The sequence below is a fragment of the Nicotiana tabacum genome, chromosome 17, assembly GCF_000715075.1.
Source record: "Nicotiana tabacum cultivar K326 chromosome 17, ASM71507v2, whole genome shotgun sequence".
Taxonomy (NCBI): Eukaryota; Viridiplantae; Streptophyta; class Magnoliopsida; order Solanales; family Solanaceae; genus Nicotiana; species Nicotiana tabacum.
Window position 1 is genome coordinate 88,890,569 of NC_134096.1, and position 58,835 is coordinate 88,949,403.

The 58,835-nt window shown below is 36.4% G+C and overlaps 7 protein-coding genes across 10 annotated transcripts in view; 5 read left to right on the top strand and 2 right to left on the bottom strand.

Annotated features, from left to right (window-relative positions):
* The first annotated feature begins 2,927 nt into the window (after positions 1 to 2,927).
* LOC107795625 (exocyst complex component EXO70C1-like) lies at positions 2,928 to 5,563 on the top strand. Its single transcript, XM_075233774.1, has one exon. The coding sequence runs from the start codon at positions 3,228 to 3,230 to the stop codon at positions 5,355 to 5,357; it is 2,130 nt and encodes a 709-aa protein (XP_075089875.1). The 5' UTR covers positions 2,928 to 3,227; the 3' UTR covers positions 5,358 to 5,563.
* Positions 5,564 to 6,807: 1,244 nt separating this feature from the next.
* On the top strand, positions 6,808 to 21,279 carry LOC107795626 (uncharacterized). 2 transcript variants are annotated; one of them, XM_016618289.2, is made up of 9 exons: positions 6,870 to 7,043; positions 7,615 to 7,790; positions 9,887 to 10,024; positions 11,403 to 11,650; positions 17,436 to 17,543; positions 17,622 to 17,811; positions 19,558 to 19,697; positions 19,798 to 19,833; positions 20,233 to 21,279. In XM_016618289.2, exons 3-9 carry the CDS (start codon positions 9,949 to 9,951, stop codon positions 21,019 to 21,021), a joined length of 1,587 nt encoding a protein of 528 aa, XP_016473775.1. In that variant the 5' UTR covers positions 6,870 to 7,043; positions 7,615 to 7,790; positions 9,887 to 9,948; the 3' UTR covers positions 21,022 to 21,279. The 2 variants fall into 2 exon arrangements, with proteins under 2 accessions (XP_016473774.1, XP_016473775.1); XM_016618288.2 differs by lacking the exon at positions 7,615 to 7,790 and having other exon boundaries at positions 6,808 to 7,043.
* Positions 21,280 to 22,670: 1,391 nt separating this feature from the next.
* On the top strand, positions 22,671 to 22,991 carry LOC107795634 (glutaredoxin-C5-like). Its single transcript, XM_016618298.2, has one exon. The coding sequence runs from the start codon at positions 22,671 to 22,673 to the stop codon at positions 22,989 to 22,991; it is 321 nt and encodes a 106-aa protein (XP_016473784.2).
* A 1,081-nt stretch (positions 22,992 to 24,072) lies between these two features.
* Positions 24,073 to 33,279, top strand: LOC107795627 (membrane-anchored ubiquitin-fold protein 4-like). 2 transcript variants are annotated; one of them, XM_075234572.1, is made up of 4 exons: positions 24,073 to 24,191; positions 24,518 to 24,730; positions 27,741 to 27,911; positions 33,038 to 33,279. In XM_075234572.1, the coding sequence occupies exons 2-4, from the start codon at positions 24,601 to 24,603 to the stop codon at positions 33,091 to 33,093; spliced, it is 357 nt and encodes a 118-aa protein (XP_075090673.1). In that variant the 5' UTR covers positions 24,073 to 24,191; positions 24,518 to 24,600; the 3' UTR covers positions 33,094 to 33,279. The 2 variants fall into 2 exon arrangements, with proteins under 2 accessions (XP_075090673.1, XP_016473776.1); XM_016618290.2 differs by lacking the exon at positions 24,073 to 24,191 and adding an exon at positions 24,220 to 24,382.
* Positions 33,280 to 35,166: 1,887 nt separating this feature from the next.
* Positions 35,167 to 37,814, bottom strand: LOC107795633 (GRAS family protein RAM1-like). The gene is made up of 2 exons (XM_016618297.2): positions 36,816 to 37,814; positions 35,167 to 36,291 (listed from the first exon to the last, which is right to left on the bottom strand). The coding sequence occupies exons 1-2, from the start codon at positions 37,812 to 37,814 to the stop codon at positions 35,167 to 35,169; spliced, it is 2,124 nt and encodes a 707-aa protein (XP_016473783.2).
* Positions 37,815 to 50,357: 12,543 nt separating this feature from the next.
* On the top strand, positions 50,358 to 52,193 carry LOC107828040 (uncharacterized). Its single transcript, XM_016655287.2, has 3 exons — positions 50,358 to 50,494; positions 50,764 to 50,975; positions 51,539 to 52,193. Exons 2-3 carry the CDS (start codon positions 50,783 to 50,785, stop codon positions 51,877 to 51,879), a joined length of 534 nt encoding a protein of 177 aa, XP_016510773.1. The 5' UTR covers positions 50,358 to 50,494; positions 50,764 to 50,782; the 3' UTR covers positions 51,880 to 52,193.
* A 468-nt stretch (positions 52,194 to 52,661) lies between these two features.
* LOC107828041 (actin-related protein 2) overlaps positions 52,662 to 58,835 on the bottom strand; it is a 6,480-nt gene continuing 306 nt past the window's right edge. The window contains exons 2-15 of one of the 2 annotated variants that reach the window (XR_012701316.1): positions 57,907 to 58,017; positions 57,374 to 57,508; positions 57,154 to 57,225; positions 56,979 to 57,057; positions 56,709 to 56,758; positions 56,340 to 56,443; positions 56,172 to 56,240; positions 56,034 to 56,097; positions 55,852 to 55,920; positions 55,310 to 55,393; positions 55,152 to 55,206; positions 54,592 to 54,658; positions 53,997 to 54,080; positions 52,662 to 53,038 (exon numbers count right to left, since the gene is read on the bottom strand). Coding sequence is in view for 1 of the 2 variants with exons in the window: in XM_075234574.1 (XP_075090675.1) it covers positions 52,958 to 53,038; positions 53,997 to 54,080; positions 54,592 to 54,658; positions 55,148 to 55,206; positions 55,310 to 55,393; positions 55,852 to 55,920; positions 56,034 to 56,097; positions 56,172 to 56,240; positions 56,340 to 56,443; positions 56,709 to 56,758; positions 56,979 to 57,057; positions 57,154 to 57,225; positions 57,374 to 57,508; positions 57,907 to 58,017 (1,128 nt within the window). In the remaining variant the exon portion in view is untranslated. Of the gene's footprint in view, positions 53,039 to 53,996; positions 54,081 to 54,591; positions 54,659 to 55,147; positions 55,207 to 55,309; positions 55,394 to 55,851; positions 55,921 to 56,033; positions 56,098 to 56,171; positions 56,241 to 56,339; positions 56,444 to 56,708; positions 56,759 to 56,978; positions 57,058 to 57,153; positions 57,226 to 57,373; positions 57,509 to 57,906; positions 58,018 to 58,835 lie in introns of both variants that reach the window. The other variant, XM_075234574.1, reaches the window with a different exon arrangement.

The window sequence follows — 58,835 nt, forward strand, 5'->3', positions numbered from 1 at the left end:
AGATTAAAAAAGAGAGTCAAATAGCCGAATATGATCCCTGTTTAGTTTCAAAAAATAAATAGGCAGATAGATGTAACGACCCGGCATGTCGTTTTGAGAGTAATAGCCCCGATCCCCTATTAATTGCTTCCCCCATATCTTTTTCTGCTTATGTTACTTGCCGGGAGGTTTTGTTGTTGGTTTCAGAGTATTATTGGGACACTTAGTCCCTAAATGGAAGCTTAAGCCTTAGAATTATTGACCGTAGTCGGAACTGTATGAAGACGACTCCGGAATAGAGTTTTATCGGTTCCGTTAGCTCCGTTGAGTGATTTTGGGCTTAGGGGTATGTCCGAATTTTGTTTTGGAGGTCTGTATTTCATTTAGGCTTGAAATGGCGAAAGTTGAATTTTTGAAGATTTTGACCGGTAGTGAAATTTTTGAAATTAGGGTCGGATTCCGATTTCGGAAGTTGGAGTAGGTCTATAGGGTTGAATATGACTTGTGTGCAAAATTTGGGGTCAATCGGACGTGGTTTGATAGGTTCCAGCATCGATTGTAGAAATTGGAAGTTTCAAGTTCATTAAGTTTGAATCGGAGGGTGATTCATATTTTAGCATTGTTTGATGTGATTTGAGGGCTCGACTAAGTGCGTATGGTATTTTAGGACTTTTTAGTATCTTTGGTTGAGGTCCTGGGGCCTCGGGTGTATTTCGGATGCTTAACGGATCGAAAATTTTACTTGTGTTTTTGCTGAGGTTTCTGGTTTCTAGTGTTTTCGCACCTGCGGTGGGGAGACCGCAGGTGAAGACTCGCACGTGCGAAAGATGGAGCGCAGAAGCGGACGGGGCCTGGAGCGTGAGGTTTCGCAGAAATGAAAGATATCCGTAGGAGCGGGCGCGTAGGTACGGTCCCTTGCTCGCAGATGCGGACCCAGCCCCTTAAGTCATTTCCGCACCTGCGAGGGATTTTCCGATTTATTTTACTAAGTAGCAACCTGTTTTCCCTTTCATTTGAGTTATACCGTTTAAATAAGTATTAGTCTGTTTTCATTCTTAATTGAGCTATTCCAATATGTGTAGTTATCCTGTTTAGTCTAATATCGCATGTCTACGTGCTTTAACTGTTTATTTGAACTCTGTGAAGCATGCCTAGTTGATTTCCTATTTTTCCTTGTTCTTTATCAGTATAACTGTAGAAATCTTGCTATTTGTTGTATTTACTGGTTTGAACTGTGTGTTTACTTTTGAGACTACGAGGCGGTTCCTCGGGAGTTCTCCCTACACATTTACTTTTGAGACTACGAGGTGGTACCTCGGGAGTTCTCCCTGTACAGTTACTTTTGAGACTACGAGGCGATTCTTCGGGAGTTCTCCCTGCATATTTACTTTTGAGACTACAAGGTAGTATCTTGGGAGCTCTCCCTGTATATTTACTTTTGAGACTACGAGGCGGTACCTCGGAAGTTCTCCATATATATTTATTTTGGGACTACGAGACGATATTTCGGGAGATACCATGTTGTTTACTCCTGTGTGTTGTACTACTGCCTTCCGGTGCTTCCTTTTGTTAAATTCTAGTCTCTTATTATACTGTATATATTCTCCTGCCTTATTTATTATTTACTAGTGGGCCTGACCTGACCTCGTCACTACTCGACCGAGGTTAGGCTTGGCACTTATTGGGTACCGTTGTAGTGTACTCACGCTACTCTTCTGCACATGTTTTTGTGTGCAGATCCAAGTACTTCTTATCAGCCCCGCTATTAGCTGAGAGTGTTTGCTGCTGTACGGAGACTTCAGGGTATATCTGTCGCGTCCACAGACCTCGGAGTCCCCTTCTATTCTCCCCTATGTCAATTACCTTATGTACTTCTTTTGTTAGACTCTGGTGTATAGAGATACTAGTTTCCTTCTTTAGCTTGTGACTTACGATGTTTCGTTTTGGGAAGACTGTGCAATTATAGAGTATTGATATTTGTACATGCCAGGCGGCATTTTTACTAGTTATTCAGTTATCCACTGCTGTTAGTTGCTAAGTTTTATTTTCGTTTTGTTATTTTCCGCAATTTGTTAGGCTTACCTAATCGTAGAGACTAGGTGACGTCACGACATTATAAATATGGAGTTTGGGTCGTAACAATAGAATCATAGAAATGCCAACTTAGGGATTCGAACCCATAAATTTACCACACTCAAAAACATCCTTGGCTGCTATGCTGCCTATCTCAATAGAAATGGGCAGATAGAAATGTCAACTCATGGATTTGAACCCATGAATTTATCACACTTTGAACATCTTGGCCGCTACGCTCTCTATTTCGATTGTGTTAAGGGTATTTAAAATAAGTATATACTCATATAAACTGATATTTGACCTGTATATACATTATAATTTTTCGGTGAGTGATATTTGTTTGACCACCTTTGCTACCATGTAACTACGCCACTTGATCTTCTCTCTTTTTCTTCTTCTTATCAAATGTTTGGTTTTAACAAAATGGAAGATACTTGCATCCAAAAAGTAAATATTTGTTCTTTAGTTTAGTTCGACTTAATATTATTCTCAATCAATTAGTTATGTCTTGTACCAACCAATTATAGACATCAACGGTATGAATCACATACTATATATTATTGTAATATAATATATTATTGTAATGAATCATATTAGAAAAATGTACAATATTCTTACACTTTGGAGAGAGAGTATAAATACTAGAGTACTATTATTATGGACTAGATTCAAATCGGCTATGGACATGGTCAGTGGTTGAGGCCCTCCTTCATTCGTGCAAGTTAATGGCAATTAGAATATTAGATGTAGGAATGAGGAGATTAGTGAAAATTGCAGAAGTTTCCACGAAAAGCTCTCTCGTAACTAATTTTACGTTTTATCCTCTCACCCATTTGTATTCAGTTTTGACCGCGCACTTGATTTCTCGTCGATCTATTCACTCAGGCATGGACATTTCAGTTTTCGAAACAATCTAATACCATTTCCCATAATTAATACCATCATTTCACAAAGACAATCACTCTCTAGTTTACAGTTTTTTTCGGAGAAAATGAAAAGAATGAAAGGTCAATTTTCCTAGACTTTCTCGTTGCATGTTTTTTTTTTTTTGCCTCAGCGCTATTACCATTGCGCAAAATAATCCTAATTTTTTTTTTCTCTTCCATGCCATTTTGTTTGAGCAGACAAATCCTAAGTTGAAAATTAAACACATTTGAGTTAGTCACACAATCATGGATGCAGAGAAAGTAACACAAACTTCTGAAACAAAATCCCATGACATTAATCCCAGTGACAAGCAACAAGAAAATCCTGACCCATTACCTCTGAAAGATGATACTGAAAATCCTTCGCCGCCTGACGAATCACAATCTGCAGAAGCAGAGATTGTTCAACAACTGCCAACAGATGATGGTGTCAAGACAACAGATGATGGTCATGTCCAAGAAGATGATCCCAACAATGATGAGGTCAAGGTTGAAGATTCTTCTCCCTTGCCTCCTGATCTCGGTAAGGTTTCCGAAGAAATTGATCAGTTTATCTCTGATTTGTCAAACCTAAAAGGAGAAAATGAATCTAAGCCTCCCGATGTTCCTGTCTTTGTGGAACAATTTGCTGTTCTTGTTGAGGCAAAGATTGAAGAATATGACGGTGGTGATGCACCCATCAAATGGAGCCAGCTCTCTCAGGAAGACGCCATGTCTATTTTGGAATTTGTAGATCGAATCTCAAAGCTATTAAATTCTCTCTGTCAATTCTCTTCGGAGTACAAATATGCTTATTCAATCAGCCGCGTTGACGGTGTTCTTCAGCGCGCAATGTCTTATATAGAGGAGGAATTCAAGTCGATCCTCTACGATTACAAGATTCCTGATTCAGATTTCAATTCAGACACTTCTGCCAAGCCTAATAAGGAAACTAATTCATCCTCAGACACTAATCAAGATTCAGAACAAAGCTCTGTCGCTGAATCCGCACCTTCTGAAGATAATAAATTTCCAGGCTACACTGAGGAAATCGTGACAACAATGAATAAATTATCTAAAGCTCTGATTGCAGGAGGCTATGAAGTAGAATGTTGTCAGGTCTATTTCTTAGCACGGAGGAAAGCTTTGGAGGAAAGTTTGCATAAGCTTGGATTTGAAAAACACAGCATTGACGATGTGCAAAAGATGCATTGGGATTCATTGGAGAGAGAGATTACTGCTTGGATTATAGCATTCAAACATTGCACTAACGTGCTTCACTCCAGCGAACGCAAGCTCGCCGATGCTGTATTTGCTGATCAACCATCAATTTCTGAGAAAATCTTCAGCAATTTGTCTCGAGGTATGATGATCCAACTCCTTAATTTTGCTGAAGCCGTTGCCATGACAAAGCGCGCTGCTGAAAAGCTCTTCAAGTTTCTTGACATATACGAGACTTTGCGCGATCTGCTTCCATTGGTGGACAAAATGTTTATTGTTTCTTACGCTGATGAACTCAAGGCTGAAGCTACATTGACCCGGAGCCGCTTAGGAGAGTCCATGGTTTCTATTTTTGCAGAGCTCGAAAACTCAATCCAGGCCGATTCAAACAAGACTCCGGTTCCAGGTGGTGCGGTTCATCCATTAACTCGTTACATTATGAATTATCTGAAATATGTAGCCGAGTACAGAGACACCTTAGAACAGGTCTTCAGAGAACATCAAATGATAGAAAGAGCTGATTCAACCACCGGATCAGATTTCGACTGCCAAAATCCACAAGCTCAAAGCGAGACATTGAATAAGCTATCGCCTTTTGAAGCGCACATGATGAAAGTCATGGATCTATTGGATGCAAACCTGGAGGCAAAATCAAGGCTGTACAAAGACACTTCACTCAGCTCAATATTTATGATGAACAACGGACGATACATTTTGCAGAAAATAAAGGGATCACCAGAGATCAATGGTTTAATGGGGGATCAATGGTACAGAAAGCGATCTTCGGACCTTAGACAATACCACAAGACTTACCAAAGAGAAACTTGGAGTAAACTGTTGCAATGTTTAAACCATGAGGGATTGAATGTGAATGGAAAAGTGAATAAACCAATTTTGAAAGAGAGATTCAAGAGTTTCAATGCATTATTTGACGAGATACATAAAACACAAAGCAGTTGGGTGATTAGCGACGAGCAACTGCAATCGGAGCTGAGAGTTTCAATATCGAACATGGTTATACCGGCGTACAGATCATTCTTGGGAAGGTTTAGTCAAACTTTTACTCCAGGAAGGCAGACGGAGAAGTATGTAAAGTATCAAGCTGAAGAAATTGAAACACATATTGATGAGTTATTCGATGGAAATGCTACGCCATGGGGGAGGAAGAAATTGTAATCTTAGTAGTACTTAATAACCAGAGATCAGATCAGTTGATGATCAATAACGTTGTTTGGAAGTTGGATCCAATTCTTTTTGTCCGTTTTGTGTTGTAACTTTTGTTTCTTTTTGTTATTGTTCATGTTTGTAGTGGTACGACGTATAAACTTACCTTTCAATTTCTCTTTTAATGAGAGAAGCTTTACACAGTACTTTTCATGTTGGGGAACAACCTTACATTAACTTTTTAGTATATTCCAATTCTTTGATTCATGGTTGTCATGTATCAATCTTTACAAAATTTACTTACTTATACCACTACTTTTATATATTCGACAATATCGGACTTTACATGGGCTGCTATATGTTAATTGGTGATGAAAATATCATGACCAAAGTTCCCAGAAAATACCACATTTTCGCTAGCATGCAAAGGAAAAGGAAATAATATACTGTAGCAGATATATCCTCTCACACACATTTTATAACAAAACCTTCAAGTTCTAAAAGTGAAAAGGGGTACAATTTGCCTCATTTCATTTAAACCAAAATATACTTTGATTGTTATGTTTGTACAAAGAACATATATGTTAAACTACAAGAAAAAGAACCTGACATATATACACACACGGGCATTCTCACATATGCAATCTTTATTTGTATTATTCCATATATATAGAGTTCGTGTGAACACATAATATGCTTATGTAATTTGTGTTGCATTCTTTCAAACAATTTTTTTTTCACTTGATCTCATCCTATGAACTTTAAAAAATTGCTTCAAATGGCAATATTTGACCATTGCATGTTGAACAATTATTCATCAAGTCGATTACGTAAATTAAATGTCAGAATGGTTGTTTCACTTAGCCAAAATGTCCACTTTTATTTCATTGAATAGTACTAATCGAGGAAACTTTCTTTTGTGTTGAAAGTGAGAAACAGAAGAGGTAGAAAGACAAATACTACTCGAAAGGTAAAAAGAATATCATCAATGAACATTAATTTATAGAAATAAAAATTGATTCGGGAATTTACACCAAACTAATTAAAGCATGATATATATTTGTACATAAAATTTTATGACTTAATCATGATGACTTAATAGATGTTTTTACTTTACTAGATCACTTCACCAAGGTAATTTTAATTAGTTCGGCACAAGTAAGTATTCATCTGGATCTTAAACAAATAATGACAATCAAATTGAGATTTTCATGTTTATTTAATGTGACTATTAGAATCATCTCCAAAGTTGTAAAAAAGAAAAAAAAAGGAAAGAAAGGGAAAGAGAAAAAGGTAATTAAACTGAGTTATAGAATCAATCTCCAAAGTTGTAAAAAAGAAAACGAAAAAAATAATTCAAAAGAAAAAGGAAAGCATTAAAAAGGTAATTAAACTGAAAAAGGAGTACAGTTGCGGAAATTCATAATAGGCAAAGGACACACGTTCACGAGCGGACCTGCAGCGAACCTAAACCCAACTTAGGAGATGGGCTTTTAGTTCTGTACTTGGTTCCGGTTGCAACTTGGAATAGAATTCGACTGCAGGCAATAATCATAACTTCTTTTCTCTGGCTTTTGTATACTGATTTTCGAATAGGGAGTATATAAGTCCAGAACTTGTTCGCTCCAATACCAGGGGATAATCTTATCAATTCCTTCATTCACCGCTATCCTGTTCTGCTGCATTCTCCTAATACTGGTTTGTCTTTTTCCTCACTTCCTCTTTTTTTTTTTTTTTTTTTTTTCTTTCTAAAAGAACTGCTAGAAGAAATTATTTTAATTTTTGTGCGCAGGCACTCGTTCTTCTTATTCTAGGGTTAATTCCTTTTTTCCTATTTGTCTGATATGTCTTTTAATCGATTTTTTTGGAATTATTTCGTTCTTTTCTTGTTTACGAACTTGTTGAACGCTGGAAACCTAGGAACTGAACTGACATGCCAATTCCTCTTTATTAGTTCTTGTTGCCAGTATTATTTTTCCTTCTTTTTTGTTTGGCCTTGTTTAGAGAGAAATTATGTTAGTATGCTTGATTAAATAAAAGTAATGCAATGTGGTGCGTCTTTGGACGGCTAAAGATTCAATGATCTATTACTGCTAGGCTAATATATTGACACCAAAAGAGTATATATTCAGATGGTATCAAATAAATGTTGGCACCAGCCATATATTCTAATGGTAGGACTGGGCTGGGTGGGTTTTTTATTGTTTTATTTTGCATATCTCGAGTTTAAATTCTACTCACGCTTTTCCATCACAATTTTCTCTTGGAGAACACTCGCCTCGTCCATTCTCCCCCCTTGGACATTGAGATGTTTATGCAAAGCACAAATTTTTACAAAGGCTGCAGTTTTGGAAGCTAACTGGTATATCAGTTGTTGAGCCTACATAAAATGATGGGCGAAAGTTATTGGAGGGATTGATTGTTTCATTTGCTCTGTTTTCGAATGTAAGATAATTTGTTTTTTTTGTTCTTTTATGACAGTGGTGTCCGGCCAATTTGTACACTTTTCCACTAGGTACCTGCTATCTCCCACCAGTATAGGTACCGGTGATTTTGCCCACCATATGCTTAGGCAGATGAGAATAAATTACCTAGTGTTTTTTTTGCCTCCGCTAAAATTTAAACATAAGACCTCATTGTTCTCCTCCAATTTCATTGACCACTAGGCCATACCTTGGGCGCAAACAAATAAAATTGCATATGTTTGCTATTATTTGCACTTATTAACCAGATATGGACACAATGTGAGCACATAGTCATTGAATTAGTTGCAACCTAAGTTGCTCGGACACGGGTGCGGATCTAGAAGTCGGATCCTTCGAGATGTAAATTCTAAGATTCGGGGATACGGATCCTAGTACGGATACGGTTGCGGGGATCCGGCTAAAAATAATTTACAAAAATAAAAGTAGAAAATATCTCTAAATTATGAGAAATTTTGTGGAATACTCAAGTATAGCCTATAAAATGTGAATTTCTTTTTTATTCTCAAATTGCGTAGATAAGTAAATGATTGATTTCCTAGATAAGGTATGCTATTTTCTTCAAATTTACCCTAGTTTTGGTTCTGATTTCGGGAATCAAATTGTATCTCGTCTCGAATTTTTCCATCCGTCGTGGTCAAAGTACCCAAAATTGTTTGACCAGATCCGGTACGGATCCCATACCCACACCCATACTAGTGTCGTGTCGATATGGGTGCGGCACCTAAATTGCCGTGTCGGAGCAACTTAGGTGAAAACTCTAACTTCCATCCACTTTGTTCCCTCTATACCTTTTACGCATATTAAAGGAGGAAAACAATTCTTTTCCCCGGCAAGAAAAGAGAAAAAGGAGAAAAACAATTCTTTTACGCATATTAAGAATTGCATCAACAGTGTCATCTTTGTGTGGTGACAAGGTTTGATCATCATGCACTTGTATATTTTCCTCCTTCTCCAGCTTCTATTACATCTTTTCCTCTTTCTCCACCTTCTATTACATCTATGCCATCCATTATTATATCTGAAGATATATATATTTGGTAAATGTATCTGAGTGTACACAATTGGCACATGCTGGGCATGCCTAAATGATTTTCAACTAATCTAAGATGTCAATTAAGGAGTGTAAATATACTCGACTACTTATTTAATTTGTGTCAAGACATTCTTGCCCCTATCTTGTACAGGTGGAGAGGTTGTTTCCAATAGACCCTCGACTAAGGCATGCATAATTACGGTAATAACGATGAAATTGAAGCAAAGGGAGAAAGAAAGCAGTAACAACATCAAGATAATAATAAAAACGAAGCAGAAGCAGAAGCAGAAGCAGAAGCAAATCAGGTAGTATTAGACATCTAAGAAAAAGAAAAGACGAGAATAGTAATAAAACTACTAGTATGGAAAGGAAATACACTCGACTACCTACTAACCTTCAACCTTAATTTTCGAGCTCCACACCCTCCTATCAATGGTCATGCCCTCGAAAAGTTGAAAATATGCCATGTCCTGCCTAATCACCTCTCCCTAGTACTTTTTTGACCTACCTTTACCTCTCCTAAACCCCGCCAATACCAACCTCTCACCCCTCCTCACTGGGGCCTCTGAGCGTCATTATCTTCACATGTCCGAACCATCTTAGCCTCGCTTCCCGGATCTTGTCCACCACGGAGGCCTCTTCCACCTTGTCCCTAATATCTTCATTCCGGACCATATCTCTTCTAGTATGGCCAGACATCCATCTCAGCATCCTCATCTTCGCTACTTTCATCTTCTGGGCGTGAGGGTTCTTGACTGGGCAACACTCCGCCCCATACAACATAGTCAGTCTAATCTAAGATGTAAATTAAAGAGTGTAAATATACTCGATTACTTATTTGACTTGTGTCAAAACATCCTACTCCTCTTCGACAGGGACCTTATGACTCATAGAAGTGTTTGCTCTTTTCAAGTCTGGCATCATTCTCATGTCTATACTTCTGATATCATAGGATTTGCCTTCTAAATTATTATCCCACAAATGTGATCTCGTACTTATTTGGTTCTGTTTCTCTGGCGCAGGGTGCTTTCTCTTAAGGGCCTGCCTAGCGGTTTACTAGTTGGTGAATTTTGTGTCGAAAACCATGGGAACCACATTTAATCCGCAAATTTTGGTGGACAAGCTGGCAAAGCTCAATAGCACGCAGCAAAGCATTGAAAGTATCCGTCAATTTTTAGCTGTTAAATAGATAATTATTTGATCTTGTTCTATTTTTCAGGAAACACATTGGTTGGGCATGAGAGTTAATTCCATGCTTGAAAAATTGGGAAAGAGAAAGAAACAAAAGAAATTAGAATGAGCAAAAGAAAGTTATTTTCATCCCTTTGTTTAGTTTGGTGGATAAAGCAAAAAAAGAGGAAAAATGTAGGACTTTCCGTTCTCTTGAATTTGAACTTGTGGCAACAAGAGGAAAAATTATTATTTTTTCCTCATTTTCTACTCAAACCCAAAAAGAGGTTTTTTTTTTGTTGAAACATTCTCTTCTATTCTGCTCTTTTCTCTAATTTCAACAGAAGCATAAAGGTTATTGACCCGTGTACTGTAATAGTAGAAAATGAAAATATTAAAAGAGTGGCTTGAAAGTTGATTTTATGTTGGAAGTATAATGATGTTAAGGGGGTACACTTTTAATGGAGCTTGAATTACTAAAACTTCTTTTGCAAACTTCGAGTCATGAATAAATAAACTAAAATGGATATCTTCAAACCATCATCAGAAGATGAACTCCAAGCCAAGTAATCAAATACATAAGAATTAGGAATAAGGTATTGTAACCTTCTCAAAAAAAAGAAGAAGAATAAGGTATTGTATCTTCATATCAACTGCTGAAGAGTGAGAACCTGTTCCTATAACACACTTTCTTCACACATTGAATTGTTAGGACTTGGGAGAATCCATTTTGAGCATGAATCATGTGGAAGAGAGCACTGTTGTATCAGAGGGGCCGAGAGGGGGAAAAGGTTTTTTTTTTTTTTTGGGGGGGGGGGGTGGAGGGAGGGAGGGAGAGATTTGGTCGTGATGCCATGGCACGTATTAGAGTGTCAAACATCGCGGACTTTGTGTGAAACGTATTATTTAACACTCATTCAAGCTCGCTGCTGCTGTAACTATATTTCCTTGTGGATATCTGTAGAGTATTTAGTTTGTTGTGCAGTTTAGTGTGATAGTGTTTTTCTTTTTTTAATCACTTCAATCGAAAGCCGAATCTGAGAGTAGTTGTAGCCCCTTTTTTCTTGACTATGTGAAGAAGCTTTCTTGGCACATTTTGCATAGGTGTAAATACTTGCTGCTATTCTCTCTTTCGGCAATCAGCGTACAGTGTCGTGATTCACATTAATCATGTTGAATATGTAAGGCTTACATGCTTCAACATGGCCTAGGATAACGTTTCTATATCTTTCATGGATATATTATTTTGAGATTTCCATTTTTTTGGGAGATACTATGGTGCTGCTACTTTGGCTTGCTAGAGCAAATTGTTACCTGATTGCTCGACAAATGCGTTCTTTTCATGGATTGTAACTTAACTCCAACTAGCTTTATCACATTGGTGTATTTTTCACATGAACAAAGCAAAACAAGTTGTTGAAACTTGGGCCCAGCAATTCCATTGCTCACCACGTGAACAGAGATTGGCGTTTCTTTACCTTGCAAATGACATTCTTCAGAATAGTAGGAGAAAGGGCTCAGAATTTGTCGGTGAATTCTGGAAAGTTCTTCCAGATGCTCTTCGTGATGTAATTGAAAGTGGAAATGAGTTTGGAAGAAATGCTGCATTACGGCTGGTATGTTTCTCTAGTTCCTTCATCCTTTTTTAGCTCCATACTGTAGCCATAATTGGTTGATGTGTTTGACAAGTTTAAGCTCACCTAACTATGGGTAAAATTATACAGATTTGTGAATGAATATTCGAAGCAGAAAGTTTCAACTGTAATGGGATGCCTTTATTTGCAATATCCTTTGTCCAATAAATTTAACTTGAAATTTAGAACTTGAACTTGAGAAACAATGTATTGGAGTATAAGCAATTTTGAAGAGTATGGTAATTGGGATGTACAACAGGCACTTCTTGGTACAAGTTTGAGGTTGGACATTTTGGAAGGAGTATGAAGTATGCAAGAGAATATACTATGTGACATTTTTGGAGAATATTAGATCCCTTCTGTAGATGGAGAAGTAGTTAAGACCTCTCTAATTAAGTTCTGTTTATCTCAACTTGAATGCCTTTTTTTTTGGATTGGTGTTCCCAACTTGAATGTCTTAGCTTGAGTTTCCCCATTGGTCATATAATAGTAGAAAAGCTAACTGTTTAGTCTTCATTGAGAGGACATTGTGCCCTTTTGGTTTTAAACCGTTGATTGTGTGACCATCTCATCTAAAAGCTTAAGTTTTATTTACTTAATTATGTCTTCAAAACGTCCCTTCATGTGCAAACCTGATTCTTTTTATGGGTTGAGCATGTGAAAATTCTTTTTACACACTTTTATCTTCTTGGTTACGTCTTCAATATAAAGAGTAAAATAGGAAAAAGTTCTTTCTGAAAAGTTAATTTAGGTCCATATGACCTTTTATGGATATATACACTTGAAAATATGCTTTCTAGAAGTAAACGTTACTTTCAGATGAACAAAATAAAAGGTAAAATTTCAGAAGAAGTATGATAATAGTGGATATACTCAACCTTGATCTCTATGACTATTAAGTCGCAAGGAGGTCCAAAATATTCAATTTGTTATCTTTTCCCATTCAAAACTAATTGTATTTGCTAGAATTTAATGACCAAAAAGGAAAAAAAGGAAAGTCTATCTTTAACAATTTGTTGGACTCAACCAATAAGCTCTCCTTCCCCATCCCCCTTCCTCTCTACCCAACTTCAGTACCTTCAGACCTCCTTTCTTATTGGCCCATACCGTCCCTTTTTTAAAAATGAAGTAAGAAGTTATCATTAAAAAGGCACCAAGAAGATGCATAAGGGAAAAAAGGTACAAAGAGAGATGACTGTTAGCTCTGCTAATACGAAAAAGCTATGCTAGGATCAGGGAACTAACACGGTCCAAAAAATAGTCGGTGCTAGTTACAGGGTTCATTTAGTTCTTACTAAAAAGAGTAACTAAATATCTAGCCTTGAGGAAACATGTTGGAGTTGAGACACCATCAAAACATCTGCGATTTCTCTCAGCCCAGATACACCAAAAAATAGTAGTTGGGATCATTTTCCATATCCTTCTGGTGGCCTTATCAACTTTCCACAAAAACCAGCTATCATAGGCTTCCCTGACTTACTGAGGAATGACCCAGGATAATCAAAAAATGGAATAAAAGAAATTCCATAAGTCAGCTGTAATTGGACAATGAAGGAAGAGGTGGTTAATGCTCTCTGCATTATGGAGACACATGTAGCATCTGTTAACCAGTATAGTGTTACTCCTGATAAGATTATCCTGAGTGAGGCATGCCCATTTCGATGCTGTCCATGTGAAACATATTACCTTCGTAGGCAGTCTAGTCTTCCATATGTGATTCTGTAACATCCCATTTTGTGAGCAAATGAGATTATAACCAGCTTTGACTGCGTATTTGCCTTCCTTGGAGCTTCCGCAAATGATTCTGTCTGGCTGATGTTCTTCAATGTTGTAACCTTCTAAAGCCTCAAGTAGATCATTGATTTCCCAACCCTGCACATCCTTCTGAATAAGGGCTTCCAGGTGCTTCCTTCTCTATTCTGGCTATTGTGGAGTTCTAGGCTATCTGAAAGAGCCCAGGGAATGAGTCCTTCAGACATGAGCTTCCAATCCACCTATCGTTCCAGAATTTGACATGCATTCCGTTTCCAACTTTAATGGTTACATTCTGAAAGAACTCATTCCAGTTTCTGCTAATATTTTTCCATAGGCCAATCCCATGGGGGGCTGAGCTATTCTAGGTACATCGGTGGCTTTGTACTCCATACTTGGCATCAATGACATCTTTCCAAAAACCAGGCTCCGGCTGACCATACCTCCATAACCATTTCCAGAGCATACATTTGTTGTGAGCTTTTAGGTCCCTGATGCTCAAACCTTCTTGTGACTTAGGTTGAGTGACCTTAGACCACTTAACCAAAGAATTTTTATGGGTTTGGCTGTTTCCTTCCCATACGAATCTCCTTCTGAGTCTATCAAATTGCTTTAAAACTGAAGAAGTAATAGGGAATGATGACATGTAGTATGTTGGGATGCTATCGAGAACAATGTTTATTATGCGGCCTAGGTATTGCATCTGCCAGGATGAGAGCCTCTTCTCAAAATTTTCTATTACTCCATTCCATATACCAGCTGCCTTGTGTTTAGCTCCCAATGGTAGGCCTAAGTAGGTTGTAGGGAAGGTGCCTGTTCAGCTGGATTGCAGCCAAGAATCTCAGCCAGTTCAGCTAGATTGGAGACCTCATCCCTTCGGTATCCCATAAGAATGTTTTACAGTTTGCCAGAGCTGACATTCAGAAGAAAACTAGAACTGGAGGTTGAATTGTGGCAAACCATTGATCGTTTCACAAATTTGATCAATTTTCATCTTAAGGAATTAAAGAACAATATTGTGAGCATCATTATTCCCAACCTTTGCAGTATCTTATAAACCTTAAAATTTCCCAATTGTTTCAGTGACCGGGTGATTCTTTTCAATTCCCCGTCATTGCAATTTCTCCTAAAGCATAACCCCATCCATTGTTTGTTCTGCATTGAATCACAATTGCCTCTTTGTCCTCTATAAGTTTCCACCAAATTCTTCCCAGAGTGCCCTGATATGGTTCCATAGACCAACTTCACGAGAGAGGGTACTGCATAATGTCCCCTCCATATTTTTCCTTAGTTATTTGTTTGAATAAAGCTTTATTATTCTTACTATATTTCCATAGCCATTTGAAGAAAAGGCTTTTATTGTGCAATCAGAGATTTCATTTTGATAAGATGTTACCCACAGATTTCTATCCTCCAATTCCCCCTCCTTGTTCTTTTTTTTTTGGTTGTAAAAACAGTTCAATTGACAACATGAAAAAGTTTTCTTCTCTTTATTCCTCTCATAGGAAATCTTATCCTCTCCTGCTTCCTTTCCACACTTCTAGGAATAGGAAATAAAGACATAGTGTACGTGGAGAGTGTGAGTTCAACATGCTGTTAATTAGAACTAGTGACCCATTGAAAGTTAGTCAGAGGTCAGACGACATTTGCTCACACTTATCCAGTATCTCTTGCCATATCTCTATTAACTTGTACTTCATTTCCAGAGGAAGACGAGGTTATGCATTTAATTCCAAATTTCCTGAAAAATCTTAAAAGTTTTAAGAGGCCCCAAAATTCCCCTATAAATGGTGTTCTGAAGAGGCGTATCTAGGATTTTAAGAACATGGGTGCACCATTATATTAATTAAAAAGGGCATGGGGAATTAGCCGATTTGTTTATTTATTAATGATAAAAAGAATTAATTAAGAAGAACTATATGGGAATTGAACCCCTAACTTGAGGGACAAAAGGGGCACTTAGTCACCAGTGCATCAAGTAGTCACTTGAGCATGGGTGGCCACAAATATATTTAGGTACATAATCTGAAAAATTAGTATTTTTAATACATAGCTTAGGGAGGGGAGCATGGGTGCATGTACCCCACCCCCCTCCACATAAATCCGTCCCTGGTGTTCTGGTCAAGTAATAGTAAACATTGAATCAGTGAGCTTTTGTTGTCAAAGAAGGGGGTCTCACGTGTTTATTAGAAGGAAGATCTATTTAGTTTTGCTATACTCGATTGCAGATTTATTTGAGAGAGAAGTGATGATAGTACGATAACGCTCAATTGACGAGAGGTACAAAGGTTTATTTTACGCATCAAAAAAAAAAAGAAGGTACAAAGGTTTATTTATCAAATGATGAATAGTCATGAACAATTCACATGGTACCCACAAGAAGGTAAGAGAAAATGCAAATTTAACAGCAAAAGATTGAATCTAAGAGCTTAGAGCCTTGGAAGCCTCATATGCAAGCCCATTATTGAAGTGTCTTATTATCCAGTTTGCTAAGTATGAAATTCAAACGCTTCTGCAAAAAAACATTAACCAAGTTTTTCAACTTATTGTGTGATTCAATTCTCTTTGTTTTTGGACCTAGATTTTTTTTGGAAAAACAATAACAACTACTATAACACAATTCCAAGCTACTATGGGCCTGTTTTAGTCAGAACTAGTTAGTACCGCCTATATATATTTTTTGCTTCCATTGTTCATTTTTTGCCAAGTCTAAATGGATTTTGATAATCATAGGTTCTTTAGACAACTTCCATGTGATTTTAGGTGTATTTATCAACTTTTTATTTTTAAGCTGCTGGTCAAGTTTTAGATTCTTTGTAAGTATTCATCCGGTATTTTGCCTTGTATTAGTAGGAGTATGGTCAATGTTTTCTGTTTCATACGGCATTGTCCTATCACACTCAAAGTCCTACATGGTTTTGCAATAAATTATACTAGTTCCATTACTTCTTGAAGTAACATTTGTAGTAGTCATAGTTGTAGAAAGCGAGCTTGACTCTTATTTTTCATAAGAGTCAAACATTGTGGCTTAGTTCTCCTTTCAAAACAGTTATTTCCGCCGACAAATGTGTGGAGTTGAAAGCAATAATCTTTTTTGCTACTCCCTCTGTCCCAATTTATGTGTCATTTTTCACTTTTTGAGAGTTAGTTTGACTAATTTTTGAAGCTAAATTGGATTGGATCAACTCAATATTTTAAAATTAAAATTTAGATATCCAAAACTATGCGAAAAGTACTATAAGTTGCAATTCTTCTCATGTTAGTATGATGAAAAATACGTTTTAAATTGTTGGTCAAAGTTCACATAGTTTGAATATAAGGAAAAGTCTCACATAAATTGGGGCAGAGGGAGTATATGATTGTTGGTCAGATATGAAATTGACACAATTTTTTTAAAATGAAAAAGCCAGTAATTTCCCTACATTCACCTATGTTACTACTAGAATTTTCTGTTCTGCTGATTCGAGAAAAAAGAGAGTATTTTTCCCTACATTCACCTCTTTCTTACTCTTGAAATACTTGCCTTCTGAACGAAAGTTTCTTCAAGAGAACCAGAAAGGGAATTGCATTAATGTGATCTATAACATTGAATGCCCCCCTGGTTAACCACTTCTTGAATTGTTCGGCAGTTGACCTTGTTCTAGACCATAGATGTTGATTCTAGCACTTAGTTATGCGACATCTTCACGATGATTCCCCTAATCTCATTTTCATTTTCAAGAGGGTACAGTTATATGGAGGATTGGCTAGCTGTTCTCCTTATTATTTAGATATATGCATTGCAAGCTTATACTAAGGTCATAGTGATCGTAATTCACGTATCCATGAGTTTTAACTTTGATTAGCCACACTTTGAATATTAACCTGAAAAATATGATGAACATTGGATGAAGAATTGCCTACAATATCAAATCTTTTATCCTGGGTAGAGTTTATAGATCTTTTTACATTGTGACTTGCATTGTGGAACTGACTTGGTGCCTATCTTATGCTCTATTTAATTCTGAAACATCAGATCACTATCTGGGAGGAGAGAAAAGTATTTGGTTCTCGAGGGCAGCTTCTGAAGGAAGAGTTTGCTGGGAAGCATGTTGGGAATGGAAAGCATAGTGGAGTCAAAGTGGTAAGTCTCCCTTTTCATCCTGGTCTTTTGTTGTTGAACCCGCTTTAGTTGTTGATTCTTTTTTATATATATTTGAAGCTGGATAGAACCTTCTCATCACACTCTTTGCGAAGAAACTCAACTGGGGATGCCCTTGACAAAATAGTTTCAAGTTATCAGATGTTGTATGGTGGTCAAATTGATGAAGATGCTATATTGAGCAGATGTAAAAATGCCATTAGCTCTGTTGATAAAATAGATAAGGAGATGGGGGGTGATCTAAATCCAGGTGCGCTTTCTTTTCCACTTGTAATGTGTGCCTAACATCGCTTGACTTGTCCACTTTTGTGTTATAATGGCCCCTTTCACCAAGGTTTGTCTAGTTGCCAGTCAATTTTCATCCAACTGAACAATACAATTCTGGTTTGGTTTAACGAAGAGTTAATTTTCTGGGGGTTCAATTACTTGGACCTCTCTTTAATTCAGCAAAAATAGATAGAGCTTCGTTGTAGTCAAAAAACCATCTGACAGTTTTCTGCTTAAATTTTCAAATTTGATGGCTTTAGCTTTTGGCATCCTTCGTCTGAAATTCCCTTTGCCTAACTTACCCAAAGTAGAAAGAAGGGGCTTCCTTCTTCAAAGAGAGAGGGAGAGAGAGCGAGAGAGGGAGACAAAGCACCATTCAATTAATTTGTTTCATATCTAGTTTCATACTGAAGCTAAATCAAAAGCCAATTCATTCGTTTTGCTTCTATATCTGGTTTAATAGTGAAGCTTATGAAAAAGCTCCGTTGAGATAAAAACATTGACATAACCTACCTTATGAAAAAGCTGATGAAAAAGCTTTTAAAGAATGTGCCACCTACCTTTTGCTGTTATGTCAACCAATTCACTTTCTCTTCAATTTTGGGGAATTAAGAAAATTGTATATGTTTTATTATTATAGAGGAGCACATGATTGTTCCAGTCTTATTTAAGAGAAAAATGTAATAGTTACAAAATATTTTAATCAAGTCATGTTTTTAGGTGAATGTATAGTGAAATTTTCTAGTCTGAGAAGCCGGCTTTCATGGGCATGGTTTAAGGAACACTTTTAAACCATAGGGCGTTGTGGTCTTTAGCTGTTGATATCTAATTGATAGTTTTGTATAGGCCAAAAATTACCCTAGTCAGCACTAAGATAGCCTTCGAAGGCTGCTGCGTGTCATCGGTATGGTTTCAACAAAAGACGGGTTCAAGATAGAAATGATCAGACAAAAGATAAGAGCTAGGTCGAGGAGTCAACCCATATCGAGGTCGAGGACGAGTACCCTCTTTAACGGAGCAGTAACGGCTAGTTTTGGGGATCTGACTTTAAATTAAATATTCCAGTGAATATTCCTAAAATCTGTACTATTAGGGTTTTGTGGCACATGTCCTCTTATAAATAGAAAGAGACATACTTATAGAGGGGGCATTGGACACTCATTTGTAAAAGAACAACACTTTGACATTCTCTAAAGATTGTAAAGATTCTTGCTTTATTACATACATACAAAAGACATTTTTTTCTTGAGATCCTTATCTAACTTTTCTCCCACGATACAAGGAGAACCCGAATATTCAAAGGCTCATCAATCATTTATCATTGTCAGAAGGAATATCACACGATTTCATCCCTTTTTCGGTCATCTCTGTTACATTTATTTACATTAATACCATTATATACCATTTATTGCTATTCACTTTTATTGTCAAAAAAATGCTATTCACTTTGTATTTGTGCCATTAAATGTTGTTTATTATTATATGTCCATCACTGTTCCCACAGACTTTGTGACATTTTGCCATGGCACTAGTTAAATAATATAGTCGATATCATTATTGGCTTAGATTAACCCTATTTTGTTAAGAAAATCTATTTGTATAAACCGAGATCTAAATTTTGGGTCAAACAAGTTTAATATCTTATTTTCCTCTCTTGATTTGAATCTATGTTTCTTTTGATACTTGCTATGTCATGCTGTACTTATCGACTTCCTCCTTTGCCCTTCAGGCCATCTTAATGGATCTGGTATAGTGGATGAACTCAAGGGGCAACACACTATATTGAAGGACTGTATTGAGCAGCTAACAACTGTTGAATCATCCAGGGCAAACCTCATCTCTCATCTTAGAGAGGTCCTCCGAGAGCAGGTTAGTCATCCCATTTTGGTGCATTCAACATCTTTCCGTCTCCCTGTTTGCTTTTGTGTTTTTTGCTCTTGATTGAGTAGTGCCACGGGTTTCTCCTCAGGAATATAAGCTGGATCAAGTCCGCAATCAACTTCAGGTAAGTAACATGCTTATTAATTTCCTTTGAAAGCGTTATTGATCTTTTAGGTGAATCATGAATGATTACACTTGGTTATGATGACATGATACTGGTTTCAAAAGAGGGGGTCGAATATATAGTTGAGTACACGAGGAAAGAGATACCTCATGCTTGCTTGGAGAAGTTATCCTTTTTCTTTGTGATAATGAAAAAAGTGTAGAGAAGGAAAAGCCAAGTAGAAGTAGCAGCTTATACTATTCCTCAAAAGTAAAACATGTAGACTCTGGAAAAACCAGTCTTTTGCAGTAAACTGATACTACTTACATGAATTATTGATACTGCTATCCTGCTACCTTTTCTGGCCAACATTTGTGCCTGGTTAAACAGTGTTGTGATGTTCCATTAATTTGCTTTTAGGCTGCTCAGTCCCACGCAGATCAGGCAGGCAATATTTGTAGACAGTTGCTGAATTGTGATGCCAATGGGCAAATCTCGGCTGAGCAGAATCGGAAGGAAGCTAGTACTTCCCAAGCTCCACACGCATTCGTAGCAGGAAATCGAGAGCAATCTGTTCCAGTGATGTACACTCGACAGGTGTCTTATGAAAAATCTGGCAATCTTGATGAAGATATGAAATCTGCAGCTGCTGCAGTGGCAGCAAAGCTCACTGCATCAACATCTTCAGCCCAGATGCTGACTTATGTTCTCTCATCCTTGGCGTCGGAGGGTGTCATAGGCAACTCAAGTAAAGAATTTTCCCACGATAATCAATCGGAGAAAAGGGTGAAGCTTGAAAATGACCACGCAGCTTATGTCCCTTCACAGAACCCTCGAGAACCCCTCTCATTTTTCTCTCAATCCTTCTCAATGCAACACAATCTCCCGAGCACAACTCAGGAATCTGCTTCAATTGAACCGCCTCCTCTACCGTCATCACCTCCACCATTGCCACCCCTGCCTCCTATGCAGCCATATCCAGTGCCTCAGTGCATGCAGACGTCTGTGCAGTTACCTAATTCAGCATTTGTTTTCGCGACAAGTCAGCAACCTTCAACATTGCCTGGTTTTCCCCAAGTTGTGCCTCCTGTCAATGGGGTTTCTCCTTTTACATCTTCCACAACAAATGCTTACCAAGGGTATTCAACTGATAGTAGTTTATATAGCCAGTCTTCATCCTTGCCGATGACACCCGTTACCCGTCAATAGGATTGACAGTTCCCTGTGGTTCCTAGAATGGTCTGTTTGGTATTTTAGAGCAAATACAATCTTACTCAGCTTCTCTGTCACTTAATTTTAGGGTTCTTGACAGCTTTTACATAATTAGCTAGTCTGATGTATACAATTAGGCTATTCACATTGTAACTATGTAACTTATGTTGTGATTTTATTTCTAGATTGGAGGTTGTTGGTGTTTATATAATACTGACCTAGTATTACATTAAAAAAAAGTCGTTTGTTCGAGTACTTCACTATCTTCACGATGTCAACCACGTTTGTTCACTTACGACTTCCTAGCAATTTTATATTCAGAGGAAGCAAACAGGCAACGAGTCAATCATTCGAGTCCCCTTGGTTAAACAAGCGAGGAAGAGGCAAGAATGATGACCGCACGTGATGCTCACAAAGAAAAAAAAAAAAAACCCACCCTCATCTACCTAAATTGATTATAGAAATGTTGTGCACAGAACGACCCAATTTTGAGTCGAGAAAGATAGAATGGATATTGGTTGAAGGTGAAGTATGAAACTCGACCAAACTGACACAGTGACACAGCTTTAGATGCAGTTAACGGGGACATGGGTCACGTCGACGACAAACTCATTAACTTGTGTGGGAACAAAAACTGATTAACGCCGCCGTCCTGCTGTCAGTATCTGTACGAACAAGAAGTCGACAACTGACCCATTTTTCCCTTCCTTTCTCAATGTCCTGCATTACTGCATGCATAGATTTTTATCACAATTGATCATTGATTCTGTAAAACAAAAAAAAGGAAGTTGATATTGCAAAAAGTGCAGCAACTTTGTCTCCCCAAAGCTACTCTTCGTCCTACTATATGCAACTGCTCTTATATCAGGGAACCACTTCTACCTGGTACTCCCTAGTTTGTTTCAAAAAACACGCGAGTCTTTAAACAACAGCAAAAGAGACAAAATGTCGGGAATTTGTCCAAAAGCAGCCGTCCAAATTAAAGTATGAATAAGGAGTGAGCTCAGAAGGGTAAAATATACACTGTATGCACCCTGTCTCAATATTTTAGAATCAGCCGCAAATCAGAGACAAATGTCTCCTTTAAAAAGGGAACCATACTGAGCAAGGACGGCTCATTGTTAAGTTTGTGAAAGTCACGTTCCTGACTTAAACATGATCAAATTATAAGGCCGACATCAAATAAAGATTTCAGCCCTCTATGTAACAACAACTAGTCTCTGAGCTCTACTCCCTTTTCTGAAAAAAGCCTGCTCCTTTTGTCTCTTCCCTCTATGAGTAATAAACAAATTTGTTTCTTTGGGGAAATAAATGTTTTGGATCAACATAAGCTAGAACAAAGCCAAATGCTGAAATTCGCATTTATGCTAAAATACAACAAGGACAGTTAACCAGTCCCACCACACTTCACTATCCAATGCCTCTATCCACCTGCCATTCTCTATAAATACCTCTAGTTACCTGAATCATCCTCAGTCCTCACTCACCACAAGGATATCTAAGCTAACCAACTCACTTGTCTTACACCTCCCATACTTAAAAAAAAGTTCACTTCTTTCATCCTTATAGACATTCTCATAATTGAAATTAATAGAATGCACTATCAAACAGAGTCTTGGAATTCTTACCTACCTGAGAATTTTAAGATGGGTGGTGGTGACCCATTGGAAGAAATACAGAGAATGGCATCAAGGAATGCAGTGGTGATATTCAGCAATAATACTTGTTGCATGTGTCACGCAATCAAGAAGCTTTTCTGTGGAATGGGTGTCAACCCCACAGTTTATGAATTAGATGAGAACCCCAGTTGGGAGCAGGCTTTAATGAGTCTTTTGGGCAGCTCCTCTTCTTTGCCTGTTGTTTTCATAGGTGGGAAGTTAGTTGGAGCTATGGACAGTGTAATGGCAGCTCACATTAATGGCACATTAGTTCCTCTTTTGAAAGAGGCTGGTGCTCTCTGGCTTTGATCTTCTCTTCTCTGTTCTACTCTTTTTTTACTTTACTACAGCGGAAGTGGAGTTGCTTAGATTTACCTATCTTTTCTTTTTTCTTCTTCCTTTTCTATTTCGCCAGAGAAGGAATTTTGTTTTGCTTGTTTTTATGTAGTTAAAAGTTTTAATGGCCTGGGAAAAAAATTGTAACTTGCTCCCTCCATTGGTGCTAAAGAGAATTGAATTGAATAAGAAAAATGTAGTTCCACATTTCTTACATATGATCGCTTCCTAATTCTTTTACTTTGTCTGCTATAATGCAATGTTCTACCTCGCCTTTACAAACTCAGGCTCAATACTCATTTTTTCTTTTACTTATCCTAGTGTTGTTATGGCTCTTTTTTACTGTACTAAGAAGGAAGGTTTCATTACAAATAGAAGAGAAGGTATTGTACTACTACCACTTAATACTGAATTTAAGAGAACATCACTCGTTTTTTAATGTACTTCAAGATAATGCTCCTTTATCTTAGTTAAACTGAATTTGAAGTAAATTCCTCAAATGGTCTCAAGTTGACTAAATTACTTAGTAAATCACTTTCCTTTCTTTTATCACAATAAAGTCACTTAACTATTGAAAAACTCTAAAAAAAAAAAACCAAACACACGTTTGAAGCTTCTTTCCAGCAATGGCACTCATGGATTGGATTTTCTTCTAATTTAAGTAGTTTATTTTATATGACATACTACTATTTAACAAAAAAACAAATTTTAAGGCTATTCTTTTTAAATAATGAAATGAAAATATTGACTAGATCAAATTGGTATTTCGAATGGTGAATGGAAAGCTCAAGTTGTTTTGTGTGCAAATTATCAACTTTTCAATGCTTCTAAAGATGGTTCACCTCTCACAATCATGAAAGGTACAAACTAATTAATCTCATCCATAAATCATTTATCATAAAAGCAAAGAGCCAAAAACATAGGATGCAAAAATGTACAACTCAAATACCTTACCATTTATCGAAAAAAATACCTTATGATTTTATCAATTAATAATAGTAATAGTAAAAAGATAAAGTGTAAATTCAAGAAAACCTCCATTAAAATGCAAAGTGAAAAACGAACAGAAAAAAGTGATACAACAGCTCGAGCCAGGCGTGACCCACGTGGCGTACACTCTACGTAGTCGATACTCCAATCATACACAAGACCAAAAAGGAAAGAGGAAAAAAGGTAACCCACTGTATATATTTTGTAAGCTCTTCACTATTTTACGTTTCCTTCCTTTCCGTTTTGCTTTCACGTTCAACGTCATCGATTTGGGGTCTAGGGTTCCTGGTTTTTCTCCCTCCCTTTAACTAAATTCAATGCAACCAAACTCAATAATACTTCAAATATCCTCTTTCACTGCTCGTTAATCACTGGTACATGTTAATATTTTATTTATTTTTATATTCGTGTTAGACTTGTAGTTTAGAAAATTATTTTATTTCCCTCTTTTAAACTATGGGGTTTGAGTGGTTCAACAGTGTGAACTCAATTTCTGTGTTTGGCTTCAGGAGCTGGGGGTAAATTGGGAAGTCCAGTGAAGGTTGGAGGTTTGGTTGGTGTTGATCGGAAAACAAGTGAAGACGGTGGGCAAATGCCGGAGGAGGACTTGATAGAGCTCAAATTTCGGTTGTACGATGGATCAGATATTGGTCCTTTTCGCTACTCACCTGCTTCCACCATAGCTATGCTTAAAGAGAGAATTGTCGCCGAGTGGCCCAAAGGTTTTGTTTACTGCCTCCCTCCTTTGTTAAGTTTTTTTCCTAGTTAGCAGTCAAGCATCGTGTAATTCTTTTCTGGGCTATGTATAATCATTCTTGCCATGTTTTCAGTTGTAATTTGCCCACATATGATGCCTCCCTGATTTTAAAGTTAAGGACTTTCAACTCTCGTTTTAGCTTATTTAGTTTTATAATCAATGTGATCCTCTGCATTGAAAATTAGTTCTAAAAGGGGCATCAAGGTGTGGCTTGGTGGTCGATGAAGTGGGTTGAGAACCATGAGGTCTCACGTTCAAATCCTTGCGGAGGCAAAAACACTAGGTTATTTCTTCATATCTGTCTAAGCATTGGTGGATAGAGTTACTTACCTGGTACATGTCCTGGTGGGAGGTAGTAGGTACTCCGCATAATTTGTCGAGGTGTGCATAAGCTGGCCTGAACACCATGGTTATTAAAAAATAATAGGCTTGAGGTGACCTGCATATTTTGAAAGTTGACTTATGCTAGATTAAGTCACTTATAGGCAGTTTTTGAACTTGTTATACCGTTCTAAGGCCAAGCTTATTAGTTAGAAAGCTTGTGTCAAGTGGCAACTCCTCTGAAAAAGTCTAAGAGTGCTAGTGTTAGTCGCAAATGTACTAATATTGAATTAATGATAGAAAGTATCTTTGCAGAATTTTTTGAGTCAAGAACTGTAGTGGGGTATTTCTTTTTCTGAACTTCAATTCCGTTTAAGATGACTCATCTTCAATATGTTCGTACGAGTGTTCTGAGTTTCTAGTGTAGTCTGTCCAAGCTTTCATGCTTCTGAAGTTTTTTTAGCTGGTGTGAACTTTCATCATGTGCCTTGCTGGACTTTCACATGAAAGAATTGCGTGTTGTATTCTTTTTATCATTGGGTTCAGGAGTCTTAGGCTGCATATATTTGGTCTTATTTTTACTTTTCCAAAAATCCTTACTATCTTGAGGGTTTCTCCATAGTTTCCAACTTTGTGTCAACTCTCTTGCTAGTTTTGTCATTTAGCACATCATCATATGCAATATCAAGTGCCATAGAATTTCATCCTATGTATATTAGTTAGTTTGTCCATAACTATGATAAACAAGTAGCCGTTCAAGGAAGATGCCTGCTGTAAGCCCACATCATCCACCATAGAACCTCATCTTGTATAGTGTATACTACTAGTTAGCTCATTATAAGCCAGCTACCTGGTTTAAACCCAAGATTATAAGAAATTCCTCTATGCATCCTCCCAATATTCGTGCACTTATGATTGCTTGCTTGCACATATGATATTGCAAAATCACATGATGGGAATGTATTCATACTACTACAGTAATATATTACTTTTTCAAGGGAAAAAAAGGCAAATTTAACCAACCTACAGTTCATATTGTCAAAAAATGCAGGGTATATATTTGTTGTTGTTTGTAAGATCAAAATCACCACCATCACCAGAGTAATAATGGCGCTTTCTTTGATTGGCATACATCCAGTGTGACCTAGATATTCAAAATTGCATGATTCATAGTGTTGTACAAGAAAGTAGAATATGTATCCAAATTGTCAGATATATGCTGAATTCTAAGAGTGTATAGATACTCATAAAATGCGTACCGCTGGAGGCTTGTACTGAAACATATCCAAGAATACTAATGGCTGCCTTGCAAACTATTTGTATAGATACTCATAAAATGCGTACCGCTGGAGGCTTGTACTGAAACATATCCAAGAATACTAATGGCTGCCTTGCAAACTATTTGCTGTGAGTACCAGTTTTGTAGCTAAGAGACGTTTGAATAGAGTATTTGTTAGCGGGGACTTGTTAGCTAGAACATTGAGCTAATGACACCAAATCAGATTGACAAGTAAGCATTTTGATCCTACTCATTTTGCCTAGGAAAGTTTGAAATAGAGCCCGTGGACCTTAGGATTCTTGGTAGGGTTAAATGCGGTGCTCTCAAAGGCCAGAAGCGAAGGAAAGCACCAAGGTCTATTTTTTTTTTTTTTTTTGAAAAGTTCACATATTTGTATTAATTAGAAGGTGGACTACACCAAACCAGTGTAACCATCCATAATTACAAGAGGGAGTACTAGAAGAGATTCTAGTTCTCTGTAAAATCTCATAAATAATCTAAAACTTCAAAAATACATTCACATTCTTCTAAATACTCCTGTTTACACCAAAAATAATAGAGCACTAGACAGCTCATATTCCTTAGTGGTTGTCTATTGGGGTTTTAAGTGCACAACAAAATTGATAAACATGCTTAGTGAAATAAGGTGCTGATCAGGGGAAAAATATGAAAGAATATATATCTAATGCAAGGAAAAGAACTCTACATATTAACAATAAAGTAGAAAAAGATTCAAAGTAAAATTTTTTTCATTCTTCATCAAAAAAAATAAAAGTAAATTTTTTGTCATTCAATGTTCAAATACTGTACAGCCAGGATGAGCTAAGTAAATCTTCCAGCCAGAGCTTTTTGGTTTTGAAGAGAACAGAAGAAAAAGTACTTGCCCACCCTCACATTAAAAAATAAAAAATAAAAAAAATAAAAAGATGAAGCCAAAAGTTAAAGCCTTTTGGGTTAGCTACAGGTAAAGTTCTTCCAGAGCCAAAGCAAGACACAAACCGCTACTCCTTCAGAATTAGAAGAGAATTTTGAGTTTCTACATTCTTAAGACTGAACCTGCAATATGTCCTATTTTCACCCCTATCAAACAAGGGGGTAAACCCAAGACCAAAATTTTCCCAACTATAAACCTATATTGGTAAAGGTGATAAAGTTAGAGCCTGGAAAAACCACCTTTATGTTTTTCTCTATACCGTGCAAGAAAGTGAGTAGACATCTAAACTTTGAAATTTGACTTCCTCTTATATCATGCTTTATTGCTTTTTTGATGGTCCATTTATTTGCAGGGGTCTTTGAAAAGGGCCGTCCATATCCTTCTTTGTACCTTTTTGTCTATGGGCTTTGTTTTAATAAGATTCAGTTGTTTTCCCTGCAGATAAAAAAATTGCACCCAAGGCGGCAAATGATGTAAAACTGATATGTGCTGGCAAAATCTTGGAAAACAGCAGGAGTGTTGGTCAATGCAAGACGCCTTTCGGCGAGCTACCAAATGGTGTAATTACCATGCATGCTGTTGTACAACCATCTATAGCTAAAGCAAAGTCAGGTAGGTTCCCCTTACTACTGAATATGCTGGCGTTCTATGCCATGTCTTACTGTTTTATATTAGGACATTTTAACCTGATGGAATTTTTATGTTCTTAAAACAGAAAGAACTAGAAGCTTTTATCTCTTCCTTTGAATGTGTTGAACCTAAGCAACAGTGTTGAATGTGGGAGTCTTATTTCTAACGTAAAATGCATCTAACATAGTTATGCTGGAGATATCTATTGGCTTTGCCAAGATTTTCAGAAGATTTGACATTTCTCTAAGGCAAGAGCGTAAGATGTTCAGATATAGTTCAGTTGGAGTCTTTCACATGTGGTGTGGAGAAATGGCTATTTTATGAGAAGAAAGGAGGAGGTTGTGAAGATTTGACATTTCTCTGATTCCATGTTAATATTTCTTCTACTTGTCAAATCGATTCAATTAACTCTATGTCCGCTGAAATTTGGCAACCATCCTTCAAGTCTAATGCTTTTTATATATTTAGTCTTGTCTATAAAGATGTAAAACATGGTAGATGTTGCATTTTGTTGGCTGGCAATAAAGATGGACAATGAGAATAATTTTTATTCCTCTTCTACGAATTGGACTCATTAATTAACCTTTTTAAGATAAAATATAGCCAAGTGTCGAAAATATTTGGGGAGTTGAGGTTGAAATGAATGCCATAGAGATAGGGAAATGTCACTTGAAGTTATCTCCCAGTGACGTAAAATTGAGGAAGTTACGAAAATTGAGCATCGTTTAACCAATTAAATGGTAAGATTACCATTTTTAGGGTAAAATTGTAAGCGAATGAACATCGAAAGCCAAGATATTTCTTATCTTGTTCCCACTTTGTATGTCAGCATAGATGAAAACTTGCTATGGGGCATTGAAGAATGAATCAATGCCACTTTAGCATTTTACCACCATCTTGTGTTGACAACGGTAACTTGGGATGTTAACATATCCTGGGCTTTTATGTGAGTAAATTAGCTTCATCATAGATCACCATATGCTGGGGTATTGTGAGGTGAATTTAGCTTTATCATAGATCAGCATGAATGTGCTCTAGCCTCTAGGTGGGATGAACAACTCAAAACATGAGCTTATAATTACACCAGCTTTTTATGTGTGTTCATTATGTCACTCTGAATATATGCTGTGATAACTCAACACTTGTTTTATCATTCATGGTGTAGAATTGTCTTTATGATTTTTCCTTTTTTTTCCCTCTACTTTCTATTATCCTATCAATATCATTTTTACCTTAGCCTGGTATATGATAATTGTAGATGATATTATGTTAATTGGAACTAAAGAAGGTGAATACCAAAAGCTTGAACTACGAGAAGCACTCTAGAGAGTTTAAGATGAGCAGGAGTAAGACTGAATTTATGCACTGCAAGTTTAGCCAGCATAAGAACAGTGAAGTTGAGGTGAGATTAGACAGGATTATGGCGCGTAAATGCAATAATTTAGATCCGGGCTCTAGGAGAATAGCATTCTGAGAGTCACCGAGATTTTGGGTACTGTAGACGCATCAAGGTTGAGGAGGTCGTGGGGGCTATGTGTAAGATGAGCAAGGGCAGAGCAACCAGGCCAGATGAAATTCCGGTAGAATTTTGGAAGTGTGTGGGTAGAGCAGGCTTAGAGTGGCTGACTGGGCTGTTTAATGTTATTTTCAGGATGAAGATGATGCCAGACGAGTGGAGATGGAGTACGGTGGTAACGTTGTACAGGAATAAAGGTTATATCCAGAGTTGCAATAACTATAGGGATATCAAGTTACTAAGTCATACCATGAATGGTGGAAGTGAGGGTGAGGAGGACAATGTCTATATCCGATTACCAGTTCGGGTTCATGCTGGGTCGTTCAACTACGGAGGCTATCCACTTTATTAGGAGGTTGGTGGAACAGTACAGGGATAGGAAGAAGGATCTGCACATGGTGTTTATTGACCTGGAGAAAGTGTATGACAAGGTGCCTAGGGAGGTCCTTTAGAGATGCCTGGAGGCAAAAGGTGTGTCGGTCGCTTACATCAGAGCGATTAAAGACATGTATGATGGAGTTAAGACTCGAGTTAGGACCGTGGGAGGCGACTCTGAGCATTTTTCGGTGTCATGGGGTTGTACCAAGGACCTGCGCTCAGCCCGTTCTTATTAGCCCTGGTGATGGGTGCACTGACACACCATATTCAAGGGGAGGTGCCACGGTGTATGTTATTCGCTGCTGATATAATGATATAGTTCTGATTGATGAGACGCGATGCAGCGTTAACGAGAGGCTGGAGGTTTAGAGACGGACCCTTGAATCTAAGGGTTTCAAGTTGAACAGGACGAAGACAGAATACCTGGAGTGCAAGTTCAACGCCGACTCGAGTGAAGCGGGCATGGACGTGAGGCTTGGGTCACAGGTCATCCCCAAGAGAGGCAATTTCAAGTACCTTAGGTCAGTTATCCAGGGGATAAGGAGATCGACGAGGACGTCACACATTGTAGAGGGGGTGGGGTGGATGAAATGGAGATTAGCTTCTGGAGTCTTGTGTGACAAGAAAGTGCCACTGATGCTCAAAGGTAACTTTTATAGAGCGGTGGTTAGACCAGCCATGTTGTATGGGGCAGAGTGTTGGCCAGTTAAGAACTCACTTATCGAGAAGATGAAAGTAGCAGAAATGAGGATGTTGAGGTGGATGTGCGGACGCACTAGGATGGACAAGATTATGAATGAAGATATTCGGGAGAAGGTGGGTGTAACTCCTATGGATAACAAGATGCGTGAAGCGAGGCTCAGATGGTTCGGGCACGTGCGAAGGAGAAGCCCCGGTAAGGAGCTGTGAGTGGTTGGCTTTGGCTAGTATGAGAAGAGGTAGAGGGCGGCCTAAGAAGTATTGGGGAGAGGTAATCAGGTAGGACATGGCGTGTCTTCAGATTTCCGAGGACATGGCCCTTGATATGAAGGTGTGGAGGTCGAGCATTAGGATGTAGGTTAGGGGGTAGTTGAGCATTTTCCTACATTGTTTCGGGTGAGAGACTAGTTTGATAGGATTTTGTCTTTAGACTGCTAGTGGTTAATGTTGTGTTCATACTATTCTTCTGTTTTTCATAGTACGGGGCCTTATTTACTTGTTATTGTTATTGCTTTTCATCTATTTTCTGGTCCTTATGTTGCTGTTATTATTTCTGTGATTTCTGTTGATGGTACTGATTTATTGTCTCTGTTCGTCTTCTTGAGTCGAGGGTCTTTCGGAAACCGCCTTTCTACTCCCTCGGGGTAGGGGTAAGGTCTGCGTACTCACTACCCTCCCCAGACCCCACTTGTGGGATTACACAAGGTTGTTGTTGTTGTTGCTCTATGAGAATGAAACAATAGATGAAAATATTATACACAATTAAAATAGGATGGTTGAAGAAATGGAGAAGTGCTATTATTGCACCGTTAATACATATGGCAGATTTGGTGCATGTTCCCGTTAATACATATGGCAGATTTGGTGCATGTTCCCGAATCTATTTGGGATTTGTTGGTGTTTCCAGAAACATAAGAGATACGCTTAACAACTGGCAGGGCCAAAGAATTACAAAGAGCAAAAAGAAGATATGGAGAGCTATTTCTTTTTATGTATATTTTGGACAGTTTGGATTGCGAGAAACCATAGATATTTTGTGGATAAAAATCTGTCCTTACCTTTCGTGAAGTTTAGATGCCTGTAGAACATGTATTGGTGGAGCAATGTAAATTCTGTATGATCCTAGATTGATGGTAGAACTCATAGACTTCCTCCAAGTCTAAAAGGGAGAAACTACCTCATCTTTGAAGTACTTAAGCACTTGCTTGGTGCTATCTTTGCTAATAAGTTTATATTTACTGATCAGAAAAGAAATGAAGAAATACTACCAGAGTGTTATATGATAGAGAGGACACAATTTGATAGACAAGTTGTTAAAACGGTTATAAGAGCAATAATGTTATGTGAGAGTGAGTGTCGGGCCACTAAGGTTCAACATATCCAAAATGAGTGTTTCAAATATGCAAATGCTAAGATGGTTGTAAGGTCATACAAGAATAGAATTGGTCACATTTGACCAAAGGTACAAGCGGCATACTTAGAGGATAAAATGAGAGAAGGTCGCTTGAGTTGGCTTAGTAATGTCCTATGTCAACCTGCAATATCTCAGAATCCATATAGACTTGCCAAAATGTGACACAATGGAAGAAAAAGATTCATGTAGGCTGATCCAATGAATTGTGATCAAGTTTAGTTTGCTAGGAGTTTTTTAAGTTTCGGTGAAGATTTATATACTAGTAGAAAACTTTGAGTACTTTTTTTGAAAATGGTAACAAGTATTTATTATATATAAACAGCACAAAGCTTCTGCTGAAATCCAAATGTACAGAGGAGAGCAAAAATTATGCCCTCGTTCTTCTTACAAGGATTAGTGACATCTATCAGTGTGTCAACATCTTCTACCAGTTCTTCCTTACACCAAAAATGAAATAGAAAATAACTTGTGCGGATCAAAATCTTCAAATATTGGCTTGATGCTAGTCTAAGTGGAATGACATGGTCAATGAGGATCTATATAGCCAACTCTAGCTAGCTTGGGATTGAGGCGTAGTTGTTATTTGTTGTTTTATTTTATTTTTTCACCTCGTCTATTTTGGTTTATTTGCACTGTTATTCTTTTAATTTCTTCACCTTCAAGTACTGCTACTTTTTGTTGAACTATCTGAAGATCCAAATTTGAGGGATTTTGCTCGTCTACAATTGATGTGCATAATTTCTGATGATTGCTACAATTAGAATAATATTCCTCTTTATAGTGTGACCTGAGATAACTGCTGACTCTCAACCTGTAGAGCATCTAATGACTGTGGACTTACTAAGTTCTAAGGAATTTCGTTTCCACTTCTTGTTAAGTTGCTAACTGTAATATTTTTGTAGACGCATATATAATTGTTCTCCGTCTATGTCTTGAACCTTAAGAGACAGCTCTGTATTTGAAGATCTGAGGTGGTCCTGCTACACCCTATCCCCTGCTCTAGCCCCTGGTTGCCAAATCTCAGTCCAGGGTTATGATGTTAAACCATTGATGTTTTAATTTTCTCCTTTATTGCTGCTGAGACTTGTCTTTCTGCAACAGAAAAGAAGATTGACGAGACCCCAAAGAAAAGCATATGTTCGTGTTCCATATTGTGAGATTGCAAGTGATTCAGTTTGACCTTGTGGTATTCATGGGGTTACCTGCGCTTTGAAGTTTAGTCACTGAGTTAATAATCTGTATGTACCTCATTATTACATGTTTGTTGAAAGGCATTTCTATGTAACTATTGCATGTTTCTATGATCACGTTTGTTCTATAAAGTTGGCATATTTACATTTGTAGTCGCAGATTTTCTCATTTGAAAAATACAGAAGGATGGGGACACGCAGAAGGTGATTTCTCATCATGGTCAATGGACTCGGATTTTCTTGTCAAACAGACGCATAATTAAATTGACTTATGGATTCCACGTTTTAGTCAATAATTGACACATTAATGCAAAAGCTACCTACCTTTACGCAGGATGCTGGTCTTTTTTAAATATTTCTGGTCGTCTTGGGAGGAATTGTCCTTGTTGAGTGATGCAGGGCAAACTTAATTCTTACCACATAAGTCTCAGCAACTTTTGTATATAACACAACCGAGTAATTCTTACAATATCAAGGTCACGCGGCATGCGACTTTAGCTTTTATTGTCTTTGAGAGTAACCACGTTTATTATGCTCCGTTTAGATAGCAATGACAGTATGAAACTATTTTCCGCGAGGAAAAGAGAGCATAAATATGTACTGATTATGTAAGGGAACGAAAAAGATAATGTGTGATCTAAACAAAATTCCTTTTTTTTTCCCTGAAGCTTGAAATTCTTTTATGGTCTCATAATTCGTTTCCTCCGATTTTCTTCATTCTTTTTTTCTTCTTTTAAATAAAACCACTCCAGTGGTGATTTTATACATCACTAAACAGCAAAAATTTACATGGTAGGGGATGTGACCACATTCTCCGGTTCTGTTGGCCTAAGCGAAGATTGTTTTGATGATTGACAAAAGAACTCAAGCATGAACTAGGTTCATACACAGTGTATACAGACACGGCAGATTCGAGCACAAGGCATGCACGTGAAGGAGATAAGCTTAACTGGTTATATCCGATATCTCCTGAACGAAATGATTGCATAAGTGATAACATGATTGCATAAGTGATAACGAGAATGACTCCTTACTCAAAGAGAACTCTATCCTAGATAAGGGAGGAGTTAGAAGTTGAAGATAACTAGAGCTCTTCCACCATGGAAGTTCTTTACTTTCTGCATTTATTATTTTGCAACAGTAGTATAAGGAACACATAGAAGAACCAGGTTCTTCGATAATCCGTGCACGCGAAAAATTGTACACCACACAAATCACCCCCTCTTGTGTGGTATTGAAGTACAAAACATCAAGTTCAAATTGAGAATGGACCGTCCCATTTATACATTAGAGAAATCTAACACTATCAGATTTGGGGACTCTAACAATTTGTCATGTTAAGCTTACAAAAAAATTATCATAAATGTATGATATCACTCCTTTTCTTCTTCGTCCTCAGCACTTACGAGAGTTTACTTTTCGGGACATGGCTTTTCGAGTTGCAACCTGTACTGATATTGTGACGAAGGTGCAACAACTAAGCGTACTTATATCTATGGCCAAACTCAATGATATTTGGCAATTTAAGAAGCAGGTATCTAGGAAATTTGCTGCACTTTTAGGGCGGGAGTATTTGCTACAGTAAACTTAAAATACTCAAGCTGGTAATTAACTTCATCTAATCCATCTAGCTTTGGAAATAAATTACAACGTTCGGCAAAATAGACATGAAAGTGGCTATATATAAAATCCAGTGCTTCCGATAGTGAGGAGCTATATGAGTAATATTCAAACGAATGATTTGACTTAATTAAAATAGACATCCTGCACCAATAAATTAATGTTGACCTAATCCTTCTTTAGAGGTCCCATTCTACTTACACAGAAAAAATAATACTCCATCTAGAACTTTGATAATTCTGTTTCATTACCTTTTCCTCTTTGGCAGATATTTTGTTTTTGGGGAGGCTTAGACAAAAGCAACCTCAATCCGAGTATGAAATAGAGAAAATAAAAGAAAAAGGAAAAGGAGACACATATACATTAATATAAGTAAGAATTAAGGAAGAAGAAGGGAAGCAAATGGAGAAATCATGAGCATCAGCATCGCCAAGCAGACGCAGCTAAAATGGCCCTATCTTGCCATCCCAATAGCAAACAACCATTATCCTCTGTCAATTTATAACCATCACACGAGTAAAGTCCCAGTAATATTTTGGACTGCGTCACTGCATTTGCACTCAGTGCTACTCCTTTAAACCCCTTCCCTTCCATTAACCTCCTCCATTTTTCTAACCTCTCGCGCCGCACCACTCTCTCTGCTCCCTCACACGACACTATGTTCATTATCTCCGGCGCAAATATATACTGTTCCAGTTTTGCCCTCTGCGAAGAATCCGCCGGAAATGTCGCGTCCAGAGAATCAAATATCGCTGAATAGTAGTGCAACGCTTCTAAGAAACGGCCCAAAAAGTAGGGCCCGTTATGGCTCGCTTCTTGCTCCACAATGGTTACAATATTCGGAGCCTGGTCTCTAATCATGGCTAACAAATTCCCAATACAATTTACTGGGACTCTATGGAGTCGGTTCACCGAATTAACAGCCAGAGCCTCACCAATCCTTCTGTTAAACATGTGCGGTTTCAAATCTTCAAGTTGCTCCCCTACAGGGTGAAATTCGAACGGAACATGAAGGGAGTGAGCCAGTTCTGTTAAACATCGGCCCGTTTCCTTGACGGCTTCAGGAGACGGCCCGACTCCTGTTATACGAAGAAACGGAGCTCCACCGGGTCGCGCTGCTAACGCTTGCATAAAAGCGGGCCACTGATAACCTTGAAGGATGTCTAAATCGATGACATGGACCCGCTCTTCGGCTTCGAATGCTTCAAATATGGCTTGATTAGCTGTGAAATGAGCAAACTTAACGTAAGGGCAAGCTTGGTAAAGAATCTGATAGATTTTGAGGATTTCTAGGGAATTAGGAGGGAAAGGGTTGAATGGTTTTGGGGCAGAAGAAGTGTTGGGTTTAGTGGCTAGGGTTGCGGTCAGCCTCGCAGTAAGAGCTTCGGTGAAGCAGGAAGCGACACGTTGCATGGAGTCGCCGATAGGGGTGACAACTCGATTCAGGTGGTGGAGGTATCTTCTGGCCAACATGTAGTCCTCTTTTGAGACTGCTTCTGCACAGGCAAGGAGAAGGTGCACCAGTTGTAAGCCACTGTCCTGTTCCTGCATATATACATGCATGCGTTCAAATTAGATTATTTACACTTATTTATCTTTAATTAGCATAGTGCCACCTATATAATTTAGGAAATTAATAATAGATTATATTTGTCTAGTGAAGCTGATTGAAAGAGTTCAATTTTGTGGAATGGCTAAGGACTAGGCTCTTTTCTTAATAAGCTTCTGTCCATACAAAGACGGACAAAAACACGTTTGCATGGTCATAATAAGCAAGCCGATAGAATTCGCTGTAGACATGTTGCCGTTTTTAGCTGACTTGGTTTAATTCCTACGTACTATTGAAAAAGAAAAATATTGTTGTAAACAAGGTAGATTAGAGACTTAATTTGAATAAATAGCATTGGAAAGACAGTCTAAATTTTGGCATATTTGCATGAGGTGAAATCAAGACGTGCAAGATGAGTAGTACTAGCTAGATATGGTTTCCTTTCCCAAACCTTGTAAAGAACCCAATTATAAGTGTCGAAGTAAATTTACAAAGAAAATTAATACAGATAAAGTAATACCTGATCAGGTGCAGCAACGACCAAGTTGTGATTGATAATTTGCGTATGTTGTTGTTGTGCCGTTGGTGGTTGTGCATGTGTTATTGGTCTTTGTTTTTGTTGCTTTTCATGCTGCCGTTCTTGTTGTAGCTGTTGGGACAAAGGAGCGATAGACCCCGTCTGGAAAATCTCATCGTCTGGGACGGCACTTGTATCGCCGAGTAAGGATCCCATAAAGCTACCTGGTGCATTAGATGATGAATTTGGCAAAGCGCCCAGGCACTCCAACAGATCGGGCACTACCGACAGCACATCAAACGACTCGGAAGAAGATCCAGCAACACCACTACCTGAAACTTTGAGGGTCGAATACGAGGATGCCAAATCCTCCTCCTTGTCATAATCATCATCCAAGAAACTCTCAAGAGCTGGCAGGTTAAAGCTCTCAATTTGCATGAACTGGTTATTGGGAGAGTTGAATACCTTTTGGAGTGGGCTCAGTCCCTTGCCTTTATTACTCGAGTGGTAATTAGGTCCCAAAGGAGAGCGAGGAGGTGAGCACATCATCATGCTCTGCCCATGAATCCCCTGATGATGCGCGTAATTATTGTTACTATGAGTAGTAGTACTGAAACTGGAAGCAGGCTGAGGCGAGGGAAGGTTCCTGACGGGGGAAGAGATCATGAAATCTCCCTCCAGCTGATCCGCAAAGAATGATTCCCAAATGGAATTGTCAGGTGATTGGATTTCAACATCATCGTCCACTTCGAATTTCAACGTAGGGAAACTGAGACTGGTAGGTCCTAAGCTGCCACAATTGAGTTCAAAATCGGAGGTGACAGGAGTCACTTTCTTTGATTCAGAAGAAGCAAGAGAAGACTCATCTAGCGGCAGCTTGCTGTATGAATTCTCACTCTTGAAACTTCCTATTTCACTCTTTAAGCTGCCAACCTCGCTTTTTATGTCATTCTTTAAACTTCCCATCCTCGCAGACAAAGAATTGTTCATAACAGTACTCATTCACTGCCCTTGTTTTTTGCAATCTATTTATGCTGATGAATCAACCTTTATTATTATGATTTGATGTCCTATATAAATAATTAGCCGGGAAATTATTAGAAATGATGGTCATAAATTGGAAGGTGCAGAAAAAGGAAGTTTGATTTTGAAAATCAGGCGAAAAGGAAAAGGAAAGAGGTTTTTAAAAGGTGAAAGTTGTGATCTTTCAATCGTTTTTTAATTGGAAAATTAAGGGCATTCGTCAGCTTGTCCAGAGTGTGGATTATGAAGGAAGAAAATCTTGGAAAAATCTGTGACTTCTTCATTTCGCATGTTTGGAACTTAGTGAATTTTATCGACTTCTTTCTATCAATCGAATAGGATTTGGAATTGTACCTCTTTAAACTAAAGAATTTTCTGTTAGCTGGTTGGTCGATTCTTACATTATTTTATTTCATCTCTTGTTCTTTTCTTAAACTACTGTTTAAAAAGCAAGAAATCGGTGGGGCCTTGAGGTCCAGTTGTACGAACATTCGTGGTATGGGCCCCACTCTGGGCCGGCCCGGCTGACGATAGCAAGCATAGTTGGGAATTTTGAATAAAAAGAATGATTCCTTTGGTATAAAATAATGGGAGTATAGTGAAATCCGCAAGCAGGGATTGGTCGAAGCGGAATGAAAGGGATATTATTAGATAAAGGCGATGCTCCATTCTACGTTAACAATCAAGTCACTAGAAATCTACTTTTCACATTTAACAAAAGCACCAACAGTGGCAACCCATCAATTTTATAAACAGTTTCTTATTACTCCCTCTATTTAACTAACTAGTCTTGCCAAACGCGTTCTGTGCGTGTAACATGTATCAATAAATACACAACTTAAAAATAAATATACTCTGTAACTATTATCAAACAATGTAATTTGGTTTTAAAATAGAAAAACTAAAAAAAAAGCGTAAATTTCTAAAAACGATGAATCTAGCTCGCATAAGTTCTCATATGCCTTATTGTGGTTTCTAATAACATCAGAAGAAATGCTTAATGAAGATTATTGTTATTTTTGTGATGTAATTCTGAAAATAAATAAGCAACACAAAAATATTTTTAAATTTGAGAATGAAGACGCCTTCTAAAGTAACAATGTGAAATTTAAAAATGGCTAATATTGAGTTAATATTTTCTAATAAATAAATTAGTATATTAAAATTTTGATATTAGGACTTCCTCACGAAATTTTTGTTGATAAGTGGCAGTTTTACTTACCATATGAAAGTTTATGTGATATCAATTGGTTTGGACCTATGTTTATTGGTGTTATTAGATCTTATAACTCGAGAAAATTTTAGTTGATAAGTGAGATTTTAGTTGATAATCGATTTTGAGTTGATAAATAAAATTTTAGTTATTTTTAGAGTCATAAATATTAGAAAATTAGCATGGAAGATATTTTGCTACATAATTCAAAGAATTCAAGTATTTATATAAGGTACAATTTTAATTGATTTTAAAATTTTAAATATTAGAATATTTTGCATAGCAATTAAAATTTTTTTGTGTTAAATGACAAAAAAGTTCCAATAAATTAAAAGTGGTAAATTCATAGTTAGAATTTAGAATCCGAAATATTAGTTTATTCACATTTTCTAAATAATGGTAGTATCCTATTCAAAGTCTTTCTCTTGCTTACTTTTTTATTTTTCGAGGGATGATTACAATGGAAGTAAACTTTGATTACCCATGTTAATGTTGATTTAGTTAATATGTTATATGTCTACGATGGCTAAAGTCTAAAACTTAGGACTTCTTATTTAGTTCAATAAGAAAATATTTAATAACCAAAAGTTTAAAAAATTTAAATATCCTAATATTTAGGAAAGTAACTTAAATTATAATTTTGTCTAATATATAGTAAAAAGGGGTAAAAAAGGCGAACAATATTTTACTAAGAACTTTCGATAGATAGATGTATTATTTGACTGCACACCAAAATTAACGCCAAAAAGGGAGATTTCTGTATTTGTGGTTTTAGGCGTTTCATGACATTTATATTGCTATAAAATATGTCACTAAAAATAAATAAAAAGGTTAAAGTTAAACTATTACATGCTAAAAAAGAAAGAGTGTTATATGAACTAACCGTATTCATATTTATTTCTTTTTCTCTCCAAACTATTAAAATTATTGTTTGTCTTGTATTGTTACACTTCCTATTCGTTCTGAAAGAATGCTACCTATTTATATGTATAGCTCAATTCAAAGTAAAAAATGCGAGTGCACTTATCGGCAAAGATAGTGTTTCAGCTAACTGCCTAGCTTTGTGTTTCCTCTTATTGTACGACACATACATGGAAGATTATTAGGTATCTATTTTTCAAGTTGTAACTCCCAATATTTTCCTTTTTCTCTTTTTGCATGTTTCTTTAATTTTGCGTCATTGAACTGTTAGTGTCTTGCCAGAATACAACGTTATAGCAATTATCTATTCAAATTTCCTATATATATTTGGTCTAATGATAAAAGACTCAATTATTTTTGTTTGTTGTTGCTTTGGGGTGGAGAAACCAACGCATTTTGATTTTCTCATCGGTATGATCATTTGTTTGAGCTCGAATTACAGGCAAAATGTGGCTGACCTACAAATATCAATCCTAAACTTGAGTCTTCCTTTTGCCAACTTATACCTGGAAGCTAAAAGCTTTAATCCCTTCTTTTCTTTTTCACTAGCATATATATATACATGATCTTCAATTAAAATCCAGTGCCAACGTTTGTCTTTTGTTGGAGCAGAGTCAGTGACAATCACCTTCTGCACATGACTTAAATTTGTTCTTCTTCTTAATGGACTCAAAATTGCGCAACCATACTTTCAAAATAAATAAATATAAATAAATACAGATAACTGTGCAAACAGGCCACTCTTGTATCTTCGAGATATTGAGGTAATTTCTAGGCTACTGCAAACTCCTAGGTTTTGCACTTTCTAAAAGTTTAAACTAAATAGAGCTCACTTTTGATTATTTATTATATTATGTCTCAATATTTATATGACAAGTATAAATGTAATATTCTTTGGTTATCCGTCCTAATTAGTAATCAAATTTAAGAGCTACTTATTAGATTTGTAGTTGAGTTGTAACTTTCAAACTTTAAATTCCACTGTCTCTTCTTGCAGCCTTCTATAATTTCATTTCCACTCGCTCTTCCTGAAAGTTAATGTGCAATTCTGTAAAAGAACATGTGGCATAAAGCTGCTTCGGAATCGAAGGGGTAAACTTAAAAAAAATATTGAAAGAGAAAGAGTTTCGGGTGTTAAGCCAAAAACTACCGTAGCCGAATATGTAGGTAAAAAATAAGAAGAAAGTGAAGAATATTAAATCTCCAAGTGTTAGCCAAAAGAAGGGGCGGTAGGTCATTATCCAAGAAAAAAATGAGGGCCGATATTTAACAGGGAAACTGAGTGCGAAAGAGGAAGTAGAGAGGTAATGAAAAAAATCACCAAACAGAGGGTGAAATGATAAACGTTTCTTTCCCTTAATCAAAAGTATGAGATTCAAATCGTTAGAATAAAATTATTTTAGATATATATAAGAAAAGCTAAATTCCTTATGATATATTTTTTATAATGCGAATCCGAAGCGAGTGGTGACAAATAGTAGAAATTGACAACATTAATGTCTCATGTGTCGTCGATGGCGCCCTTGTATATGCCTTGGATTTACCTAAGGATGGTTGCCCTTTGTCTTTTTCTTTATTTTCTCTCCCTCACCTGTCTCCTCACAGAAAAGTCGGCATTTTTTCTCTTCATTTATTGCCACCTCCACAAAGTTAAACCCACCTTCTTTCTAACTGGATAATAATGTTTATCACGTCCCTCAGCTTATTTTTCCACTATTGAATATTGAAAAAAAAATCATTAACGTTTCCAGATATATGACTACTACTACAAAAGAAAAAAGAAAAAAAATATATATATATATATATATATATATATATATATATATATATATATATATTACCAACTTATTAACTTTTCCTAGATAATCTAGTGACGAATATATAGGGTGGCATAGTTTATTTGTCGCATATTAATGAACTTTGATAGTTTCTTATTTATAAATGTCTTTACAACTAACTTATTAACTTTTCCCATCCGAGAAACACTAGTTTACAAATATATACAGCGGAAAGAAGGTTAGGCTCCCGTGTAATAATTCTTTATATAACCACAAAAAAGATCTTTGGTCTCACCCCAGAAACAAGGTCTTGACCTCGTCTTTAGATATTTACTACGATCCCGTTCATATTTTAATGGAAAGCGATGAATATAGGTATTTAATATTTGTTTGAGAGACGTGTGAATTCAATTGCAAATGTTATATTAAGTACAGAAATTTTCAGAAATCATTATTGTTTATACGAAAATTTGTGATATGCGATTACCGCTACTATATTCATAAATACAGTAGCGTAAATACATCAAATACAGTCGCACAGCGGGACTTTTCTATTTTTTAGGCGAGTTCCGCTACTGTATTCATGAATACAATAGTGCGAATACAACGAATACAATCACGTAGTATCGAAATTTATGTAGAGTTAATTATGTTGAATTAAATTAGGAGTGATACACACTAATTGATTCTCTTTCCGTTATTAAACTGCTGGACTCCCCTATTTTTAGTCCTTTTGAATCATTTATCACAAATTTTCGTATCTTTTTGTGTATCTTAAACTTCCTCCATTATTAGCCATGGCCAGATCTGCTCGCCTAAGAGGATGAGCCAATACTGGATGATGACGACGATGATTCTGACGACGACCACGATGATGACGCCGACGATTCTGTTGATTTGATGGAGAAGAGAGAGGATTAAGAATCTTGGTGATAGAGAGAGAGAAAGAAGAGAGAGAAATAACATAATTGGCGTATTTCATGCCTTAATGGAAGGTATAAATAAATACCTATTTTGCTATAAAATAGAAAAGGTAGCTATAAATAATAATATTTTGAAATTATTTTGGTGTATAATAAATAGAGGGTAATAGTTTGCTATATGAGGTAAAATAATTTTCAGAAACCACTATTGTTTAGTGGCTATTAACTTCCTATAGCTAGCATATACATAATTACTTCCTATAGCTACAATTAAGTTGTTAAGCCACTGTATTCGATATATTCGCGCTACTGTATTCATGAATATAATAGCAAAATTCGCCTAAAATATAGGGGATTCCAGATGTGCGATTGTATTTGCTGTATTCGCGCTACTGTATTTGTCACGACCCAAGACCATGTGACTGGCACCCGGCACACTACTCAACCCGGACGAACCAACCCATACTAGAATATCCATCTATATGACTAACATATGCATGCGGAAGCCTTTTTGAAAACATAATCAATTTAAATGATTAAAACCATACATGAAGTATAATCTTTAAATACATTATTTTTGATGATAGGCTATAATTACGTATTTTAGTCGCTTATTACACTCTAATTTACTGCACTTTAATTGAGTTTGAGCTTTAATCGCTAGTGTTTTGCACTAATTATGTATTTTATGCCTTGTAGGAGTGATTCTGAGCTATGTAGATGTTAGAAAATGAATTCAAGTGATTTGAAGCTTTGAAGTCTGAGTAAAAACCCAAGGAATTAAGCCGGGATCGTGTTCGGGGATTAAATTTGATAGTTTAGAACGAACGAAGAATCGAGTAGGTATATTGCGCAATGTCTAGTAAAATGCATATAACTTTTCTCTCAGAACTCCACTTTAGCTTCACAACATATGGTTGGAAAGCTAATTCAAAGGAATACAACTTTCATGTTTTAAGTTTTTCCAAATTTTAAACATAACAGGGTGAAAAACGTGGTCGAATCTGCGGCCGCGGATCTGACCGCGGATGTGAGGCAGAACACTGGGTAAAATCTGCGGCCGCGGACATCCTGACCTGGAAAAGTGTCCTTTTTCGCATAGGAGAAGGTATAATTGTTTGAGCCCGACCCTACTTGGTATATATACAGGGAAAAAATGGTATTTTGAGGACTTTTTGACATACTTTTGACATAATTTAGACCTAAGGAGGCTAAGGAGACTGGGGATTCGACCTAAGGAGGTAAGAATACGCGAGAAGCAAGGAGGAAGATTCAACTACGAGTTTTTCCCTTCTTCTTTCTACTTTTCATTATTGGTTATGACTTTTAGTATTGTAGTTTTTACATACTATTATGAGTAACTAATTTGTTATCTAGGGTTTTGATGGAACCTCTTGGAGGATGAATTTTTGTTATGTTTTAATATAATTTAACCTTTGAATTTATCTATTTGTTCAACTACGTACTTATTTCAGTTGATTGAATGGCCATCGATTGACTGTGCCTATTTATTATGTGTTGCTTGAGAAAGGATACATATTTAGGTGGTTGTTGAACAACGTCACTCCTAACGTATGTGAGAAATCAATACAGCATGTTTAAAGGTAGGTTTAGAAATAACAAAGCCTTGACGTGGTCATAGTGAGCGGTTCAATAAAGCCAACTAGCGTAGTTCGAGAGAATATGTCTAGTAAATTGTTGTAGTTGCTCGAGAGAGAATTACGATACCTAAAGTGCTCACGATTAGTAGAGAATACATCGGCGAAATTGTTAGGAACATAGCTGGAAGGATTCCGACAATTAGGAAAATCATAACTCTAGACCTCCTTAATTTAGTTTCCAACCTTTTGTCTCGTTAGTTGATAATTTTACCGCTTTCTAGTATTTGCTAGTTAATTCGTTAGAAATATAAATCTCAATCTTTATAATTTAGAAAATTGTTCAAACTTGTCTTCTTAGTGATATTAAAAAGCTATAGCTAAGCCTTAATTCTCTGTGGGATTCGACTTCGAACTCTTAGATCAGATTATATTTGCAGCGACCGCTTATCCTTTTTAGGACTAGAGTTGGGCGTGATTAATTTTCAATAATTGAAAATACATAAAGATAATAATGTCTCTTTCATTTCATGATATATGAATGACCATCAATTACATGATATAAAAAATAAGGAAAGACCATAAATTAGGGCTTCTATCAATAAAAAAGGTCTTGATTTTTAAATTTAATATTTCAGTTCCTTTTTAAAACTTTTGAGTAATTACAAGCTGATTTTTTAGAATTTGGGTATTATATGAATGACTCATTCAGCCCAATTAAGATTGTGTCATCATGAAATGAGATTGAAGAGATACCACAGTCACAAATGCAAAGGCCTCTCAATAAAACTCGTCCCCTAAAGCCAAATTTTAATAAGGGTCTTAATTTTTTTTTTGTCTATAGTATAGTTATCTTGTAAAATATAGTATTAATATTACATTGGTTTCTTTCTTTCTTTCTTTTTCTCTCCAGTGTAGTTATCTTATAAAATATAATCTTAATATTTACATTGGTAAGAAAATTCAAGTTAATAAGATGTTAGCCACTTAATTGCAATTTGTTACCTTGGATTTTATTGTAAAAAAAGTTATTTATCAATATGAAGATTTGAATATCTTAATTCAAAGTTCTAAAATATTTCTATTGTTAAAAAATAGAGTCTTTTTCCATTTTTATAAGGATTTTGTATTTTTTTCTATAAATTTCAATATTGTCTAAGTGAAAATAAGATTGTAAATCCACAATTAAAAATATTTTTGAGAGATCAAAATTTAGGGGGCCTAAAGCAAATACTTTGCTAGCCTCCTCCTTGAGCCACCCATGCACAAATGAGATCACCAAATAACTAAGAATCGTTGATCCGTTATATCACCCAAATGGGGGTGACTAACAAAAACTAAAGCAAGAAAAGGAGAACAAATATAGGAACTTAATTCATACTAGTATAACTTTTTCTAGTAATTTCATAACTGTTACTTATCCATCCTTTTTTTAAAAAGAAATAACAACGTTTAAAAATTATAGTATTAAACATGATAGGTAGCTTTTGCTACCACACAAAACATGCATTAACCTCACCTCCAATGGTATCTAAGGTAGCTTTTGTTATCTTCCAGGATACACTAGGGAGGCTAGTAGTAGCACAACTCCCTCAACTCAGTTGTGAAATGCTCTGCTGATCTTAAAGAAAAAGTTTTACGTATTAGTTTTGTTTGGTAATTAACAAAATTTTAAAGAAACTAAAACTTAGTAGGAGTTAGGCGTAAAACTTGCACGAGGCACCCTATTTGGTCGCTCACATTTAACCTATATCCATTTTTTAAAAAAGTTTTAATTTATACTCGTTTTTTAAACAACTTCAGGCCTCTTTCTCCTTCTCCTTCTCCTCCTTCGTTTTCTTCTTCTCCTTCTTCTTCTTCTTCTTCGGGTGACAATGATTTTATATGATGGTTGTGAACATATTTTAATGTAATTTATGATGTTTTACAATGGTGAGTTGTTATGACGCTTTATTTTTTGTTATTGCTTAGGGTTTCTTCTTCTTCTTTTTCTTAATTGCAAAATGGGTTCATTAGATTTATTGTTGTTTTGACACATTGATGATTGGGATTTGTTCCTGATGATATTTAGAGGTTATGTTTCAAATTTGAGCTCATTTGGAGTAGATTTAAGTATTAAATCGTAAATTGAATAGTTATAATTCTAAAAACAAATTTCTGTTTCCGAGAAATTTGTACTTCAAGCCTATTTGACTTTAAGTATATAAAAATATTGGTTGCACTTCAAACCTTTTGGTCTTAAGTGCATCTGAAGTGCAATTTTTCATTCAGACTTATTAGCCTTAAGTGTAGCAAAACGTTCGTTGCACTTTAGACCTTTTGGCCTTAAGTGCATCTGAAGTGTAAATTTTCACTTCAGACTTATTGGCCTTAAGTGTAGCAAAACGTTTGTTGCACTTCATACCTTTTGGCCTTAAGTGCATCTGAAGTGCAATTTTTCACTTCAGACTTATTGGCCTTAAGTGTAGCAAAACGTTTGTTGCACTTCAGACCTTTTGGCCTTAAGTGCATCTGAAGTGCAATTTTTCACTTCAAACTTATTGGCCTTAAGTGCATGAAATCATTGGTTACATTTCATATCTATTTGGCTTTAAGTGCATCTGAAGTGCAAATTTTTACTTCATACTTATTGGCCTTAAGTGAATGAAAACGTTTGTTGCACTTCAGGCCAAGGCCGGCTCTAACAGTATGGTGGGTAAGGCATGTGCCTTAGACCCCCAATTTTGAGGGGCTCCATTTTTTTAGAAATAATATATATTTTATAGGTATTTAAAAAAATAATATGTAGTAATTTTGAAGTAGACAAGCAACAACTAGTTATTTTGGACTCAAGGTCTTCATTCTTCAAACTTTGTGAATCAGCAATCGAGTAATATCTTTCTAGTATTATTTTTATTTGGTATTTGATATTTCATTAATTTTACTCCATACATATCATTTAAATTTTTTAAAAAAATTTAAATACTTAGGCCTCACATTTGACTTTGGCCTTAGGCCTCAAATGCCCTTGAGCCGCCCCTGCTTCATGCTTATTGGCCTTAAGGACATCTGAAGTGCAATTTTTCACTTCAGACTTATTAGGTTTAAATTCATGAAACCATTGGTTGCACTTCAGGCCTATTTGGCCTTAAGTGCATTTGAAGTGCAATTTTTTCACTTCAAACTAATTTTTTTTAACTTCAAACCCGATAAGTCTGAAGTTGATCGTAAAGTGGGTACACTTGCAAACGTTTTTGCGAAGTGGGTATAGGTTCAATTGTAACCCCAAAACCGGGTATAGATACAAAAACCTCGAGTTAGGCGGGTTTCGCCATGACTCACTATTTAGCCCAGTTAACTCAGCCAATGTCAACCCAAGTAATCTGTAGATGGGTTTCACCAAACTCGACCCAACGACTTCATTTTACAACCTTAGTTGTAACTAACCCAATAAGCGGTCTTACAACTAGCTTGATACCTTGAACATCTATATATATCTATAAAGTTGGGAATTGATAAGCTGATGTGGTATTCTATATGCCCAAGAAACTCAATTATCTTTTTTGTCAATTATTTTGTTTTTTTCTTATTTTTCCTCTTTATTTTGGTTTTTTCCTCATTAACTTTTAATTACTCAGTTAAAGGAGAAGACAGTTTCCAAAAGGTTTCATGTTTCCAAAATGTAACGTTTCAGTTATTAAGGAATGGAAGTTATAGCTCTTCCCCGTTTGATATTCAATCATACATTTATCAAAGATTTGTATAAAGATAGTGAACGTGTAATTTCTATTCAGTTTCCAGTGACTCACTTTTGATATTTATATTGTTTAGTTTCTTCTATGAATAGAACTTTAAGCCTATCTGATTCTTTCTTTTTTGTTTTTTGTTATTTGGTTGCAGAGCCTCTGCCTCTATTTGTCTGTGAGGTTTTCTCAGTTATGGTAGAATCTAAATAGGATGTAAAAGACTACGACGATATGATGGTAAAATTAATGACTCATTGTATTCAAGTCTTTGCGTTATACCCATTTTTGAACTTTTAGTCTTTTCTTATTATAAATGGGTGATGTGATAAACACATTACTTGATCATGCATCTGACTTAACATTGAAAGATAATTTGTTCATTTTTAGTTCTGTACTCATTGTTGTCTAATCATTTTAGGATGTTTCTTTTCTTTCTCAATTATATATACTATATTTTTTGGTGGAAGCGTTTTCTTGGATTGTGAAAGCAATATCTCAATATTCACATGTCTTACAGTATTTATACACTTCAACTTAAAGCATGAACATACCAACTATTTTAAATATGTGGTTATCGCCGGTATGACTTGTATATATATACTTTTGATCTTTCCCCTTACTTTATAATTGTGTATTTAATTATAAGATGTTTAAATAATTTATACGCTCTTTTTCTCCTATAATTTCTTGCGTATTAACATAGTCTTTTTTGCCTTCTATTCGTTTATGAGGAGTTGTTTTTCAAACTAAACACAAATGAGTCGCAAATAATTGGTTTATTATTAAAATTTTCAATTGTGTTTCGAAAATTTTCAAGAGTCCTAATTTCAGTTCCCGTGCCCATTTTGCTTTGAGAAGTTTGAAAATTCCCTATTAAAATCATTAAGTATTCCTTGTAGGAGGAAAAAAATCAATAGGATGGACCATGTGATGACTTAGCATTTTTATAGGACCACAAAAAACTATTTTTTTTCCTCAATTTTGATCTTTTTTTTTGTTTACCTTATTTTAAGAATCTCCAAGTCTCTGAATAAAGTTACTAATTAAGTAACATTTTATACAATAAAATTTTTAGTTATGCACAACAATTATATAGGAATGGAAGCCAAGAGGGGTTATCACCAACTTAACATCCAAGAACAAGCGTTAAAAGAAGAACGCTACATTAATGAGAGTTCTAGAGTGGGAACTAAATAATTCTTGAAAGAGCAATTATATAAATAAGTGGAAGGCATGATTCCAATATCTTACTTTAGATGCTTCTGTCACCACCTATAAATAAAGGTAATCTATTTTAGTTGCGTGCAAGCAAGAAGTGTGAGCACAAAAGTTAAAAATAAGAAAACAGTAAAAGAACGGTTAGAATACGAGCGAGATAATTGAGTGTAAAAAATTAAAAGATCAAAGTTGATTCTTAGTTTGCAATAACAAAATTCAAGTTGCGAACAACTAATTGTGCTCAATATAGGTATGTGCCAATATTTTTTAAACAAATTAATAAGAAAATTCAAATAAAATAAGACAGAGGGATTAACACTTAATAGTATCTATGAACAATGCTAGGACTTATGTTGAGTACATACTTTATTATAAATTGGGTGTTAACTTCTCTTCCTCTATGTCGAGGATGGTCCTTTAAGAACGTTGGGATTATAAATCTACAAAAGGTAAATTATGCTTATATTTGAATTAATTTTTCATATTTATTTGTTCCTATGACTTTGGTTTTTAATTTTTTTATATGTATGCCTCACATTATATTTTAGTTTTTAGTTTGGGTATTATACATCTTTTATTTTATCCATATCAACAAAACTTATCCCATACAAAATATGATTTATTGCGCGAAGCGCAGGCCAATTAACTAGTGGTTAAAATAAAGGTGATGGTCTCATTGCAATATTGAAAATGTTTCGGCTGCTTGTATTTTCATTGGTTCGTCATTGTTTAGACATAACCAACTGACTGAAGGCAGTTTCTATAATTGATGGAAAAGCAAGTAAGAAAAATGTAAGTGCCATGAATGCATTTCTCTACAACAATGAATACATCTACAAAGAAATAAAGAATGAGAAGTCAAACTTACAAGTTACTTACAATAAATGTGAAGTTATGCTTGGCTTAATTCTTTCATCTATGATCGCATGATTCTCAGTAGAAACAATCCTTCACTCAGCCCAGACGATTAATAACAGAGAAAGAAAAGTAGTTGAGATAATAAATAGACAGTAGCAACTAGCAAGAAGTTCAAGAAGCAGCTAGCAGCTTGTTAATTTATATCACGTTAAGAAGCAAGACCATCATAAATTCCAAACATAATTCAAGAAAATGAAAGGTGGGGGACCTATTTATTCCTCTATATATGCATATTGTCTACTTCTTACGTACTATACTCTCTTTCCAACACATCCACCCTTACAAACTTCCAAAAAAAGTTCACATGCTTTGTTTGTTTGTGAATTCTGACTAGCTAGTAACTGCTGCATAGTGCATACAATAAGGTCCGATCCTTGTCTCCCTCTTTCTAACTTTGATCTCTTTTTCATTTCTGTCGTTGGTATTCATTATCCATACACCCACTCTCAAATCTTTTTTTATTATAGAAATTTTCAATAATATTAGCTAGTCTTTTTTTGTGTGTGTGTTTTCTTAACTTATTATAAAATAGGCTAGCTGCTCGATTTACTAGCTTAGAGCTAGGAGGGGATAGCTATTCACATATAAGTAGTTTTATCTGTTGCTATCAGAGTTTTAACTTTTAAAGTCTCAGGTAAGTCTGCGCTTTTGCCATGACTACAACTACTACAGTTTTCCTCTTGGTGATTTCATGCTGCTTCTTGTGGTTGTGTTTACCATTTCCTTTGGATGTTGAGGCTTCATCAGCAGCAAAAGTGGCTAATCCCCAGATCACTGTCATGGGTTTGGTTTACTGTGATATTTGCTCCAATAATTCCTTCTCCAGGCACAGCTACTTCATGCCAGGTACTACAGTCTTCCATACAAGATTTTGGGGGAATTCTTGTATATTCACAAATCCATAACATTTTTTCTTCTGTCTTAACTACTTCATTCTGCATACTGCTACCTAAAATAATCCTTTGGTTAGAGGTGTCAAACGATTGGTTGGGTTATAATTGGACTGGTCAAAACACTAAGTAGTCATGTCTCAACCCGTTTGGATCAAGATGGGTCAAAAAACGGGTCACAACCCAACCCATCCAGCATGAATTAACCTCCATTTTTTTATTTTGCTTTTGAAAAAAGAAACTTGAAAGCTAATGTATTTTTATTAAGTTAAGTTCGTCTAATTATAATAATTCCCGATCTCCAAATTTGATACTTGTGATTTTGTATGTTTGGGTTTGGATTGCATCTATTTTAACCCGTTTTGATCCAATAAGTTGATGGGTCAACCGGGGGGTTCAACCTGTTGGATCAACTCAACAAACGGGTCATAACCCGAACACATTTAAACTTGGACAGGTTACTAAAAATTGGTTGATTAATCGGTTAATGCCATTGATATTGGAATAAACAATGAACAGGTGTAGAAGTTAAGATAGACTGCACCTTCAAAGCAATGTCAGCAAGGACAGCAGAGCTGGTATCAGTGTCAGTCAACAGAACTACCAACAGATATGGTGTTTACAGGTTGGAGATACCATCTGTGGATGGAATAGAGTGTGCTGCAGAGAAAGCAATTGGCAATTCCTGCAGAGCTAGCCTTATTGGAACTTCATCTTCTTCCTGTAATGTACCTGGCTCTACAAGAACCACTACTGATGAAATTACCATCAAATCAAAACAAGCAAATATGTGCATCTATAGTCTCACTGCTCTGAATTTCAGACCTTCTAAGAGAAATGTTGCTCTTTGTGGGAATTAGGAGCCCCAACAACTGAATTTCACTTGGATGGATTCCTTTGTAATTGTTCCATATATGTCTTCTCCTCGTCTTTCACTTTCCAATTTCCCGTTTATAGGGAATAATATGTATAATTCATTTGTCTCCCTTATATTTTCAGTAATCATGTGCCTTGTGCCTCGTCCTCAATTTCTGGTAATCAAATTCTTGCATCACACTATGCATGTGAATACAAGGAAATGTATTAGAAACAGGCAATAAGTCTTGCTGTTGTTAGCTGGTTAATCAATCTGTTTTCTCTTTGATGGACAAGAAAGAAAGAAGGTTTATCTTTGTGTCGTGTTCCTCTTTGGACATGAGAATCTCATTTTATCTTTTAGTCGAATTACAACTCTCTAACCTGATATTCGAACAGCAGAGCACAGGTGTGAGCTGCCAGTAAGATAAATGTTTGTCATTCTACACCATTACAACTTTCCAATTTATATTCCATCTAATATCTTTAAGTAATGTAACCAACAGATCTTCAGCCATTCCATTACAAATTTAAGATTGACTTAATAAGTGTTCGAAACACAACTAGTGCCCTTCTCCCTATGCTACAACAAGGAATATAAAGTGAATATCTGGAAAGGAAGTTAACAAGAACAGATCCACAAACAACAAATGTACCTCAACCTGCAGCACATTAGAGAATTAGCTCACAATCTCTTCTGACCACACCAGATTACACGATGAGCTGCTTATGTTTCTGCTCACATTTAATGAACTTCACACAAAAGGGGTCAGCAGGGAATCAAAAGTGGTTCCAATTAGCAATCTTTTATTTCAATATCGACTGTACAAATTTAAGCCTTAAAGAATCCCCCGCTCAACTCAGATAAACTGCAGATGCAGTAAAAAAAAATTCAAATATGACATTTTTCCGGTTAACTTTAGAGAATTTTGGAGGTAAATACAGTATAAGAGCTTCTTCATTGAATGCCAGTCATTGCGACCATGATACGTCAACCAATTTTCAGCATGCCTTGATCTGTAAATTCCAAGCTTTTCTTTGTAAAGATAGCAAAAGCTTAAACAAGTGATGGACATGTAAAAATCACGCCTGGCCACACTTGCTTAAGCAAGCAACTCCCTCTTCTAAATAATCTTGTCTATTGATCCAAAACTCAGGGGCATCCTGCAGAAATTACTCGATAATTCAATATTTCCTTTCACATCATAATGTTTCTTTCAATTGAATGCTCTTCAGTTAGGGTGCATAGTGACTCAGTGAAACTATTTTCTTTTTTGACATAACGAGGAAAAAACTATAATGCTCAAAGAGAGACGAATGCCATTCTACAGATGATTTCAAGATGAACAAGGATCCTGACTAGAATAGAAGGATAGCATGAATCGTTTACAGACATGAAATACATCAGCCACAATGATTTGTTTGGACTCAATAAACATATAACCTCGTTTACTTTTTGCCAAATGATATGCTCTTTCATCGTCATTTCAGCAACTATACAGTAAAAACATTTTAGCTACCACATAAAAATTTCTTAACCTGCTGTAATGAGTGGATTATTCAGTAGCATTCAGCCACCGGAATATCTTTCATACACAGATGATTTCATCAATTGCACGAAATGTGTAATAAAAAAGAGATGGATTGGGGCCAAATGCAAAAATATGCATTTTCCTTGCGGCTTGGTTTCGGTTTTTTTGTTATTACTTGCTGTTAGTGCTTCTTTCATCTTTTCTTTAGCTGATGGTCTATCGGAAATAGCCTCTCTGCCCTTCCAGGGTAGGAGTAAGGCTGCGTACATCCTACCTTCCCCAAACCCCACTTGTGGGAATCCACTTGGTTGTTGTTGTTGTTCCTTGCGGCTGAAGTTGATGATTGCCAAGAATGTGGCACATCAAAATAGTACAATCCAACATTTCCGATCCCGAAATCAATTGAAGATGGATACTCAAATCTTGAATGTATGGGAAAGAGTACAGATTGAAAAAGGCTGTATCCCAGGCAACCAACTTACTTTCTTTTCTAATTTTAATTTCCTCTCTTAAATTAAATACTTGTTTATATGCATTGTAATGGAAGGAACAGAGATGGGGCTAGAGAGATGGAAGGAGATAGCATATACCTTCATAATTCCTGCCAGAACCGCACCTCCAAGATACACCATATGCTTTCTTCTTGGTGGATCTTCTATTCGTAAACGCAATTTCTGTTGCGGAAAAGACATAAAATAAAAAATAAAGATAGAAAATTTCAACGAAAACCAAGCAACACATGAAAGAGAGAATATGCTTGTGGCCAATGTAATCAAAGTTCCTAGATATGCTAAACCCTACTCGTCCTGCTCCAACTACTTTCATATCTCCATCTTTTGACTGACTTGACTTTATACCAGAAACCGTCAAGGTACCAATGTGATCAAGGTATTTACTTCAACTACTTCTCCCCACCCCTCGCCCCCACTCCAACCGACTCTGTTTTTTCTTTTTTTGCCCCTTTGGTTTGATGAAAGCTTTTCCCCTATGGCTTTTACCAAGGGGAAAATGATTTCCATGATTAGATATCAAATGCCATTTTATTCAACACTAATTGGTTCCAAATAATCAAATTAGGTTTGTAGGTCAGACAATTCGAATAAAAGCTACTTTGTCGCATAAGCCTGATCCATAAGCTAAAAATCTCAAGAAATGGCAAAATTAACAAAAAAGAGGCAACTGTACCTTCAAACCATCTTTGTTCCCCTTCAAAACAACATCAAGATAGCGGTCCAAAATTTCTTTCTCAAGGCTGTCAGTGTTTGAAAGAAGGAAATAGAAGTGTTATTTAAATAAGAGAGAGAGAGAGAGAGAGAGAGTCTGGGTGGAGGTGCGGCAAGAAAGAGTTCATTCCTTTTATTCGCACAGGAAACATAGGGCTATCATAATAGCAAAAGTAGAGTTTAAGGCAATAAATCACAAAGAGAGATAAATTCTTTCTACGGCAGGGGAGGACTGAGCAAATTTTGATACCGCACATCAAGAGAGTTATCAAAGTCATACAACAAAACAGTTACATAGTTCAAAATCTCTGCCAGAGAGATTGATCAAACATTAGTCTCAGAGAAAATTCAAGGATATACTACGGTTCATAAATTCAAAGAAAGCATTCACACTAGTTAAAAGTTCCTAGAAAAGTGTGATGATAATGTAGCATTTAGAATCAGTCATGCACAATTGCATTACTCGGCAGCTAAGTTCTCAAAGCTCTGTCATAAGAAAGAGTATTTGAGCAAGTTACCGACTAGGTAAGCCAGGATACATAGTACTTCCGCCACTCAAAACAATATGTTGGTAGAGCTGCAAAAAGTTTCAAAGTAATGATTATTATATTAACAATAAGATGGAAGGCAAACAACAACACTACGGGCAAGGAATACAGCAAAATTCAAATTTGAAGTACCATCATCCTGTTATCAATATCCATCTCCTGGATGCAACGAAATACCATGTCAGCCATGCCATCACCTTCAACATCAATAAGATCCTAAAATGGATAATGAAAATAATATTTAGCTTCCTTCCACATACATCAGCCCATCAATTAGAATTCCGGAGAAGCATGGAATAACATATTAAACCATGCAGTTGCAATGTTGCTTCAGTTTGTCTTAAGGACTTCATTAACACTTTATTTGAAACAAATTGATTTGAAGATGATACTCTATTGTTTGCTTTCCTGTTGGAAGGTTGAAAGGCCAAACTAGTTTTACAATAACAGAAGATCCATCAATTTAAAAAGTTGTCAAGATAAAAGATGGTCACTGATTAGGTAACAAGTGCCACATAGCATCCGGCATTATACAGGATTAGCTTTCTTTGGGGGAAAACGCGAATTGCATTTACTCTTCCCCACTATGGGGAACCAGCAAAGCCCGTGCATGTTTATGAAAAGGTATGTTCATGGATTTTGAAAGAGGAAAACAAATGGGAATGCATGCTTACTGGAGTAAAAAGAGCCTCAGGTGCCTGGAACCTTTCTGTGCCAACTTTAAGTACCCTCCCATCTGGAAGCTGAAAAAATAAAAACCTAAACAATGGGTCACTGAATGGCTAAGTTTCTTATGGAAACATGAAGATTTTTATATCCAAGAATTAAGAGCTTATTATGGATGGAGCCTACTCACAGTATAATTCTTAACAAGAATAGTAGTCTCAAGCCCCAACTGATATTCTCTCTTGTAATCGTAACTGCAGTACAGCAAATACCATTACTCGCCAGAAGAAGTCGTAAAGGAATTAAATTATGACACAAGTTATTTCACCTAATGTAGCACAGCTTTTCTTTAATATCCCTGACGGTCTCAAAATCAGCACTCTTATTCATTGCATACCTTCAAAAATTGACTGGCCATCAGAACTCCAGTAATGGTGTAAACTAATCAAATATAGCATGAATTACCACAGCTTATTTCAAATGTGTTGGCAATTACCCTCTTCGAAGTAGCAAATCAACCAGATAAGATGTTATATGGCGCCCTGCAACATTCATTCTTTTTGTGAGGTGAGGGAATGAGTATCCATCAACAACAGGAACCTGCATCAAAGAACTTTCTGATAACATACGGAAGAAAAGTATCTCACAGTTCATGGCAAATACAACTATGTGCTATCAAACTAACAAATAGGTGACGCTGTGTTTATGACCACATTGACCAGAAGCTGCAAGCAGCAATCTTATTTAGTCGGGGAAACCCAAATGGACTCCTCTGATGCAGAAAAACAGCTCATATTTGGCAAAATCAATACGGAACCAAGACCGCCATAGATCGTAAAGCAGCTATGCTAATGGAAAAACTTACAACATGCGTAACTCCATCACCAGAGTCTATGACTAGCCCAGTCAACAAACCTGCATATATTTTAGAACAGCAATGATGAGCAGATCCATCACATATAACCCAAATTAAAGCTAACTATCTAATTAAACCCATTCTTGTAACAAAAATAAGTATTTACTCGACAAAAATTGCAATATCTGGACTCATAGTGGTCCTTTTCACAATAACCAAAAACATGATTTATGCCCAAGAACTCATATATCAAACTTTTCACCAAATGTATAATGGTACCTTGAGCATACAGTGTTAGAACAGCTTGAATTTGGATGAAGACCCCAGCAAAGTTGTACTTCTCAAACATAGTTTCTACCTATAATTCAAGTATATTCTGAGTATTATTTAAAAATCTTTGAGGCAATACAAAAAGGGAATGTATTCTGTGAAAAAGAAAAGCATGAATACAAACCATCTTTTCACGATTTTTCGATGGATTGAGAGGTGGATCTGTCAGCAGAATTTTGCATTCGGTCGGATCTACCTTCAACAGCAGAATGAAATGAAAGTTTTTTCAGTTAATCATGAACTAGCCATACGCCAAGTATTGTAAAAAAAAAAAAAAAAAATAGCAAGCAAAAGTTAAACCAATAAATGATCTTCACAGGGAAGTTAACAGTAGAGAAAGCTACCTTCAGTTCGTTGAAAAATGCATGATCCCACACATGCCCCATATCATCCCAGTTTTGCACAATTCCATTGTTGACAGGATATGATATATCCAACTGATGCCGCAACTTCAAGCAATCATCTCCCACAATAGTATCCTAGAGAAACAGTGTAAAAGAGTTACGTATTCATCAAGAAGTCTGTGAGTCGAGTTACAGAGCTCAATAGTGAAAATGCAGAGCATATAAGAGAAGGATATAAGAAAGAAAAAATATGACGAGAAGATTTCCAACGTCCTGGTTGCAAGACAGACGAATAAATAAAGAATCCAGGAATATACAATATAAGCATTATTCTAACAATCCCTGAGGTGTTCTGGGAACAAAAATAAGAGTAAACCTTCATTTCACAAGAAGTAGTTATATCATCTAGTTTAGCATGGAACTGCTGAAGCCTAGATTTTCTTTCTCCAAGAAGAACTTCCTAGTTGTCTATAAATGCAAGTGAACTCTTTCACATTATCCGTTTTAGAGTAAGGATAAAGAGAGACGTTTACCTTCAAGTCTTGTTCCATAAGAGATTCTTCATATCTTAGCATTGGCCTCCCCACAACACAAGGGAATACAGATGTGGGAAAATTCTCACCCGCAAAGCCACACTTGACATACTGCATTTAGACATCAAAATAGTTTAATAAATGTATTCGATCTCCTAGCACCACCACCAGCCCCAAAGAAAATGCTAAAAAAAAAAGGCAAAGGCAATAGCTAGAAGCATCTTATGCTTCAGCAAAAGCTCGGTATAAGTTCTCTTTCACTTCATAAATCAGAGAAGCAGGTTCCCCTAGGAAAGGATGCTTGATTAGATAGGATGATGGTTTCCGTAAACTACACATTTAAGTCAAAGCTTGCATCTTGTGAAGGAACTGACTGACAGAGATTTGGTTTTCAAGAATGATAGTTCCAAAAAGGAAATAAAACCGAAAGTAGCTTCACAAACAAAAAATAATTTCGTTGAGAACACCACATAAGTCCAAGTTCAATGAATTAATGCATTTGATCATGCCAGACATAAACCAAAGTTTCTTTCTCATTTTCTGATAAATCAAAAGTATACTTTATTGTGTTGGGATGAAATGCATCTCAATATAGAGGACTCATGTAGCACACACCCCTAGTGTGGGATTGTAGCACAACCAACTAGTATGGGACTGAAGCGTAGTTGATTAAACTGAATTTACAAGAAAATCAAAGGAACTTTTATTGATATCACACATCGATAGTTTAACCTTCACAAAATAAGAAATTAACTCTAGTTAACGGATCCTGGTTTAAGCATCTCAGGCACAGATAAGTGAGACATTTCAGTTCCTGTAGGCGTCCTTAGCTGCTTTTTCAGAAGTATATATGCACACGTAGAGAGTCACCAAGTTTATTTGCATTTTCCCTAATCTACTAAGAAAATATTGCAAAATTTCTTCTATTA

Bases quoted from the DNA above. Each gene is read 5' to 3' on its own strand.
- LOC107795625 (XM_075233774.1), top strand. From the start codon at position 3,228: ATGGATGCAGAGAAAGTAACACAAACTTCTGAAACAAAATCCCATGAC.
- LOC107795626 (XM_016618288.2), top strand. From the start codon at position 9,949: ATGGGAACCACATTTAATCCGCAAATTTTGGTGGACAAGCTGGCAAAG. The intron at 11,651-17,435 runs GTATGTTTCTCT...CTGAAACATCAG, and splicing joins GAAATGCTGCATTACGGCTG to ATCACTATCTGGGAGGAGAG. The intron at 19,698-19,797 runs GTTAGTCATCCC...GTTTCTCCTCAG, and splicing joins GAGAGGTCCTCCGAGAGCAG to GAATATAAGCTGGATCAAGT.
- LOC107828040 (XM_016655287.2), top strand. From the start codon at position 50,783: ATGACTACAACTACTACAGTTTTCCTCTTGGTGATTTCATGCTGCTTC. The intron at 50,976-51,538 runs GTACTACAGTCT...AACAATGAACAG, and splicing joins GCACAGCTACTTCATGCCAG to GTGTAGAAGTTAAGATAGAC.
- LOC107795634 (XM_016618298.2), top strand. From the start codon at position 22,671: ATGGGTGGTGGTGACCCATTGGAAGAAATACAGAGAATGGCATCAAGG.
- LOC107795627 (XM_075234572.1), top strand. From the start codon at position 24,601: ATGCCGGAGGAGGACTTGATAGAGCTCAAATTTCGGTTGTACGATGGA. The intron at 24,731-27,740 runs GTTTTGTTTACT...TTTTCCCTGCAG, and splicing joins TGTCGCCGAGTGGCCCAAAG to ATAAAAAAATTGCACCCAAG. The intron at 27,912-33,037 runs GTAGGTTCCCCT...TTTCTGCAACAG, and splicing joins TATAGCTAAAGCAAAGTCAG to AAAAGAAGATTGACGAGACC.
- LOC107795633 (XM_016618297.2), bottom strand. From the start codon at position 37,814: ATGAGTACTGTTATGAACAATTCTTTGTCTGCGAGGATGGGAAGTTTA. The intron at 36,292-36,815 runs GTATTACTTTAT...GTATATATGCAG, and splicing joins TCGTTGCTGCACCTGATCAG to GAACAGGACAGTGGCTTACA.